This window comes from Coffea arabica, chromosome 2c (assembly GCF_036785885.1).
Source record: "Coffea arabica cultivar ET-39 chromosome 2c, Coffea Arabica ET-39 HiFi, whole genome shotgun sequence".
Taxonomy (NCBI): domain Eukaryota; kingdom Viridiplantae; phylum Streptophyta; class Magnoliopsida; order Gentianales; family Rubiaceae; genus Coffea; species Coffea arabica.
Window position 1 is genome coordinate 19,844,890 of NC_092312.1, and position 69,195 is coordinate 19,914,084.

At 37.3% G+C, this 69,195-nt stretch overlaps 7 protein-coding genes across 16 annotated transcripts; 5 read left to right on the plus strand and 2 right to left on the minus strand.

Annotated features, from left to right (window-relative positions):
- The first annotated feature begins 601 nt into the window (after positions 1 to 601).
- On the plus strand, positions 602 to 3,494 carry LOC113726676 (F-box/kelch-repeat protein At1g22040-like). The gene is made up of 2 exons (XM_027250519.2): positions 602 to 812; positions 1,715 to 3,494. Exon 2 carries the CDS (start codon positions 1,807 to 1,809, stop codon positions 3,244 to 3,246), a length of 1,440 nt encoding a protein of 479 aa, XP_027106320.1. The 5' UTR covers positions 602 to 812; positions 1,715 to 1,806; the 3' UTR covers positions 3,247 to 3,494.
- Positions 3,495 to 4,151: 657 nt separating this feature from the next.
- Positions 4,152 to 9,381, minus strand: LOC113726677 (aminotransferase ALD1, chloroplastic-like). Its single transcript, XM_027250521.2, has 11 exons — positions 9,273 to 9,381; positions 9,115 to 9,152; positions 8,916 to 8,995; positions 8,501 to 8,617; positions 6,318 to 6,380; positions 6,064 to 6,168; positions 5,907 to 5,957; positions 5,454 to 5,774; positions 5,060 to 5,266; positions 4,650 to 4,949; positions 4,152 to 4,475 (listed from the first exon to the last, which is right to left on the minus strand). The coding sequence occupies exons 1-10, from the start codon at positions 9,335 to 9,337 to the stop codon at positions 4,656 to 4,658; spliced, it is 1,341 nt and encodes a 446-aa protein (XP_027106322.2). The 5' UTR covers positions 9,338 to 9,381; the 3' UTR covers positions 4,152 to 4,475; positions 4,650 to 4,655.
- Positions 9,382 to 17,523: 8,142 nt separating this feature from the next.
- LOC113726678 (protein RAE1-like) lies at positions 17,524 to 24,639 on the plus strand. 5 transcript variants are annotated; one of them, XM_072075032.1, is made up of 13 exons: positions 17,559 to 17,680; positions 17,957 to 17,990; positions 18,074 to 18,135; positions 18,240 to 18,326; positions 18,702 to 18,779; positions 18,869 to 19,062; positions 19,665 to 19,806; positions 21,184 to 21,264; positions 21,515 to 21,643; positions 22,521 to 22,598; positions 23,600 to 23,671; positions 24,120 to 24,200; positions 24,309 to 24,639. In XM_072075032.1, exons 3-13 carry the CDS (start codon positions 18,079 to 18,081, stop codon positions 24,354 to 24,356), a joined length of 1,047 nt encoding a protein of 348 aa, XP_071931133.1. In that variant the 5' UTR covers positions 17,559 to 17,680; positions 17,957 to 17,990; positions 18,074 to 18,078; the 3' UTR covers positions 24,357 to 24,639. The 5 variants fall into 5 exon arrangements, 4 of the variants coding, with proteins under 4 accessions (XP_027106323.1, XP_027106324.1, XP_071931134.1 ...); XM_027250522.2 differs by having other exon boundaries at positions 17,529 to 17,990; XM_027250523.2 differs by lacking the exon at positions 17,957 to 17,990 and having other exon boundaries at positions 17,529 to 17,908.
- A 785-nt stretch (positions 24,640 to 25,424) lies between these two features.
- On the minus strand, positions 25,425 to 32,173 carry LOC113726679 (BRASSINOSTEROID INSENSITIVE 1-associated receptor kinase 1). Its single transcript, XM_027250524.2, has 11 exons — positions 31,481 to 32,173; positions 30,850 to 30,982; positions 30,654 to 30,725; positions 30,092 to 30,235; positions 29,449 to 29,520; positions 29,158 to 29,229; positions 29,001 to 29,077; positions 28,566 to 28,697; positions 28,093 to 28,434; positions 26,973 to 27,367; positions 25,425 to 26,083 (listed from the first exon to the last, which is right to left on the minus strand). The coding sequence occupies exons 1-11, from the start codon at positions 31,575 to 31,577 to the stop codon at positions 25,766 to 25,768; spliced, it is 1,854 nt and encodes a 617-aa protein (XP_027106325.2). The 5' UTR covers positions 31,578 to 32,173; the 3' UTR covers positions 25,425 to 25,765.
- Positions 32,174 to 47,749: 15,576 nt separating this feature from the next.
- LOC113726680 (beta-xylosidase/alpha-L-arabinofuranosidase 2) lies at positions 47,750 to 52,677 on the plus strand. The gene is made up of 7 exons (XM_027250526.2): positions 47,750 to 48,270; positions 49,442 to 49,729; positions 49,831 to 50,000; positions 50,141 to 50,238; positions 50,724 to 51,074; positions 51,316 to 51,726; positions 51,898 to 52,677. The coding sequence occupies exons 1-7, from the start codon at positions 47,848 to 47,850 to the stop codon at positions 52,473 to 52,475; spliced, it is 2,319 nt and encodes a 772-aa protein (XP_027106327.1). The 5' UTR covers positions 47,750 to 47,847; the 3' UTR covers positions 52,476 to 52,677.
- Positions 52,678 to 59,408: 6,731 nt separating this feature from the next.
- On the plus strand, positions 59,409 to 63,797 carry LOC113726681 (uncharacterized). Of its 4 annotated transcripts, none has more exons than XM_072075035.1 (2): positions 59,409 to 59,661; positions 61,377 to 63,797. In XM_072075035.1, exon 2 carries the CDS (start codon positions 61,696 to 61,698, stop codon positions 63,634 to 63,636), a length of 1,941 nt encoding a protein of 646 aa, XP_071931136.1. In that variant the 5' UTR covers positions 59,409 to 59,661; positions 61,377 to 61,695; the 3' UTR covers positions 63,637 to 63,797. The 4 variants fall into 4 exon arrangements, with proteins under 4 accessions (XP_071931136.1, XP_027106328.1, XP_027106329.1 ...); XM_027250527.2 differs by having other exon boundaries at positions 59,409 to 59,645; XM_027250528.2 differs by lacking the exon at positions 59,409 to 59,661 and adding an exon at positions 59,681 to 59,868.
- Positions 63,798 to 64,909: 1,112 nt separating this feature from the next.
- On the plus strand, positions 64,910 to 68,487 carry LOC113726683 (uncharacterized). 3 transcript variants are annotated; one of them, XM_072075036.1, is made up of 4 exons: positions 64,910 to 65,110; positions 65,312 to 65,908; positions 67,088 to 67,144; positions 67,258 to 68,163. In XM_072075036.1, the coding sequence occupies exons 2-4, from the start codon at positions 65,321 to 65,323 to the stop codon at positions 67,630 to 67,632; spliced, it is 1,020 nt and encodes a 339-aa protein (XP_071931137.1). In that variant the 5' UTR covers positions 64,910 to 65,110; positions 65,312 to 65,320; the 3' UTR covers positions 67,633 to 68,163. The 3 variants fall into 3 exon arrangements, 2 of the variants coding, with proteins under 2 accessions (XP_071931137.1, XP_027106330.1); XM_027250529.2 differs by having other exon boundaries at positions 64,910 to 65,075; XR_003457597.2 differs by lacking the exon at positions 64,910 to 65,110 and adding an exon at positions 68,225 to 68,487 and having other exon boundaries at positions 65,157 to 65,908; positions 67,258 to 67,736.
- The last annotated feature ends 708 nt before the right edge of the window (positions 68,488 to 69,195 follow it).

The following is a 69,195-nucleotide window of genomic DNA, read 5'->3' on the forward strand; positions in this document are numbered from 1 at the left end:
TGGATGATTTATTTAAGATAATTACTGTAATACTTTTTGTGATGTGATGTGAGATAAAAAGGTGATTAGGAAGATAAAAAGATAATTGTGATGTTTTTTTTTTTGTAAATATTTTTTAATTATTATTTTACTCTATATGCATCAAATTATCATAATAAATTTTTTTATGAAGGAAAAACTTAAAAAATTAGTAGTGGTTTCAAACGAGCGAAGTAATTGCTTTAGTAGTTTACTATGGAGTGCTGAAAGACAAGCGTTAGAAAAGCAGAGTTGCGTTCTAGGTACGTACTACGTAGTAAGTAGTAGACCTTCAGTGTCAATCAAAAAAATAAGTAGACCTTCTTGTCAATTGTCTTAAATTTTCTGAAATTTAAATTATAGAAATGGATTATTGTAGAGAATAATTAATACAAGTATCAGAATCGGTAGTTAAAATTTATAATCAATAAAATACAAAAATAAAACACTACTATATAAAAACTAATTATTTAAAATTAGAATCTAGAATCAATTGATCATTAGAATCTATAATTGATTAAAATAATCAACAGACAATAATCGTGTAGTAGTACTGCAACGAGTTACGAGTCTGTAATGGTAGTACAGCAAGTCACGAAAAAACATTGAAAAGTCGCCAGAAGACGCAGTGCAACGTTTAATACCCCCCAAAAAAAAGGAAAAGAAAATCATTGCCCAAACCAAACGGGTCCCCATCTCCAATCTCTCTCTCCGCTCCATCTTCTCCATTTCTCTTCTTATTTGTTCTTCACACTGCTACCCTCATATTCCATTTCATCATCACTTTGAAGCAGGTACAATTGGTCTTTTGTCTTTTTTTTTCTTATGAATAATAAATTTTGGTTGGTTACAATTATTGTTCATGTCCGGTATGTTGAGTTTAGGGCCTTTTTTTTTTTTTGTATTTTGTTGGAATTTATAGGGTTTTAACTTGATTGGGTATGTGTGAAATACTTGAATTTTCTGATTTACTGTCTGGGGTTTTATTTGTTTCCTCGAAGAGAGAAATAATTTTTGCTCAAGGGGGAAAATTCACCTAAGAAAATGCCATCAGGATGAGCTTCGTGTAATTCACTTGGTCTATTAGCAAAGAACTGATCTATTTCTCTGGTTCGTCATGACTTTTGATTTGTGGGTTTCCATCTTTCAGCTGAATTTGCTTTGGTCCGATTGATTAGAATTTGAATTACTGTTCAATCCGCTCTTTTTTGACCGTCATCTTCTTTCTTTCTGAATTAGGAGAAATATTTCCTTTGTGTTCTGATCGGTCGACCTTTCCCTCCCCGTATTTCTTCCTTATGTCACGACTGGAGATTTGCCTGTAAATTAAAGAACGAATTCTTGTCTAAATTGAACCTTAAAGCGTTTGATCCTTTTTCTGGGGTAAGTTACGTGGGAAACATAAACGATAGACAGGTTTTGATGATAGGTTTCTTGTTGATTTTCTTCCGGAATTTGTACTTAATGATTCCACGGTAACAAGATACCTTTCTTGTATTCTATGTTTCTTGTTGTTTTTATCAATTATTTGACAAATTGATAGGTTTTTTATCACTCTCTGCTTCTATATGACGTGTCTAGACCCTTGAATTAATCTCTCATAGTGTGTCCAGCAATGTGGAATTGGGTGGATTTGTGGTAAAAATTGCCTGTTTTTATTCCGGTCTGACGGTGGTGTATTGACTTTCAATTGTAGTGGAGCAGCTGCTTGTTTGGAACACTTGAATTAGAGGTTGATTACAAGATTGGATGCAGTTTAGTTAGACAGCTTATAGGAAACGTTTCTTGATGGGGGGTATATTGAGTACTAATAATAACAAGGCTAGCTCGAGTCAACTCTGCGATATTTCGCAGATTGAAACATGCAAGAGGCAGAGGACGTCATCGAGCTTTTGGGAGGATAATCCACGATTAATCCCCAGCCTTCCTGATGAAATATCACTTCAGATAATTGCTCGACTGCCCAGAATTTACTACTTGAATGCAAAGTTAGTGTCACGCAGCTGGAAAGCCGCAATTTTGAGTCCAGAACTTTATAGGTTAAGAAAATGCCTTGGGACTACAGAGGAGCACCTCTATATTCTGACTAAGGTTGATGGCGATAAGCTTGTGTGGAATGCTTTGGACCCGATGTCCGGGAAATGGCAAAGGTTACCACCAATGCCTAATGTCGGTATTGAAGATGGATCAAGAAGGGGTTTCTCTGGACTTAAGGTGTGGAACATGGTAGGTTCAAGCACTAGAATTGCAGATGCCATACGAGGTTGGCTTGGGAGAAAGGATGCATTGGATCAAATTCCATATTGTGGAGGTGCTGTTGGAGCAGTTGATGGCTGCCTCTATGTCCTGGGTGGATTTTGCAGAGCTACAGTGATGAAAAGTGTATGGCGATATGATCCAATTCTAAATGCGTGGAGTGAAGTGAGTCCCATGTCTACCTGTAGAGCTTATTGCAAGACAGGTGTTTTAAACAATAAGCTTTATGTTGTTGGAGGTGTAAGTCGAGGTCGTGGTGTATTGAGTCCTCTTCAATCTGCTGAAGTTTTTGACCCTCGTACTGGAATATGGTCTGAAGTCCCTAGCATGCCATTTTCAAAAGCTCAGATGATGCCAACTGCTTTCCTAGCTGATATACTCAAGCCTGTTGCAACCGGGATGACTTCCTATAGAGGGAAATTATACGTTCCTCAGAGTTTGTTTTGCTGGCCCTTTTTTGTTGATGTGGGAGGTGAGGTGTATGATCCAGAAACAAATTCATGGGTTGAAATGCCAATGGGCATGGGAGAAGGTTGGCCTGCAAGGCAGGCTGGAACCAAATTGAGCGTTATCGTTGATGGAGACTTGTATGCACTCAATCCATCTAGTTCTTTAGATAGTGCGAGGATCAAATTTTATGATCACCGAGATGACACTTGGAAAGCAGTCAGAGGAGATGTACCCATTCGTGACTTAACTGATTCTGATTCTGAGTCTCCTTATCTACTTGCTGGCTTTCTTGGGAAGCTGCATGTAATCACTAAAGATGCAAACCAAAATATCTTGGTCTTGCAGGCTGATTGGCAAAATCAATTAGCTTCCCAATCAGCCTCTTCTGTTAGTTTAGATGAATCCTCCAAGGAAGAGCTCTCTGTACCAGTGGCTGGATCAGAAGCCATTCTTTGGAATGTTATTGCAAACAGGAGTGCTGGATCTGCTGAGCTGGTCAGCTGTCAGATCCTTGATTTTTAGTGAAAGTAAGGTTATGGTTATTCTTGCTTTACTATGGCCATCTTCTGTAGGTATATGTTTGATGAATTTGACTTTGACACGCCTGTCAAATCAAGATATCAGGGCCACTGAAGAAGTTGTTATATCTTGTTTATCTATGCAACTTAGATTGGGCAAGTGTTAATGTATATGGTTCGGGAAACATGTATTGCACGGGATGATTTGTTAGTTTAATTTGAAAATGATCAAATGATCCATCATGTGAGTAATTTATTATCAGTGTTGATGGTTATTATGCCTACATAAATCAGACAGTGCAAATCTAGCAAATCTACATTATTATCTCTTTAGTACGTTGATATTCTTTCCGAATTTGCTTTAACTGTTCCATAATTCATGTTATGTAGTTTTTACGCTGCAGCTCACATATTAGCAATAGCTTTGTCAATGCTGCTGCTTGAAAGATCTTCAATGCCCAATGACTGAAATTCCTGATATTCATTCTTTTACTTGCTAATTCCCTGCACATATCATATATGAGTTTTCATGATGTAGAAGAAAATTTGGCTCCCTGGATCAATATCCCTTCATTGTTTAGTTTATTTTATAATTTTTTTTTTAATTTTTTTGGTTAATGAATTCAAGTCCAATTCATAAGAAGGTGGCCTCGAAAAGAATTGGGACTCTTACTAGAAGTAGGTCTACGGGAAGAAAGATGTTTTAGTGGTTAATTGTTTTGCTGTTTGAAATTAATTTTGGGGGACATTGATCAACAAGTTTCATTCCCAGAAAATCCTTGTTGGACAAGGAAAGCAAGATTTTGTTAGTAGTCCATAATCCGACTATTGGAACCATTGGTGCAAGATCATTCATGCATCTCCCTCATCATCTACATGGTTCCAATTCTGAATTTTGGTTTAGACATATTGAAGAAATTTTTACCATGATTAGCATAGTTATTGCTGAAGCAAATAGCAGGAGTTAAGACTAGTAAATAAGATGGGCACAGAAAATAGTCTTAGTCCTGAAATGCTAGATAAAGTTCTAAGGCTTTAGTACGTGCTGGACATCACAACACAAAGATATGGTTGACGACGGACGCTCGAATGTAGAATGGTTTCATGTTCCAGCAAAATTTGACTCTTGTGAATAACTTATGACACAGTTCATGCAGTCCGCATAAATCCTATCATAACAATGATGCCTTTCCATGCATGAGCTATAGTTTCTGTTCCCGCATAACAGGTACTCTACAAAAAAAAAAAAAAAGCAAAAAAGCAAAGCAGAACAAAAACCTTTAGAACTTTTCGCAAAAAAATGAATTAAATATAGGAAAAAGCTTTGAATTAGATTGGGGCTGGAGAACTGCATCACGTTATAAGATATGCAGGAGGATGAAGCTAGTAAATCTGATTAATCCTTACCATTGTTTAGGAAAGGAGGCTTTTCATCCTCCTTGATGCTTCCAAGATGTTATCCCTGCGCCCAAAAGCAGTAACCCTTATGAATTCTTCCCCGCCTGGACCAAAGCCACTCCCTGGAACCGTGGTTACATGTGTTTTCTCGAGTATTTCGCTGAAAACATCCCAAGATTTTGAGCCAGGGAAATGCACCCAGACATAAGGGGCGTTTACCCCGCCGTAAACCCTTAATCCCAGTGAAGTGAAAGAGTCGACCAGTATCCTTGCGTTCTCCTTGTAGTGATCAACAGCAGAATGTACGGCCTGGGAACAACGTGCAAGCCCACAAAAAAAGAATAAAATGAGGAAAGACAAAAAAGAGCATAATGATCAGTATCATCGCTCGTGGGCAATAATAAGTGAAAAAAACTCACGGCGAGTCCCTCTGTGGATAGACAAGCCAGTCCGCCAGCCTGAGCTACGTTTGAAGCTCCATTGAAGCAGGTGCATATGATACGATTGAAGTCGTGCAGAACGGGAAAGCCATCAGAGTACAGCAGTTCATCAGGCACCACAGTCCAACCAAGACGCACTCCTGTGAAACCAGCTATCTTGGAGAAGGATGAAACTTCAATGGCAACCTTCAGAGATTGAGACACATAATAATCTCTTAGATTTAGATGCAGAACTAATAGTTGTTGGATTTTGCAATAAAAAGGCTAAAACGCGAAATAACCTATCTGAAGATCAAACTCTTTAATTTATTAAGTTAAATACGACTAGTGAATCAAGCTCCATTTGAGTAACTAACTCGAGGTCTTTCTATACCTTGCGTGCACCGGGAATTTCGTAGATTGATCGAGGACTTTCATCGGAGACGAAAGCTGCGTAAGCAGAATCATATACAATAATTGATCCATTTTCTTGAGCAAATTCCACGAGCTGCTCCAATTGCTCCCTCGATGCAGCTTGGCCGGTCGGATTGTTTGGAGAACAAAAAAAGATGATATCAGTTCTTGGAGTCTCATGCAGATCCGGGAAGAAATTATTTTCAGGTCCACATTTCATGTACTCAATTTTCTGGTATCTCCCGGATGCATGATCAAATTCGCCAGCCTGCCCCATTATTACACCAGAATCGATGTAGGCCTGCCTCAGGAATGATAAACGTTACCAAAAGATTTCGAACCCAAAAAATAATAATGTCTGATGTACTATCAAGAAGCAAATCTGAATTAGAACTGAAGGCATGTGTCACTAATAGAATAATGCTACTATTACCGGAAATGATGGGTCCTGTACTGCAATTGTTACTTTGGATCCAAGAAGCAGCTGTAATAAATTTCAGAAGAAGAAATGAGGTTTAGCGAAAGCTCATAAAAATGAAACACTGAGCTGGACAGATACCAGTATATCATAGATAAATTATAACGATTACCTGAAGGCGTGAAATTTCACTCTGCGAGCCATCCGATATGAAAACTTCCGTGTCCTTTATCTGTAAATCCTTGTACAAGGTTTCTGCAATTGCTTTCCTTAATTCCTGCGTGATATGAAAAAGATACTAGTTTATATGTGCAACCGATTTATTGTCTCCGAGTTAAAAACACAAAGAGTTCTTATAATTTTTGGTCGGTATCTAGAATAGCATAGATTAGATGATACAACATGCGCATGCACAGATCGAATCACCTTGTTCCCTTGCTCCAATCCGTACCCTTTATAACCTTCAGGTGTTGATAGACAGCGAGCATACTGCAATTTTCAGCAAATTTATGTGTAAACAACAATTAATGGCCTACTCATACAACACTACACCCCAACCCAACAACACACACAAAAAAAAAAAAAAAAAAAAACTGGAGGACACATATAACAAACATTACCAAATCAAGGAACTTAATTATTTTATTTTTAATCAGGGTAAATTGTGTTGTATATTAACTTAACTTTAAGAGTGGGGAACATCTGTGTTTATCCCTTGAAAATATACGTCGGATTTTTGTGCAACTATTTCAATACTAAACCACTTATGTAATTATCTCCGCATCTCAAACCTGCGAAAAGGTCTTAGACTTGTCTGCTAAAGAAAGTGCGTTGTTAGAGAAGAAGATTCTTTTGGAGGACGGATAACTTTGCAAGAAAGCTGACTTCAACTAGGAAATTTAACTGAAATTGTGTTTCATTTAAGACCATATTTTCCATGTTTGGCGTACTTCTCTTTTTTGTCACAGCCCACAAGAAAGACAACAGGAAACTTCAACTGGGGTTCATGAAGGCCTGCACGTGGTGCATTGTTTCTCGCTAAATGAAGATAATTATAACATCTCAAAAAAAAAAAATTTTTGTAAAGAAAAAAAAAATTAAAAGTTTAGGAAAGTGTCCTTCTTAAAGAAAATTCAAATCACAAAATGATGAGGTAGATATATATAGGACATCGACAATATCCGTTTTTGCAACGGAATTGAACTTTTTGTGATCCATCAATTTTGGATAAAGTTTTTCTCTGACTATTGTGTCTTTCTGTAGTAATGTTATTTTCACATATTATGAGGAGCTTGGTGGGCTTTGTTCATAACATAAAACAGAAACTACCATGAGTTTTACGACCATATATATATATATATATATATATATATATATATATATATATATTTCCTTCCATTTTGTCTTTTATATATTCTCCAACCCAGACCGACCGGCTACTTTTTTCTCCTGCCTAGTATTGAAATAATTTAGGATATTCCATTTTTCATCATCTTAACCAGTGAATATCAGAGGGTATGCAAGATTACAAATGAAATTTCCATATTTTTCTAGATCTGGTAGTTGCTGGCCGGACCTTACCTTAAAATTTTAGGGAGTTTATACACCCTCGAGGGCTAGCTTACACTCTTCCCCTCCCCCCCCACACCCCCCTAAACAAAAAAGGGATTAGTCAACTAGGGGGACAGGGAGCTTCGATACTCAGCTTATATGCATATAGTCCTAGGTTGATCAGATTTGAAAAACAAGGCAAAACTAAGTACAAAAGCTGTTTTGGGATGGCTTGTCTCGAGCTCAACCAAATATCTTCTCAAAAACCAAAAAACAAAATTTATAGGTATTGAAGGGATCCACAACCGCATGCAATAATTGCACCAACTTTCGTATATACTTGGGTGCTAAACCGCATCATTTTTATCTTAGGAATGCCTATAAGAAATTTGAAGTGGATGTTGAACGACCAGAATTGTTGAGGTGCTTGCGTTTAGGTACCTATTTCACAGATCATCAAACTACTCAATGGTTTGATTCAGATGTCACTACGTAAACGTTACTTGGTGAAAGCTAAAAGCATAAAATAAGCAACAAATTATTATTATACTCTTTGTTTTAGGGTTCGTGATACTAAGCTTGAATCACTTAGAAATCAAGTTGCCTCCCTCTTCTAAAGTTTGACTAGCAATCAAAATATTGGTCGAACTAATATACAAGGGCAGAATTAGTCCCGCAGAGTCTTGTCACCTGTCAGACCGGTAAAATGTTGCATGAAGACCGTTTTAACATCAAGGATCTGTTGAATAATGTGGAAATTTAACAAACCATTCATTTAGCTCCAGGATTCTAGATTATTCGTTGAATTCTTGTTTTCTCCACGTTCAAAAGCAAATTAAAAACCTTGTGGTACGTTATTACTCTTTTGGAAGAACCTTGACCATCGGAAAGAACTTGCTAATTTCAAAACTTAGCCAACTTAGATCGGCCAACTTCTTGATTGAATTTTTCTAAGCAGATTAAATTTCTAAGAAATGATACTCCTAAACTCAGTTGGATGATTATCATAGTAGCTCTTGAAATGAAGATGGTACTTACTGTCGAACAGATCAACTTACATTAGCCATGCTTAATGCTACGATTTCTGGCAGCGGCTCGGTGGTGTCACCAATCCCAAGGCTTATTACTTTTGCGTGAGGGTACTTCTTCATATGCTCAAGTTCGCGGCTTGAGATCTATAGAACAGCAAGAAGTAAGTAAGCTTTAAGACATAAAACCCTAATATCAACGGGAAGGGAAAGACCGGCCGCTCCATGAAATTTGGTAGGATCGAACAGAATAAAATGGTTATCAAATAGGATGTTGATTAACAAAGTTCTGCAAAAATCATTTGGATAGAGGAAGATGGTGATAGCTTGATCTAGAGGCTAGAGCAGTACGGGGGCCTCATGCACATCTGTGAAAAAGGGGATAAAGAAAATACAAGCTAAGCAGATGGTGCATCACCCAAGAAACTCAAAAATGTGTACTAACCTCCGGAAACAGATAGTTGTTTTGCAACTTTTCCATATTGACATTCCGGGATACCCTTGTCCTTGTGAAATAATCAGGCGCTGCGTTCACCATTTGCATCGTTTATACATGTCATAATATATACCTTAGTCTTGATGTGTGCTCGTATGATGATATAGTAAAACAGACATAGAGAAGAGTGGAGTTGATGATCACATACCAGCTGATACCACTGATGTTTCCATTTGTGCTTTCAACCTGCATAACAATACAACAATCAATGAAACTGACGATTATACAGATATGATGAAATTTATGGGCAAAATGTTCGTGCATGGAGGAACTATAATCACTACGGTTATGTGATTAAAGCATTACCTAGACCTAGACTCCAGCAAAGCTGGGCAGTGCATGATAGAACTGCCGGTTGATATCTTATACATGATTTTATTTCTGATGAATGTGTGGAAATAAGAATTGGTGTGAGGTGACTAGCAAAAGCATGTAATAGTTTATGAGTTGAGGAGATATAGATGTATATATATATATAGTGGACGCTACCATGCATGAACAAGGGTTTGAATTGAATTTGTCACTCTGAAGTTATTTGTGTCCTTACTGTATGTCAAAGGCTCAAAGCAGACAACGATGCACCAATTTCTTTGCTGTAGGCCCTCACTTTGAATCATCCACATGTGAAATCGATTAATAGTAATACATGGTTCACACTTGCTTTTTTTTTTTTTTTTTATCCCTGGTCTTTATTCTTACAATTCTAGATGTGTTGTTGGACTAGGTTACAGATGGTGCTCGTGTAACTTTCGAGCAGGGAAATTTGTTTAGAAATTGTTGTATCCATCTAATTTCTATTAAACACTCCTTTTCGCCGGTACATTGCATAAAAGATACAATTCTTCCACACCACCGCCACCCCACCCGCCCCCTTCTCTTTCTTTTGATAGCATAATGTAGAGTGAGGTGAGAGTGAAACCAGAATGGCATTATCATCAAGGTAAAAACGTTAGCGCCACCTCCACCAGCCCCTTCTCTTTCTTTTGATAGCATAATGTAGAGTGAGGTGAGGATGGAACCAGAATGGTATTATCGTTAAGATAAAAACGTTGCCACCTAATTTATATCTGTTACTTGATATTTTGTTAGAGCACAAGAAATATATTTGAATTTCCTAACAAAAGAAGGGATTGAATATATTTTATTTTATCTTTCAAGAGGATCAATAGTGATTCCTCACTTATTCCTTTTTGATGATTCGAGCTTGTGACCTGTCGATTATAGATGAATCATCTTATTATCAACAAAAGTTATATGATAGCTCATGAAGATAAAAACAAAAAAAGGATGGCTGTGAATGATACTTTATGAGGACAATTTGGAGTTCACCACTTCTCTGATAATGCAATCTCCACATGCCACCAATAAGATGGCTGTGACAATTGTAGTGGTGCAGGTGGGTCAAAGCAAGGTCATTGGTCCTGTTCTTTTTTATAGCATATGCATATACTATAAGCTAACAAGTTAGCCAGCACTAGGGATATATGTCTAGCTTTGACCCTGTATAATTAAGTATGGCATACTAATCATTTCCGGTACTCCGACGGGGATGAAGGTGTGTTCAATGCAGTTTTGATCTGTTTTCCTGCAGTCCAAAATTTATGCATTTGAATGAGTAAGTCTGGTCTTCTTATGAATTAATAAACGTGCAGCATTTTGATCCAAGGCAGCTAGAGACATATCGCAATGTTTCTGTGAAATGTCGGGGAATCTTTCTTGTTCTGTAAAATTTCTTATCTTGAAATCAAAAGATCAGAAACATGATGACGACAGTCTAACCCCAAGAAATCCAATGGAGAATCCCACACAGATTTTCTTTCTTTCTTTCTTTTTGTTTTTTTTTTTTTTTTAAGGAAGAAGTAACATCTAGACATGCTTGATGACTCATGCATGAGAGTAAGGAGACTTTCTTTAATTTGCGGATGATTTCTCAACTTAATCCTCCCATACTTGTTGCACTAATTACATCTACCAAATTTCCACCGAATTTCCTTTGTTCAAGACTGCGAAATAAGAACTGCCATAAAATGCAGATAAAAGTTGAAAGACTCCTTTAAATGTTACAAATTGGTCAAGTACGTAGCTAGCCAACTAGTTAAACAATTAATGTAATCAAAACAAATTAGGTATGGCTATGTACGTACTTGTTAGATGTTGCTTGCTACTACTTTATATGCTATTGCTTTTGTTCACGCAACTGGGAAGATACTAAGCATTTATGCCCGAGAAATAGTACCATACAAATATGTTGACTAAACCAAACTAAATCTGACAGTTTCTCAAATAATGCCAAAGCAGCAAGCATATTCTAGATACATATACAGGAGAGCTTCAAGAAAATATGGAGAAAAAGGCAGAAGAAAATAAAATGTCCACCAACCTGCTGCTAGTAATTTAGCGAGAGATCAACTAAAAGTAGACTTTGACCTTTGGAAATAGACTAATTGGGCGGAGGAAGTGCCGCATCCCACCCATAACCTTGCAAACAATTAATTGTGACACATAAAAAACATTGACTTTTCTTGGCCTTTAGTTTACGTACTGCATAAACTATGCATACGGTAAACACTGGAGAAATAGTCATCATTTTGAAAAAAAATTCCAGGGTCTAGTCTTGAAATCTAATAAATAATGCTAGCTTACAAACCATGTACAGAGTACCACGTTTTGAAAACCAAACTCAAACTGAACAGCTGCTGTAATTAACTGGTGATTAAAGACTCGAATATGTTCATCGGTCAGAGTTCAAATGAGCCCAAGATGCTCCAAATTAAACAAATATTGCAAGGGCATTGTTTTCTTAATTATGTACGCTGCCAATACCCATGGGATGGGATGGGATGGGATGGGATGGGACAGGACAGAAGAATAATTATTGACTTAAATCAGTCAAACTTTTTACCGCGCATTCATATGAAGTTTGGAACCGTGACTAATTGCAGAGACAAACCTGTCGTTTTCGCGTCCGTGGAAGAAGAGTTGATGATGAGGCCAAAAGGCCAAAATGGAGGAATTGGCGAGTCAAGGCTGAAGACATCGAAAGAGGCCAACTGTCAGCAATTTAGCCAAAGCCCTTTTTGAAATTGCGTATTCAAGGCGTGCATAAAGTATCAACAATGCACCCGCTTTGAGATTTGTTGCGTTCGAACAATGCACCTGATCATCCTATCCTATTCCTATGCGGGCAGATATCATATATAGGTTCTTGACTTCTTTCTAATTCTATAGCTAGAATATCGGTGCAAAGACAAAAATGCTTGGGGTTATATAAATCATCTTAGTAATGTTCACTTTGGACTTCCGAGTTCGAAGGTTGGAAAATTCTAATTCCTGCAGTGAACAACAACTAATAACGCATGCCTGCCAAATTTGTTTTTTGAGCTTTATGAAGTTTCAAAACCTGTTTTAGACTTAGACTTGTGGAAAGATGCGAAACATTCTTATTCAGATGCATGCATCAGAAAAAAACCTTTATTCGGTCTGTAGGATCTATATCCTTTTCTTGGATCTTTTCTTTCCTTGTTGTGCACCTAAGCAAGTGCTTGCTTCTTTTATCTCAACATGTACCTAGCTACTTGATTAACCGAATACTGAAATTGTAGCAAGTATGATTTTTCTTCATATGTAGCCTTTCTATCGTCCCCACCCACCTTAACTTTCTTCATCTCCATGCCCATTTCCTTGGCCTACATCTATATATATACATATATATATCACTCCCTGATCGCCAGACTGAATATATTATAAAGTTGTTGGCCATGCGTCTTGGTCAATAGCTTTGTCACAAATCGAAATAAGAAAAAAGAAATGAAAAGGAACCATAGATAGAAGTTGAAGGATTAAGGTGGACGTGCGTAGCTAAGTATTCCAGCCCAGTTGACTGGTAAAATTATCATACTCAAATAGCTAGTAGTATTATCAGGTGAAGTACCGATCAATTTATTTTCCTTGTCTCTTTTTGGTAGGAGTAAATCTTCTTATACGGGGAGACACTAGCCTTGGAACTTCCTCGTTGGTAACCTTCTCGGAAACTTTGTGGTAAAATTATTCAAGGGAACTGACGCGACGCCATGCAACAATTTCTTGAATTTTTACTTCCTCATCAATTGTGGAATTAGATAAGGAGTGTTGCCGGAGACAACAACTATTTTTGTGGCCAGGCATGACTGCAAGCTTAGTCTACAAAAATGTCCTATATATATATAAAAAGGAGTTGGTATTTGACTGTTCGTTGTTTTTCATCCGACTTTTTTAGGGGTAATTTAGGTAACATGTTGGTATAGTACAACTGATCCAGTTTCGAGTGCAAGCATACTATGCTTATTGCTATGTGAGTTGATAAGCGTACCCTTGGTGGCATGATGATTACATTCTCAAATTAAGCTTATGTAGCAGTAGTGACAGCTTTACCCTTTTAACCATCCGTTAAATTTGTTTTTAAGACAAAGAGGTAGTTGGGTGAATTTGGAATTTAAACTTGTGCAAAGAGTAGGATTAATTGAATTCAGTAACTGAAGTATCATTAAGACCATATGAACGCATCAAGATGATGATTAATTGACTACTCTATAGTGGAGGTGTAACTGTAGACGTTTTCCTCTCTTGAACTTCTGCATGTGCAATTGAACTCATACAAAGAGTGGGATGATCAAAATGAGCAATTATGACATCTTAAAGATAGGAGTAATGCATGAGAGATGAGGAATCTCTTGGAAAGCATCTTTAAAGTGTAACTGCAAAACTCTTCCTCTTCAGTAGCATTTGTTGAGCAAATTTTTGAGGTAGTTGGAATAATGAGGGTTGTTAATATAAAACCTCATTGGTTCAACTGGTTATGGTTCATACCACATGTTGTTACTCTTTTTCTTTCCTTTCCTTGTGGTTTCCATTTCAACCCTTCGTGAAGGTATGCTTTTTTTGCTACCCTTCTCCTTCTTATATTCCTTGATTAGATTTGAAAAGTTTGTTTTTTGTTATTTAAGTTCTTTGATTCAAAAATCCGATGTTCTTTTTTCCACGTTAGCATTGTTATATATGTATGATAAGATATCAATGGGTTGTATCTTTTTTTTTTTGGAATCTGCTTTTGTTTAATTGTTTCAGTCCTGGTAGACGCAGGTTTAACTAATCATTGGATATGATGATCCCACTATTAAGGTTTGCTTTTCATATCCTTATATACTTAAGATCCATTAAATAGTTTAAATTTATATACAATTCTGATCTCCTTTTCATGTCTTACTCCAATCAGCTGTGAGATGATCAAGCCAAAAGTTGTCTCCGAATGCTTGAAGGCCATGGTATTTGAGCCATGTGTTTTCATCCTAAATTTCCTATTATAATCATTGGTTCAGCTGATGATATTGTTCCAGGTATGGTGTGCAACTACTTACAGGTAATTTATACATTTGAAAACTCAACTTATTATTATTCATCTTATGAGAGTGCGATGCACCTGTTTCACTTTTGTAGCCTTGATCTCCTCTATTTTTTTTTTCAGTACTAGGTTCCCTCATTTTTAAGAAAACAATATTTTTTATTCTATACAAAATCATGCTTTATTTCACGGTGAATTTATCGATTAAACCACTCACTTGTTATGAATGATGAGTTTTATATATTTAGAAGACTGAATTTAGAGTATTACATATTGACAGTTCTTTTTTACTTTGTCCCATGTTCTTTTCAACTGAATATTACAAATTTGTTAATTGCTACTCTAACTACTTATTCACAACACAGGTATCAACTCCCACGCGTTGCGTGGGACTCTTTGCTAGTTTTATTAACAAATTGTGCGGACAGACATCATTCATTGCCAATACATAGTAACTTTTTGCATAATGCCACCAATTACTATAGGAAATTAATTTGGCTATTAACAATTAATTCTACAACTTGTGAATTGCAATTTACAACGTGTGAGGTGTTTTGCAGTACATTTCTTCAACATTTCGCACTGTTGATTGTTCTTAACCCCCAATGCTTGCTTGTAGAACTTGAAACTGCAGGTAAAAAATCACACAACCGATTTTTTGTCTCACATTCTGTGTTGCATGCTCTCTCACACACTTTTTATTATATTACTATTTCTCCTTCATAAACATTATATTTTAATTTTTTTTATTTTCTTAAGATCCGATAATTATTAACTAGATGACACCGCAGATACTGATTTTTTTTTTTTTTTGAAAAAAAGAAGAAGTTATTGCTCATTTCGAGCCAAAAATAATCCTGCAAAATTAAGCCCAAGCCGTAAACCAAATGAGCTTTCTTAGGGTTAACAGACTTAAGGCTAGGGGTGGGCAAAAAAACCCGCCGATCCGAAAACCCGATGAACCCGATCCGATCCGATCCGAAAAATAGGATACCCGATCCGATTTTTTTTAGCGGGGCAGATGAGGGTCGGGTACTCGAAAAATCGGGTACGGATACGGATCAGAAAAATAAAAATCCGCGGGTACCCGACCCGCAGGGTATATTTTATAAATATTAAAAAATTAGGGATCATTTTATAATTTTGTAATTTTTAATTCTAAGCGCAAGTGAAGTGGCTCGCAGCCTCGTATTCTAATCCTATTTGATCTACTCTTCTCATTTTTTTTTGAAGAAAGCGAATATTCTCGGTGAAACATGAACAAAATGAAAAAAAAATTTGTGAAACTCTGTTATAAAAATTGTTCATCCCTTTCATCTTTTTTATTTTTATTCTACCTCCATCGATCTTTCCTGCAAATCTTGCATCAATTCAATCAAAGATTTTTGTTTGGAGTTTCAATTTTCTGTTAGCTAGATAATTAAAATATTTGTGTCATTCATTTGCAATTATATCTCTTTAATTTGTCTCTTTTATTTAGTGTAAGAAATTTATTTTTCTTTTTCATCACCTTAATACCATAAGGTCTATTCCAAAGATGTAAAGAAGTTGGGGAAGATTTTTAACATTATTTTGGTTATATTTTTTTCAAAAATAATTAGTTCTATTCAATTCTTTTCCGAACTTGATTTCACAATTGACTTATTTGAGACGCGGTCTTGTACCATATTATCCTTGGGGAAGTTACCAAATACTTATTATCCTTGTGTTTGTTGTGTTGTAAAAGTATGAAATGTGTGAAAATGGTGATGTACTCAAAATTATTATGAAACTTCGTTTTGTCTATTAGATATTCTAATATGTACTAAATTTATGAGATCGATTTGATTATTGGATGAAATGTGTGAGAATGGTGATGTATGGACTTTAATTACAATATCTCTACCAATATTAATTGGAAAAACATGTTTTTTTTTATTGAAAAACATGTTGATATTAAGTAGAAAATAAATTTTTTTTATTGAAAAATAGTTTTTTTTAGGGGCGGGTACCCTATGACCCGCCCCTTTTTTTCGGGTACCCGCTATTCGGGTACCCGAAAATATTAGGAGCGGGTTAGGGTCGCAAAATGGCTGATCCGATATATTAGGGTCGGGTCAGCCAAATCATGTTAGGGGCGGGTACCCGACCCGTGCCCACCCCTACTTAAGGCCCAGACCCAGAGCCTCAAGGTACTGGACAAATTGGGATTAGTGCAGCAGCTATGGCCTATGGACATTGTGCGTTAAATGCCTACAATGGCTTCGTCTTAATTATCCTTAGGACCGAAATACTACTAGTGTATTAAAAGGCTAATTAAGATCCAAAGTGCAAAGTGAAAATGTGTTCGAAACTTTACGGATACAAAAGTTGCTTTGCTGCCAAGTCCAAACACTATAATAAGTAGGGTAATACTTTTATGATTTAATGTATTTGAAGTAAAAATGTAATTGAAAATGTGACGCAGGAAATGGGAAATTTTTTTGGTGTAAAAACATTTTTAAATACACGCACAATTTAACTCTATACAACTGTTTCTTAATTATTGTTAATATAATTTTCACGATTGGTTATGAAAAAGCTTAATATAAATTAATCAATTTTAACACATATTTTTTGGGTTGACCTATATATCTAAAATCGGTTTAATTCCTCCCAATTCCAAGTTTTAAGAGATGGGGAGTCTGGGAAAATGAGATTTATGTGGGTTAATAGAATAATAATCGGTAATAGTTTGGCTTTTGATGAGTATAATCTTTTGAAGTTGGCCTAAAAAAAAGAATTTGGCATCTAATAATTCAAAGTCCCTCTCATATTTAACCCAAAAAAGAAGAAGAAGAAAAAAGGGATAACAAACATAAACTCATTTCATTAAAAAAAATATATATATATATTTTAAGGGGGAGGGGCTGGAAAGAAAAAAAGAATGGACTCGTGCCAGCCATATGTCAGGTATATATACCTGTACATCAAAAAGCGCTAATGCTTTCTTGAGCCAATTTTTTCCTATTTCAACAAATTTGTGAAAATTCAAATAACGTATTTACAAATTGCATTTTAATTTAAAAGAATGCATTTTGTTGATGCATTTTTCACCTTTGGAATGAAATTCAAAAATCGCCACATTTAGAAACTCACATTTTACATTTTTTGGGAATTTACTCGAGTCGGGCAAGGGTTGAGCAAAGTTTAGTTGAAAATCAACCCGGGAAACAGATCTCAGTCGCAATTCAAGTAAACCGCTTCGCTTCGGCTCATTAGCTTTCTCTCTACGCTAAGGCGTAGCGTGGCCGGAACGCGGTCTGTAAACACTTCTGCTGCTGCCATTGTGAGCTGCTGCTACTAGTACAATAAGAAGGTACAAGGCGGCGTCTATATATACACTCCCGCCCCTCAGTCGCTGTCTCGTTCGCTTTTCACTTTTCTAGTTTTCAGTTTCCTTTGTCGGGGCCTGGTTGCCTGTACTTCCCTCTCTTCTCCTTTTCAAAATCCTAGTACTGAGAAATTCTCCTTGTAGTAAAATTTCCTACAAATTAGAGGTTTCTTCTAGGGTTCATCATTCCACCGCTGTAGCTCTACTCTTTTGGTACGCCTTTTTTCCTCTACCGAGATTGCTTTCTACTTCCTTCTGCAGGACTAGCTCTCGCGATTGTTTTCGATTATTGATGGTAATACAATTTTATGAAGACCTTTTTTTTGTTTTCTTTTATTTCTTGATTTTTAATTCCTTTCGTATGTTGTAATGCTCCAGTTTTAATGGCGACATTTGGAGCAGCAGCTGCTTCAAGTTACAACCCCAACCGCTCTGCTGAGGTTGATTTTTTCTTTTCCTATTGTTCTGCTCTTTCCTTTATTTCTTTTCGCTATTATTGTTGTACTTATTACCATTGAGATTCTTGGTTGGGTGTTAATTGAAGGTGGTGCAACCGCCCAGTGATTCTGTGTCCAGCCTTTGTTTCAGTCCGAAGGCTAACTTCCTTGTCGCCACTTCTTGGGATAATCAGGTGGGAGCTGTTTCCCTCTTCAATTCAATGCTTTATTCATAGAATTCCTTTTTTTTTAAATTAATGTTGTTGCTTTACTATTTTACGTTTTAATGTTAGTCCTGCTATTAGTTGTTCAAAGGTTTTGGAATAATGTTTTTGATGTCTAAACGGAGGATTTGTGCACCTGAACTTTTTAGTTTGATGGTGAAATAATCGATTTTGATATAAACTTTTGGGGATGCCACCATTGACTTATGTTTTTCTGTTACATAAGCCTCAGTAGCTGTAGATAAACTCTCTCTCTCTCTCTCTTTTGTGTGTGAGCGGTGGAAAATTTTCTTTATTTTGGGGACTGGAGCTTAAAATTGTGAGCAATACTGCTGCATCTTGTAGGTGAGATGTTGGGAGGTAATGCGGTCTGGAACCAATGTTAGTACTGTGCCTAAGGCTGCAATGGCGCATGACCAACCGGTAATGTATTTGATCCCTGTGCTATATGGTTCTCCAATTATGTATGATTTTGGGTTGTTTCTTGACCCTTCAGTTTTAATGTGTGGTAGGTTCTGTGCTCCACGTGGAAGGACGATGGAACTACTGTCTTTTCTGGAGGATGTGATAAGCAAGCCAAGATGTGGCCTCTGTTATCTGGTGGCCAGCCAGTGCAAGTGGCCATGCATGATGCCCCCATCAAGGAGATTGCTTGGGTCCCTGAAATGAACATGTTGGTAACTGGAAGCTGGGACAAGACATTGAGGTGGCCATTGATTTTAACTCTTTTTAAAATTTTAATTGGACTCACCAGTTGTGTATTTTCTCTTGTGTACTATTACTATATAATATTCCAGTGTAATGTTATTTTTCCTTGTATGTTGATGACTAGAATTTGTGAAATCTGAACTTGTTATATCCTGTCTTTGGATTTTGATATATCTATATTCAGTGATTGATCGTTCGTCATGCATACTGGCTTTTGGAATAAGATAACTAGATCATTTTCAAGACACATGTATTGTTGGGCAGACATCATCTATACCCCTAGTGTGCATTGCCGTTGAAGTTTTGTGTTCCTGCTTAATGTTATAATCTCCATGCTTTTCGAAATATGTCAATGGTTCTATGGGTTTACTGAACTTTGTGCCCTTTGAAAATTGCACTTGATTTTCATTTGATCCCATGCTAGTCTCAACAGATGTGAGACTTTTGTGTTAATCGGCTTTCTGTTACTATTCTTTTTTTAATGATCCCTTCTGAAGTTTTGTGTGAACCTGATTAATCATCCTTTTGTTTTTCTTTCATTTGAAAGTGGAGAATCTTCCCTTGGTCACCATCATGGTTCTAATTAGTTTTCTCTTTCAGGTATTGGGATTTGAGACAGCCGAATCCTGCTCATGTTCAACAACTTCCTGAGCGCTGCTATGCCCTTACTGTTAGATATCCTCTGATGGTTGTTGGAACTGCTGATAGAAATCTTATAGTGTATAATTTGCAGAACCCTCAGGTATTTATTTCTATTACAAATGACTGAACTCAAAGAACTGGTTGGGAAGTTATTGGTGTAATATAATATAGAAGTAAGATCATGCTAGTGTGAACGTTGTCTTTGATGAAACGAAGAACTGCTTTCAGTGACTTAGAAATGGTATATAATTTAATATGCACTCCTACACCAATGGATATCTGTTCGGACATATGCTCCAGATTGTTCTCTAAGACCATGTTCGGTCTTCCTTGCTTTTGGTGCCATCAAGGATCAAACTATATATATATATATATATATATATATATATTGAGTCAAAGTTTGAAGTCTATTTGTTGTCTATGTATTGAGGTAGTCCCCTATTAGAATGTTGAGGACTGCCACTCAGTGACAAAGGATGCTTATGATGTATGAACTTCTTGAATCTCCTGACGTTGGGGGGAGGTGGAGTCAAAAATTTTATCAGGAGGAAAAGAAAAGATTTATATGACTGGCCAAAGTGGTTTGAGCTTCAGTTACGATGACTCTGTATCAGAATATTTTATAACAGGCTTCGACCTTGAAGATTTGTATTGTTTCCCCCCAGAATTGACCAACTTTGCAAGCAGAAACCCAGCTTTAAATTGATGTTAGATGTAAAACATTTTGCTCTATCTTTTTTCTATCACCAGTGATCATGTAAGGGAGAAGTTTATCTGGCTGTAAACTACTTTCGAATTGGTATGAGAAATAGTACCAACCTGTCAGTGGTTGAACTGCTTCCAAATCTTTGAATCCAATAATGAAATCTTTGATTTCACTGTTTCCCTTCTCTCCCTTGTCGAGGAAGAAATCCCTACTTTGTCCAGACATATAGTTAATGATTCATGTATTTCTTCTTCTATCAGTGGTGGCTTCTGCAAGTTAGTTATAATTGAATTCACTGCTTTGGCATTTTTTCGAAGCTTTGTGCATGGGTAGTGTTTATATGTATGTATAACAAATTAGGCTTCAGCTTAATTGGTTGGTAGTACTTAATGGTTTTCTTTATTCTTCACAAAGTTTTCTTTTTCTTCGGTTTGGGTGTCACATGGCAGAATTAACTTCGTAAAGCTGTTATAGTCTACATTGTGGCTTGGAACCCTATGCAACTTCTCAACCAAAACTGACAGTTAAGTGTTTTCATAAAAGAAGGTAGAAGTGGGGTTGCAATTTCATATGCTCTCGTGTCTGCTGTTGTCGTGGTAGTTGCTTAGGACTTGTATGATTGCATAATTATATTATAGACAACTTGATTGTAACTTTCTCTATCCTTTTCCACTGAAATGTTGCTTTTCAATGAAAAGTAGACTGCTAACATTTTGAATTTGTTGTTTATGGTGTTGAGAAAAAGTCAATATAGTTTATTTGCAACTGCAGACAGAGTTCAAGAGAATCATTTCGCCGCTAAAGTACCAGACGAGGTGTTTAGCTGCCTTTCCTGATCAGCAAGGTTTTCTGGTAAGTAAATTTTTTGTTCTAGTAGTCTTTTGAACAATCATTGATGAGTTTTCTGCTCATCCAATGGTAATCTTTCTTAGCTTCACTTGACATTTTCTCAGTGATGAAAACAAAATTGTGTCGTACTGAAATTTTTGAGAAAAAGCTTGGGGGTGCTTTTCAATTAGTATTATTTTAATGAACTTATTTCTAGTTCTTATTTCTTGTGAATTTTGTTAATGATGTTATCTGTGGCATTGTTGCTGTCCAGGTTGGCTCCATAGAAGGCAGGGTTGGAGTTCATCATCTTGATGATGCACAACAGCAAAAAAATTTCACCTTCAAGTGCCACAGAGAGGGCAACGAGATTTATTCTGTCAATTCGCTGAACTTTCACCCTGTAAGAACTTTTCATCTGATTTTAATTGTTCCTTTTTTATTTGGTTGTTTAGTAAGCCAACTTCTCTTCAAACTTTCATGGAGATGAAGATGTAGCTACTATACATCGAAATCTTTTGTCAGTTGGATGTTGAATGTAGTCTTCAGAGGTTCAAACGAAGTAATAGTAATTTTGTAGTAGATTTTTTTCTGCATTCATAATGTTTGCATTATGGGGTTCTTTACCTGACACATAATTCTTGATTGATTACAATTATTTGGATTAGTTGAATACATAATGAAAACCTCATCCATATTTGTAGTTCCCTGACATGTTTGGCCATGAATTTCTGATGTTGATAACTTATTTAATCTCCCTGAACTGGTGACTTCTTGGTTCTATACTGCGCTCTTCTTTATCAATAATTTGGTTAAATGGATAAAGTTGTCCAAAAGAATCGAAAGGAAAATCTCTTATTCCTTGGATCAATTGATTGACATGTTGTGTTCATTAGCTTCCCCTTGCCAGTAAATTCTTTGCTCAGAAACAAGAAAAGATCTTGGTGATGAACCTGTAATCTGTAACACTTGATCAAGGTGAGCACAGCCTGATTTGGGCTTGTAGAATTGGCTCAGGTCATGTTTATTTTGTTCATTTCATGTTTGAAAGCAGAAAAGGGTTTCAGAAACTTACCTTTGTTTTTATCTTTACTGGATTTTAAACTCACATGGTCCGTTTGGAATCAGTTGTCTGCATCTTAAAACTTGTTAAACAGTCATTTTATCATCTTATGCGAATTACAGATCCCTAATGCTGTGCACCTATATGCGATTGAGTGCCATACATTTTTCCAGTTTGGCTCTTCTCCCTTGCAAGATCTGACATTCCTTTGTCTCAGGTCCATCATACATTTGCAACTGCTGGTTCTGATGGTGCCTTCAACTTCTGGGACAAGGATAGCAAACAGAGGCTTAAGGTATTTTTCTTTCCGGCAAAAAACTTACCGATCATTAAACTATAACATGCGTCGACTTTTGATCATCGAACAAATTTTCATCATAAATTGGCCACTAAACTAACTAATCAGCACAACCGTGGCCATTTCATGAATTTTTGCTCTTACTCTACAAAACAATCAGAACATCCAAGGGTATTTCTGTCCACCACTAATTCGACCCTATACCCTTGCTCCATTGAATTCCAGCAAAATAACTCCAGTACTAAATGTATCAGATCCTATTTCTTGCAGTTCTTCAAGATTAGCGCAGGTGGTATTTTTACCAACTCCAGAGTTCATCCAATATAATTAACACTTAGTGGTGGACAAAAAACCTCTTAAGCATTCTGATTTTTTGTAGATTAAGAGCCAAAATCCACGAAATGGCCATGGTTGTACTAATTAGTCAATTTAGTGGCCAAATAATGATGAAAAATTGTTTGATGGTCAAAAGTTGACGCAAGCAATAGTTCAATGGCCACTAAGGTTATTTGCCCTTTTTATTCCAATGTATGCTTATAGTCAGTTCCACTGGAGTTATTAAGAGATTTTCTGTATTTGACAGCTAGTGTTTTTCCTAACTATTCCTCAGGCTTATTGATGCAAGGGAGTGGATGAGATTTTTCCTAAAAGATCTTGAGTACAATCTCAGTTGTCATAAATTTATAAGACAAGTCTTTCATGGGTTTAGTTTTTCTAGTTCCTCATATCAAAGCTTGGGGAAAATTGAACACATGCTAGGCCTTACTGGGTTTTTCCATGCTGCTGTCTGAATTTCATTTGAGAATCATATGATAGTATGATTTTTTAAATTAACTTTCCCTCTTTTTAGTCTCCTTTTTCAAATGAAAATTAAAATTGGCTATATTTTCTATTTTTTGTTGTGGAACATTCCCAACCTCTTATTCTTTCCCATTTTCATTGTTCTGCTTATCCTATGTTATGGGATTTTTGTACTTACTATTTTGTTTACTGGTTAGGCTATGTCGAGGTGCAGCCAACCCATTCCTTGCAGCACATTCAACAGTGATGGTTCAATATTTGCATATTCGGTACGACTTACTTTACTTTCGTTAGATTGTGTTCTAGAAAATTGGTGTTATTACCTTGTGATAAAGCTTGTTCTTCCGCCCAACACCCGCTGCCCCAGGTTCTCCCCCCCCCCCCCCCCCCAAAAACCCCCCACCAAAAAAAAAACCCGTGTGAGGGGAAGAAAGAAGTGGAAAGGAAAAAAAAGAAAAAGAAAAAAGGAAATATTATGAGCATTTTATTTTGGGATCATCTGTTTTATGCTAGCAATACTTAATTCTAGAATCTTTAGATTTGAACTTGTATCACGGAGTTCTAGAGAAGGTATTGGAGTAGAGAAATTGTTCTTCAAGTAGTTGGCATTGGATGTTATCCAACAATATATACTTAGTTCTTGTAGCTTCATGGGTTTATGTTATTTGCAGTGTAAAACTATGTCAATGATCAATATTTTTGGTCTTTGTAATGCAGGTATGTTATGACTGGAGCAAGGGCGCTGAAAATCACAATCCAGCAACTGCAAAGACCTACATACTTCTGCACTCAGTACAGGTAAGCTACCCTTTTTGCCCCCACATTTGCAATTTAGTTAGTTCAATAAGATATACGTGAGATCCTGTCTGCTAACTGAAAGCCATTCGTGCTCCTGCTCTTTTGCAGGAAAGTGAGATTAAAGGCAAGCCAAGAATTTCCACTGGAAGAAAGTGAAGCGGGTAGTCATTATCATAGATGAAGAATATACATTTTGTTCTGTACATGATATTCTATCAAAATAGGAGTGTCTTTTTGCTTTGAGCGCCTATGTTTCTTGTTAGTTAAATTTTTGCATTCCCTTGATATGGCGTTTTCAAGTGTCCCCTTTCCAGATTGGCATTTGCCATTTACTCTTGTTGTTTTGAGTTGGGGTGCATCAAATATCGCCCTTATTATATAGTTCTTAGAATGATTCCACTTCTTCCGTCTTTATAGAGGCTTTTCGTGTTTAAGAGCAGCATTAATTCATTAGATCCAGTTTAATTCGTTACTAGGAATTTGAATTTCACTAGCGGTAGCAACCATAGCAACAGCGTCCTGGCTGGTTGCCATGATTTTGGTTTTGACAACACAGGCAAAAGCAGAATTTACAGTTGCCTTGAAACTCCTGCAAATTTGGAACAAAACAAAGATGGGGGCAGAAGTAACGGAACAAGAATGGTCTACATTTTGTCTCTTGTTCCGTCCCTTTTACTTTTAGCATTTGTTTTGGGTTCGACGTCGAGGCCGCTCAAGATGATGTACACAAGTGGTCCTTTACAAGAGCCTGGCTCCTCGACAATTCGACTTGTTTCGTTTAGCAGCTTTATTGGTAGTGCTCAGAAGAAAAGGATTTTTATCTTCTACCCTAAGAAAAAAATTTTTTTTTTTTTTTTAAAAAAAAGCGTCTCTTTTCTCAATGTGTTTGATTTGCGGTAGGCTTCCTACTTCATTAAATGCCAGTTTACATCTTCAAAGGGAAGTTCAGAAAAAGAAAGGAAAAAACCACCTGGACATGCATAAAATCAGAAGGGTTTTAAACTATATTCACCAATTGCTTAAAGAGGCTTCTTGATTTCCAGACTGCAACCTCGTATACAGTGTGTTAGTTTAGTTCTAGATTATACGATTAAAGCCTAATGCTTGAAGCTTCAGCTTGTTAGAATGAGGTTTTTTTTTTTTTCTTCATCTGTAAAAGAGCAAGGACCACTTTTAGGAACATCCTCAAAACGAACGAAACGAGATGTTTACACGAGCAGAAAATTCGAAACTGCGATTTTTGTAAGGTGTTTATTTAATTGACAAGCTCCACTATCCAATGTAAAAAGTAAAGTACAATTGGTGCTCTCATAGAGATACCTGGCATGTGTTCACTTGCACCAAAACACCGTAACGTCAGCTGGCAACCTATAGACAATGTTACTGTCGTCAAAAATTCCTATTACATGATACAAATTTGACACCGGAAAAAGTTAAATATAGAAAACAGCAAAAATTATGGGGGGCAGAAAAAGATATGCACAAAGATAACAGACTATATCTTTTCTCAAATACAAATTAAACTCCTATGCAGTCGTATCACACAAGGCATAAATGTCTTGATTTCATCTAGGCCCAGACAGTTCATCTGGTCGGAGGTTTGATGTGGAATCAGCAATGATCCAATCAGTATTTGGATGGTGTGTATGGTTGAAATCCTGTCGGAACATCTCCTCCTTCTGCCACTCTTCCCATCTCTCAGCCAAACCATCACCTTCAAGCATTCTGACAACTTCTGACATTTTGGGACGCTCTGTAGGGGAACTCTGTGTGCAGAGCAGAGCTACCTGAATTAGTTGTTCCACCTCATCTTCGACATAGTTACCCTGAAGATCTGCATCCACTAGTGTTTCCAATTTTTTCTCCCTCAGAAGTCCTTTAACCTGAAAGAACATTTCAGAAAAATCAAACCCTGGATGTACAAATACACAAGTACTGTAGAGGTAACTACAAATGGTGATTTAGTTAGGACCATCACAATAGCTAAAATGATCGGGAGGAATTGATTATATGGGGCCAGAAATGTCAGAAAAGTGATGTTGATAACAATTAGCATTCAGTCATGAAACCATACTTCCAGGTAAAAGGCAAATTGCTACTTCTCAGTTCTATCACATTGCTCTTATTATTGGTGTGTACTGTGTGTTTGTCAAAAAGAGAGAGAGAGGAGGGAAGGTACAGAGATTTTACAATTTATGATTTGATCCATTCAAGGATTAAAAAAAACACACACACACATTTTCTTCTCTGGATCTTTTCTGAGGAAAACAAGATGTGCACAGTAAAAGAACTAAGCAGTCAGATGCTTGGTAACCAGCCAGAACTCAATAAGACTTGATAATCATGACAAATGAGAAATTCCAAACCCCCATGCAAATGAATCATGTAATAGGAGACCAGCCAAGCTTCTGGAAGAGTGGAAGCTTCAGTAAATTCACCATTCTCTACTATCACAGAGAATACCATTTCAGAAAAAATCTTCAGCATTTTTTTGAAGTCTTGCCCTTAAAACATGTTACCATTTTGGTAAACAAGCCCAACTCGCTTATATCCTACCTCCGTTCAAATTAAAATTAGTCATAATACCCTAGAGACATGATCACAAAAAAATTTTCATTGAGTTACGCTGCAACAAATAAGTGTCATTCTTTCAGGTCTACGTTCAACATTCATGAAACATAAAATGATTCCTAAAATTCTCAAGATTAAGTGAGAAATACAAAGTAAACTAAAGAGTTAAAAGGAAAACATGACAGAGCAATATACACTTACCCAATCAAGCAACATGACATCATCATCATTCGCGAGACGTGCAAGATCAAAAGCTCTCTGCCCAGTGATAAGCTCAAGAAGCATGACACCATACCCAAAAACATCAGTCTTCTCTGAAGACTTGCCAGTGGAAAGGTATTCTGGGGCAATATGACCAATTGTACCACGTACAGCAGTGGTGACATGGGTGTCCTTGTAGTCCATAAGCTTAGCCAACCCAAAGTCTCCAACAACGGCTTCAAACTCCTCATCTAACAATATATTTGCAGCTTTTACATCCCGGTGAATAATCTTGGGATCACAATGATCATGCAAATAAGCAAGTCCCCTGGCAGATCCCAATGAAATACGCTTCCTTATTGGCCAATCAAGAGGGGGTTCACTTTCAGGGCGCTCTACAAGAATTATCAATTGCCTAAGTACAACCGAGAACAATCCCTATAATAGTAGTTAAAGCTCTAAAAATAAGATGCTAAAGATGTTTGAGAGTTGGTATCAACGTAAGTGAAATTTCAACTCCTTAGGTATGCTTCCCCACAACCCCCGCAACCCCCTTCTTTCCAAAAAGGGTAAAACAATTTTAAGTGTTTAAAAGAAATCCATTTAAATCTTTATTAATAAAAGATGTATTCTGCTTTTTGACCAAAAACTATTAACTACAATGGTCTTGCCATGGCAAACATCTGCGGCTGTCTTAGAAAAATGTTGCACCCATCAGGCAATTAAATATCCCGATATGCATCCTATAGCACCTAGGCAGCAACATTCATATGTTGGGCAAAGCAAACATCAGAGGCAGCAACATGCCCATGGTGGGTCAAACACCCATGGCAATAAAGTACCTGTTAGCAGCTATCAATGCAACGACTTGCCCAAAACACCCGAAGGCAGGCACAATGTGCCCTCGCTGGGGCAGACACCCAATGCAGTGAGTCTCCATGTTGAGGCAAACATCTAACTATAATACTTGACCAATGAATGATGACTATCTTCTTAAAGTAAATCATACCAAACAGTATCATGGTATATATAAACATCTATGAACTTAATGAAGAAAGAGAACTTAAAATTTTGACCGTTATTAGTGACTAAACCCCATGAACAATTTAATGGCCTTTACCTCTTAAACAGGATGCAACACTGCCATTCGCCATGTAAGGATAAACAAGCAACCGTTCTGTTGGTGTCATGCAAAAGCCACGTAGACGAAGTAGATTTCGATGGACAGCCATACTGATCATCTCCACTTCTGTTTGAAACTGCAACTCTCCACCTTGAGTGCGCTCCTCTTTCAGTCTTTTAACTGCCACTAGAGATCCATCAGCTAATCGGCCTTTGTAAACCTTACCAAAACCACCTCTACCAAGAATATTTTTGTTGCTGAAACTATCAGTGGCAACTTGCAATTCACGTAGAGAAAATCGTTTCAACTGCCCTAGATGAACTTCTGGGTCCTCCTCAGCTGCACAGAAGTCAATCAAATGAGAACCATTGAACAAATGGGAAACCAAATTACTGAGGATCTCTGTGGTGAGTGAGCACTAAATGGAACACTATGATGATTGGTCTAAGTCAGGCTCTAGATACACTAACCAGGAACATCAAAAAAATGATCTTGTGGTTTCCTTCTGCGCCACCAAGCAAGTAAAATTGCAGGCGCAGCAAAAAGAAGAGCAGCACCTGCAGCAACTCCTCCAGCAATGGCGCCTGTAGCACTATTGGTGCCTGGAAAGCCAAATGACAGGTATTCAATACATAAGCGACTTGAAAACCAATAAAATCACTCATCAAATATACTACTCTCTTCAGGAAAACATGCAAATGACCAAATTTATCTAAACTATAAGATCATGCAACAAAACATGTTAACACTGAGGGTGGAATGTTTGTAGCAGTTTTAATTCCTACTCTTTCAAGACAAACTAATATCAAGTGTGATTATTGGAAAAAAGTAGCAGGGAAAGTAGGAAGGAAATCATGAAGAGCAGTAGAAATCTAATGATGACAAGCAAATAAGCAAGAAAAGACCTCGAGCTGATGGTGGAGTAGGTGAAATTGGAGGTGGTGGAGAGACAGGGAGAGGATCCAAATGATTGTTTTGAAAACTGCAAAACATGAACAGAAGTAGTCAGCAAAATACCTCAATCGGTAACCAAAGTCCAAACATATGAACTCGAGAAAGAACCTGATAGGAGTAAAAAGTGAAAAGGATCCATTGACAGGAATTTGGCCTGTCAACTGGTTATTCGACAGATCTCTGCATTTTACAGTGCAATCAATGTGAGAGGAGAAAAGTAAACCCAGTATTAGTACTATTTATTACAATAAGAAGTAATAATATTAGTCAGGTAATACTACAGTATACCAACTCAAAAGAGAAGTTGAATAAAGAGTAAAAGCAAAACACAGCAAGGATTACAATTCACGCTTAGCAAAAGAAAACTGAAGAAAATAAGGCATCAATTTTCCAACTTACAGGACTTGAAGTGTCTGGACAGTGGTTAGGGTCATAGGAATATGTCCAGTCAAGGTATTATTATTTAGACGCCTGTTCAGCGCACAAGACAAATAAAATCAGCATTAATTCAGTTAAAACAATGGTACAGCAATAACATAAGAAAATCTTTATTGGTTCACAGTTGAACTGTTTTAGACAGTCAAAACTCGTCAGAGTATACTTGCCTAAATACACAATTTATACATCAAATAGCTAATTCACAACTACAGGATGTGATGAAATTTTCCATATCATACAAAAATATAAAAATGGAAAACAATTCTGGTGCATTTTGCATCACACAGGTCTTGACAGTTCCAAAATAGAGAACTCTATTAGGATTTTGGTACGTGTTATTATGGCATTTTTTAGTCTATAGAGCAGACTTTGTCTGCTATGTTTTTTAAGTGTTTCAAATGTGGATTAAATGGACCCCTTTCTCTCCCTCGCCCATTACCTGGTTGCTCAGCATAAGTAACTATTTGTACCACAATACAAACAAAAAACAAAAGAGTCCATCCTGGAACTTCTATGCTCTACATGAATCCAACATCATACCACAGCACGAGACTTAAATATAGTTCGAGAAGAAATTAAAGAAAACGATAAGAGCAACTCATACAGGAAACGTAATTTCTGAAGTTTTCCCAACGTGTCTGGTATGGGACCATTCAAGCTGTTTAAGTAAAGATCCAAGCTCACTAAGTTTGTCAAGTTCCCCAGCTCATTGGGAATTCTTCCGCTAATGTTGTTACTATAGAGTTCCCTGCCCAGAAAGAAACAAACAAAAAAACCCAAAAAGATATTAACAAGCATTGATCATAAGAAACACCGACAAGCAGGATAAGTTATAGCAAGAAAATAAAAAAGAACAAACCTATCACATCTAGAGCATGGCTAAAGCCTATAATCCAATGGAAACTTGCCAGGTATCCATGATTAATCATCAATAAAAATTGCAAGCCATGGCTAAGCACAAATCTTTACAGGAAGAGAAATGCAGAGATATACATAATCTGCCTCTTTGCTCTTCATGGAGCCTAACTTTTCAGTAACTCAAACATATCAAGATGTTTGACAAGTTCAAGCATATCAAAGTTTAATAGTACCATGCAGTGAACTTCCAACAGAAGGTCTTGAAAGTACTCCATGCAAAGAATTCTGATCCAAAAGAGTTAACTTACAAGTACTGCAGATTTGGGAGCAGACCGAGCTGTGGAACAAGTTGGCCAGACAAATTTGCATTTCCCAGATCACTGAGAGGAAGAAGCAATACAAATACACATTCCATCAGTTCTCTAAACTCCAGAGTAAAATGTAAAGCACAATTACACAGTACATTGTACAGCCCCATTTCTATACAAGGCATAAGGAGCTTACACCCTGGTAACACTGTTATCACTGTTACAGGTGACGTGAAACCAAGTGCAGGGATTGACGAGGGTTGGATCCCAACTTTGCAGAACATTATTAGGATCAGCTAAATTGGTCTTCAGCGCATTCAATGCATCACCTGTCTTGCATAAAAGATTCAGATAACAATTACCAATTTTCACACTTCAACTAGCTAATGCTAACTCTTAACATATCTTCATTTCTGGATAACGCAACAATATAACTAGAGAATAGCCCAACTAGTCGATTCCAATTTTTTTTTTGTTTTAAAAAAAGGACGATAAGTGCCACATATACCCAAAAAAATTAAAACTTTCATGTATCGACAACAATATATCATGCCAAATTCATCCCGTGGCACTACTTCATAATCAACAACTATCCACCAGTACACATGCAAATGAATTCTGATGCTACGACAGTCCAAACAAGTTTCTTAACTCAATTCACAAAAAAATCCACTAAAAAAATTAATTATCCTAGCCAAAACCAAATTACAATTTAAGTCAACTAGCACTCGCCGTCACCAGCTCCATCATTCATGGATGCTAGTAAGTAAACCCAGAAAAGATAATTAAACAACAAAAACTAATACTAAAAAAGACAGACAACAGACCTTCGGCGTTACCGGAGACGCGCAAGAATCGGAGAAAGAGCAAAAGAAAGGAGATAAAAGCCGAAGCTGAGATCGCGGAGACCACCGAGCGATCCATCAAGTTCACGGCAACACTTGCTAAAAGCGTAGATTCAAAATTCTCATCGCAAAACCACCAATATTATCAAAATGCCCCGTTAATCAAACGAAGCACCTACCAAGAAGACTTGACAACCAAAGTCAAAACCCTAGCTGCTTTTGCTTCTAATTGATTTTTATTAGCACTACTTTTTTGCTGAGCTGAGAAGAAGAAAATTCTGGCCCCTTTCTCCTCATCCAACACCAAGGAAATTAACAGAGGGAAGTAAATGTTTTTAAAAAATTGAAAAAAAAAAAAAAAGCAAAAAAAAAGTCAGCAGCAACTTTGAGCAATAGGAAACCAGTAACTGAATACAAAATGAAGTTGTTAGGTTAATAATGATGTTTAAATTTAGTTTTAAACTGGGTTGAGCAGAAGCTTTGAAGGGAAAGAATGGGACCAAAAAAAAAATTGGAATTAAATATTAGAGAAAACGAAAGGGGAGGAGTGGAATGCACAGGGGGCGGAGGAGTGGAATGGACTATGGAGTTGAGTTGGTCAAAAGTTCTGTTTTCAGACTTCCTTGCTGTGTAGTTTCTATTCTACATTTTCTTGAGTGTGCCCCAGTTGTATTTAATGATTTGAATATGTGTGTGCTTAAATTATTACTACTTCACTCAACATCATTCTGTTATCTCTCTTCGTATCCAATTTTTTGTATTTTCTTTCTGAATATGCGTTCTTTTCTTTGGTTTTGAGCAGAGGCACAGTAGAATCGACCCGATTTCGAATAATGCACTGTTCAATTTCGACTTGAGCTAAAAAACTTGGATTAAACCTTGAACTTGAGTTCAAAGTCATCGAGCACTTGAAAGTCGAGTTCGATATCGAAGTGCATCTTATTTTGCATTACTCGAACTCAAATTCTTGCTCATCGAAACCAGTCAAATTTGTTTCAAGCCTAATCGAGTTTAAGAAATATAAATATATTTTTTCATATAATTTTACACAGGGAACAAAGTTGAAATTTCATACTAATAAAAAAAAAATTATATGTGTGTGTGTGTGTGAAACTCGATCGAACCTGAATAAACTGGACGAGCTTTCATACCTCGTATATTAATTTCGAACTCAACTCGTTAAGTAGTTCAAGTTGCTAGAACTCGAGCTTTAACTTAATAAGCTCGCGAATTATTCGATTAAGTTTAAGTCATTTCCATCCCCTAGTTTTGGTAGCAGAGAATAATTAAAAAATTTCTAAAGATTTTTATCACCTCCAATTGCACGGATTTTCGCCAAAATATTTTACTTTTTTAATCTAAATATTTATATCGACTAGCTTTCATTACTTTTTACGGTAACTCATTGCACTGTTACACACCCTTTATAATGCCAAATAAAATCCCTCTCTTTAAGGGTATGTAATTGAAGACAATCCCTCTTTGCCTCTACACATGCGTCGCTTATTTTTTATCGGCAAGTTTTCATTTGTAGCTAAAGTGCAAGTGCTCGTAAACTAAATAGTTACATGGATGCAATTATCAAGAGAAGAACAAAACAATTTGGACGTGTTTGTCATCATGATTTACAAAAGAGTTTACGAATTAAGAGAGAGGATAAAAAATACTAATAATTAAACCCCCCGTTCCACTCCCGATTCTTAAATCCCACTTTTCCTTTATCTCAGAAATCTCGCCCTTTCCTCTTAGAAAAAATTTAAAAAAAAAAAAGTGTACAAATTAAAACCCTTAATTTAAATAAAAGTTCACCTACATTAAAGGATGTTAAAAACTATATGATACGTTGATAGATATACTAATAAATAAGAAGAATCTTAAATATTCGAATTAGAATATGGGCCATCTTTTAGTATGTGTACGTGTATAGTATTAGATGTATATCGTTTAGAGCAAGGTATTTCTTTAAATAATTATACGAAATGAGAGCAAAAGAGCGCTATAAAGAGGCTAATACTTGAGGTTTTTTTGGGGTCAAAGTAATACTTTAGGTTTTTGTTTGAGGCAAGAAAGTACGACAAGGATGGACAAAATTGAGAGGGAGAGGAGCGAGGACGGGGACAGGTAAGAGCGGCCGAAATACGGAAGGAAGAGTAGTTACTTAAAAGTGGGGGTCAAAGTTGCACGCACGAGAGGACGAGTGGACCCCCGCCGTCTATGACTATGAGGAAAGGAAGGAACAGAAGAATGAGAAAAAAAAAGACAATTGATGCAGACATGAAGCCCCGGGGTTAGTTTTACTTTTTCTTTGTTTTCCTTTTATTCTGCTTTTGGCTTTGTTATTTGAAGGGATGTGTTGAGTTTTCTCTTTGACTGCATCTGGCCATTTTTGCAAGTGTCATTTTGGAGGCTTTGGGGTTGTTGGATTGTCTGTTTACAACTTTGCTTTGAATTATTAACATACCTGTATTCCATTAGCAAAATCAGCAACCTCCTTGGATCCTCAAATTTGAGTTTTTTTTTTTTATATGCAAATCAAGCTTCATCTTATGGCTAGTTTGGGAGATGAGATTTGAGCAAAAAAGAAAAAAAAGAAGGGAATAGAAAGTTAGGTGTCTCTGATATTTGAAAGTTTTAGTGAAATAAAAAATAAAAGAATTGGACTTATTTGAGAGGAGTTACAAATTTTTTTTTTAAAAAAAAAATCGTCCCGAATCGGGCAAAAAGCAAACGGGACGCTGCAAAAAATTTAGAAAAAAAATTTAAAATTATCCATTCTACTCTTGAAAAGCTATTAAATGAAAAATTTATTGACTAATGTATACAAAATCATCTCATTTCTTTCATAAACTCCCAAACAGTATTAAAATATCTTCTCTTTTTTTCTCTCGTAACTTTTAACCTTTCTCTTCTTTTCTTTTCTGTCCTCGATTCCCAAACTAGCTATTAGTGCTACGAGCGATGGACAAGCATAATTATGCCAGACGAGTTCTACCACACAGTAGTTGTTTGCTGCAAGAGGTCGAATTCGACAAGTGTATCGAAAATTCATTTGTCCCTTCTAAACTTGTGAGAAGGTAAATCATTCAACAAAATTTCTGTCAATGAAATCGCTATAGAACGAATAATTATGATTTTATTTTGGTAAGTAATATTTTTTAATGTATTCGTATACAACCAAAAAGTTAAAGTCGTAAAATGAGGATAAATAAGTGATCGTTGCACTTAAGTTAACAAAAAAAAATTTTAATAAAAAAGAAGAAGCGATCGTTGACTGTGACTGGTCAACCATGGAAATGACTAGTTTTTTTTTTTTTTTTGTTGAAGAAAAGCCAAATGACTAGTTCAGGAGCAGGTCTGACATTAGAAAAAGGTTCTAGGATTTAGCTATAAGATTAAAGGTTCACATTTACGTGCAACGCTAAGCAATGTTCTATTGGCGACACCACTACAATGTTGACTTTGGTTCCTAAAAGGGAAAAATACAAAGAAAACCTTGACCAGCAGCAGCGGGTGAAACAGCTAAAATTTCCACACATTCAAATATTTGCCGTGACGTATGCGCAATTGTTTGAGATAATCTAGTTCTAGTATTTAAAGCCGAAAACAAAATTTAATCAAAACTAATAACACTAAGTATCCTAAAACACTTACTTGGATTGCTATTTTTTGAAATTTTTATAGAAAATTATATTTAAACGATTTGATGTATGTAAGGTAAAATGGTGATTGAAAAATATATTTATGAAAAAATAAAAAAAAATTAGAGAAAAATAGCTTTCCGGGAGCAATCTAAACACTATAATACACGTGTATTTCATTCTAGATTTTGAATTGGGGCAGAGGCAGATGACGTACATTTGCTTAAAACCAAAAAAAAATGTAAACATAAAAACTTATTGCTATTATTAAATTTTTCTACAAAGGATGTGGACTTGTTTGGCAAAATTTATTTGACTATGGCAACCGATGGCGTGGCTTAATACTAATCTATTTAGAGGTAAACATGATCAAAAGAATGTTCAATGAGAAGTTGGAGTGATAATTGAACAAAATCATTAGTGTAATCAATTTATTATTGAATTGATTGCTACGCGTTGATGTCGACCTGTCCACCAATTGCAATAAGAAGAATAATTTGTGCTAGCACCGCGCTGCACGTGTGGGACTTGTCGAGCCAGTCAGCCCACCAGTCGTCGGACTTTGGCACATGACAGCGATACACCAGCCCGCCCTGGAGTGCACGGACTTGGACTTGGGAAGTGGGTCTAAAACGGATAGTCCAGTTGGCGATGCTATTATTATTGTTATTTACGCCCTACAATTCCATTGCCATGGCCATGCGCCTGCAGCCCATCATCACAATCAGGGCAGGGCTGTTGCCCACAGTTGTGAAAGTGCGTGAATATCCGAATTCATGCCTGTGCATCTGGGCTCCGTGCTGTCCAATTGCGGAAAGACTAGAAATAAGTACTAGTAACTTCACAAATACTAGTACTAGTGATTTGCCAAAAATAGACACAGAAAAGGCTGGACTTTGGGAAAGGACCGCCAAGGCTCTGGGGGAAGAAACCACACCCTGTCGGGCTTTGGAGACCTGAAATGAATAAGCTACGTGAAGTCCCTGATCGTGATCGTATTTTACTGGGAGCAGCAGGAGAAGAAGAAAGGCTTGCGAACCTATCCACCATCGATTTTCTTTTTTCGACTCAAGCGCCTTGCTGGGATTTTTTTTTTTCACCAGCAATGCATGATTGATATATACCAATGTTTCCTGGGAATTTTTTAGCTTAGAAGTTCTTGTTTCTCTACGGTTGCAGTCACTGAGTTAGCTTAGAAGTTCCTGGTGCATGGTTGGTTGATGTTCATTAGTCCCACAAAATTCCTTCGTAATAATCAGCTGATTTGCTAGAACTTTGACACCTTATTATTCGAATGCATGCCTTCGTTAAGCACGTGTTGATTGCTTCTTTTACATCCTTCCACAATCATATATGGCGGTTCAAATCTTGAATCTCATTGGTCTCGGACTGGTTTTCGTATAAATTATTTCAATCACCTTGACACGCTTTTACCCCTCTTCTTTCACGGGTCAAAACATGAGTCACTGAAAAGCGTCCCTTGCATATGTGAAATCTTCTCGGAATTATTTGTGCCACATTCTAAGACACCTACTACTCCGTATTGTGTCCCAACTGCGATAACCAGCTTCCGCCGATGCTCAGGAGCAGTACTAAGCAAATATAGTTGGGCTGATATGAGCCCCCAATTCCTCCGTGTTCCTCACGGTCAATTCCCAAACAACCTCCATCTTCTGATGCTCCTTCACCGGAAAGTCCTGTCCCATTGCAGTGGAAATTGGAGGCATTTTGTTTGTTCTTGCTGGCCCCCCTACTCGGATCACGTGCCTGATCCATGCTTTGAGCGGTATGATCCTCAGTACCAGGCAGCGGTCTCCTCTACTGGCCCCTCCTATCCTCGGTTGCATGCAGTTGCACAGTCATAAACAGCAGAGGCCTTTGTTCTTAAATAGATTTCGTCTTACCTTTGTTCATCAAGTGACATTTTCTGTTGATTTCTCGTGTGTTGTGTGAATGTCATCTGAGATGAAGGAAGCTGGTGCTGAAATTTCCAACAAGTTATATGACAACATGGGGCCATTTTTGCACTGACGTACGTGCATGGTACTCGTCCTTTTATGTTATTTGCAAAAATCTTTTCCAAGTGTTGCATCCTAGGAGGAGTCAAAACATTTGAGCGTCGGAGTTTTTTCCTGTTACGGCGGTGCATCACTAAATCATAAGCCAGAAAACAACATTTGCGACTTCTTTGTCCAGAAACCACATTGGTGGAAGTTATTTGTTTAGTCATTGATTTATTCGGACTGGGTAGGAGATGAATAGAGGATCCCTCCTCAATTACCATTCGTCTCCAAAAAAAAATTAAAAAAAAAAAAAAGAATTTGTGTTTGCAAATTATCCATCACATATAATTTTTTTTGTCTCTTTATTCATTTTTGACAGTTGAAATTTCGTTGGTAGAGATAATTAGATTTTTTTTTTTACTTTTTTTTGGCACAATCTAACAAATAGTACAAATGACAAGGACTTCTTTGTCATAAGAGCATCTTGTACGTGTTGGGATCAATAGCAATATTTTTGACAATTTGAAAATTATGTTGGACTGTGACTAATAAAGAAGTTTAGATTAAAATAGAAATTAGAGATTATGTAGAGGGACAAATTTAGAGTGGAGTGGAGTGTTGTATTGCTTTCGTTGTCATCATAATTCATATTCAATTAAGATTATAGCTTTTTTCATAACTCCTACAATTATTGAGTATTATTGGAATGCAATAAATTTAATTACAAGAGAGGAGGGTATTATAGGCAAAAGAGAAAACTAAGATAGGAACTCTGCTTAATTAGACTCTAATTTACTTAGACTAAACCTACTGTTATAAGGAATATGGATAAACTTCAGAATTTTTATGATTGAGGTAGAAGATCTCTGATTGATGCGATTATGGGTTTCGAGTTCCAAATTGATTACGATTTAATTCATTTATGGCCAAACAAACTTTGAAAGAATTGATCTCCAATATTAATCATTGTGCAGAAAAAAAAAAAACTCCAATTAATAGTGTTGAAAAGACTAGCAGCCAAAATTACCATCACTCAATTCAAAGTTTCGTACACACCATCAATGTTTGCTCAACCTAGCTTGTTAGTTAATTAGTCATTAGAGTAATGCTCTCCTAACTTTCGGAATAAAGACTGATAATTTGGATGGCAGCTTCTCATTGCATTTGAAAATGGGACCAACCTATTGTGCCCACAAAAAAAGCTAAAAATTAATGTATGATCCAAAAATTATTGGTCACGAGCAAGCAGCAACAGCTGGTGGTGGGGGGGGGGGTGTGGAGTGGGACTGGCAGAAACTTTATCTTCCATTCCAAGTTAAAATCATACTAGTCCACGAAAGGCAGCAAACCATTCCCCATTTCACACTTGGGGTTCTGCAAAAATTGCTTCAAAGCAATGAAATTTAGGGCTTCCATCCAAAGGCAACTCTAGCTGAACGGGAAGATCAGCCTGCATGGAGCTGTCAGTTATGAACGTGCATTCAGCTGTACGTAGGGCTCGATGCTGTTAGCTTTTGGGGTTGGATGTTCCAGGGGTCCTTCATCGTTAGTTCAGTGCTTCAGTTGAGGGCAAGGCATCTGGAGTTTTAAGGATGAAATGAATATGCTGATAGAAATATGAGATGGACTGGCCAACCACCGCTACGTACGCCCAAATACATGCATCCATCCACATATATATATATATATATATGTATGTATGTATAGGTTGCAAATTTCCTAGAGGACTGACAAGTGCGGGTAACATAAGCGAGAAACTCAGAGAAATAGCGTCTAATCCACTGACTTGTTTGGTTTACATGCCTTTATCTAATGGCAGGAAATCATCACTATTCCTAGCTACCTTTCTTTGATTTGATACAACATTCTAAAAGACATTATTATCATGAACTTCTAGAAAGCTTTTCCTTTTTTCTTTTTAATTGTAGCCGGGGACCTTTTTTGATTCCTAGCATTCAGATATACAGTATTATCCTTTCAAGAAGATAATTACGGAATGGTCCCCGTCGTTGTAGGATCTGCTTAATTGTATATATGCTTTTGGATTTTTACTTGTCCAGGGACCTCACGGTCGAGCAAGAGAACAACTACAACTTGCAATTAGACCATTGAGCAAATTCAAGAACTGGCAAGGAATCGACAGCATGGTTTTTTTTTTTTTTGGGGGGGGGGGGGGGGTGGAGAGTAGCATGATTGATACATACAGATATGTCTGCATATACTGGAATTTTGGGATGCCTCCAGTTAATTACCATTGTTTGTGTGCGACAAGAATGTCTCGCATATAGCAAAGTCAGATTTAGATTTATCTATGTGCCGCATACGACGGTTGCTGGCCTCACTCAACTTTAGCAAAATCATTTTCTCTGCTAGAATCTGCCTGCTTTAATTTTTATAGCAATAAAGGAACATAATTAACGCATAATTGCTTGAGAATCATAGGACAATTTCAGCTAGTTAGGCACTTGTTTGAAAGCTGTTTCTCAAGCATTGTTGCCATTTTCTGGCTACTTCCCTTGCCAGATTCTTTCATTACTGGCCGTTTGATGTCTTGGCTTCACCCTACTCAGAAACGATTGAGTTGCATGCAGTACAAGAGTAGTAATTATCTGTCTGTACCATTCTCTGTAATGAACCCCATTTGATGTACAGCCATCCCTATGATGATATCTCTACCCCACATTCTAAAATTCCATAGATTTTCAAAATGATGTTATACCAAAGGAAGATTGTTAAAAAGTTTAAATCAGTGGCTGGTGCCTCGCAGGCCTAGAAACCCAACGACCACCAGCCAAGCCAATCATGCCTAACAGTCAGTCCATGACGATGACTCCTGGAATCTCTTTTAATCAGTTCCCACAAAACGGCATGTCGCATTGTTTAGACTGCATGCATATATAATGCATTATCCAGTCCTCATCACGCTATTAAGAAATCCTAAGGCAAATAATTGCTGTATGATGAACTCCTTCAGACATCAATCACAACAAAAAAACAAAGTAGTATGTATGATCTCATTCGTTCCTCTGGGACCCCATATGCAAAATCTGATCTGTACATATATATATATATATATGTCTAGCTAGTGTAACCTGTAGGAGATGCAGTATATACAGTACTCCATAGGCCTGGTGGGAAGCGCTTACTGGCTCTTCATCTGCTCTAATCAGATTGTCAACAAGTGGTGATTTTTCGGTTGAGCTGTTCGATACGTGTTCCGTTTAGAATATGAATGCCAGCCAAAGGTCTACCAAATTTTTGATGAACATTCGCGGCATCCATCCCATCCCATCCAATCCATGTTAACTATGGTCCGCCAAATTATACGACATAGTCTGGCTTCTCTTGAAACTACCAGCTTTGGGGTTGGTGGCCACTACCAAAGCATTAAAACTTAATGGGGTGGGATTATTGTCTCCCACCAATTGTCACATTAAAAAATAATTTTATTTTAAAAATTCAGACGAATGCATAGTACATCTATTTAGTCCGGTGGTGATTTAGTTCCCTCCGAATTACTCCTGAATCTCCTTAAGTCTTCTACCTCTTCCCCCTACACTAGGATAGATTATGTTATACAATAGTTATCGTCTTTAGAATTAAAAAAAAAAAAAGTCTGGTTTCTCTTGAGAAAAAAGAAACAATTATGGCACCACAATCAGACGTGGCATGCATGATATACATAATATATATATATATATATATATATATATATATATATATATATATATATTCAAGTAATAAAAAATAAAAAGAAAAAGCAATCAAGATAAGTTATTAAATGAACTTATAAGAATAGGAAAGAGGATTTATTTTGCATATTTATTTCTGTCCCGTTGGAACTTGGCTTCCACTTAGATCTGAGTTCTGACGAGGCGATATTCACTAAAAATGAGGAATTATTTTACGTATTTAGCTAGGTTTGTAGATATATATATCTAGTTATATTATGCATTGCATGGGGTCCTGGCAGTTGGAGAAACGGGGCCGAAGTCGATGGTAGCTAAATTAGTTAGAGAAAAGATGTTCAAATGTCATTTTGTCCTATTGCTAATATTAATCGAAGAAGAACTAAGCCAGCAGAGAATGGAATAATAATAATAATAAGAAGCAGCGAAAATGAATTCTCGAGTTCAATCTGTAAGTGGGTTTAACGTTTTTATCAGGATTAATACTTATCAGCGAAAATCAAATTCCAAGAAGGATACGGATGCTTTTGGTTTTTTTCTTGACCGCAAATGGTGATCCATCTATTTGAATTATCTACAGACGAAATTGCGTGACGAAACTCTCGTGGAGTTATAAACACGCTTTTGATAGGTTTGTCGAGTCATCAATTGGCATACTGCAGATGACTAGTCGTGTGCAAAATAATTAAAAAGAAGATGCTATTTGCGTTTTCCCTTTTTTTTTTTTTTTTTTGGTCGATACAGGGGTGTCCGGGTCAATCCTTACGGGGCCCGACTAATCTCCTGTGACCCGGACACGGCACCCCAACCCGACCCAAACACGTTAAGTGCGTGAAGGAATTCAGCAGAGCAGAGACTCGAACTTGAGACCTGACGATCACCGGTGAGAGGTGCTACCACTGAACCATTCACGTGAGGGCTCTATTTGCGTTTTCCAGTTGAGGCAAATCAACAAGGGGATGGCATTTTCCAATTGTATAGGTAATTAAAAATATTTTTAATTATTTTTTATTTCGTATACATCAAATCGTTATTATATATATTTTTTTTACAAAAAAATTCTAAATAGTAGCAATTCAAGCGGGATTTTTTTATTCGGATATCATGCAATTATTAGCATTGCCCCACTTACCCTTAATTTTTATTTCTGGGCTATCGTCTGATGCATAAATTTGAGTACGAGGACTAAAATTTTCTTTCGTTTTGGGGCTGTGGGGTGGAGTCGCACAGGTTCATTCCTGTACTCCTGTGTCTGGCTGTCGGCACGAGGCGAAGAGAATGTAATGGGCATTTGTCCATCAGTGTCACGTGTGGGGCTCCTCAAATTCTCAGCCACACTTGAATATTGAGCCGCCAAATCCCACGCGCCATAGCAGCTCAAATTATACTTCCCCTACGCTTCATTAGCGTATAATAAGGGAGCAGATTTTACTATAAATTAAATAATCTTTTGTAAACCACTATTATGCAGTCAATTTTGAAATGTAAAATCATCACTGTGATCCTTTTAGAAATTCCACCAGATATAACGTGTTTATTTGATGACACGCACTTGTGGGAAGATTTTTTTATTAATCTATATGTTAGAGATTAGTCAAGATGCTTCTTTTTTAAAATTTTTTTTTTTAATAGTAGGAAAATTGTGGGATTTGAAAAGTAGAAAAAGCGAAGGGAGATTTAAATCCAAAATTTATAACTTTTGGGATCAAAAGGGGGGAAAATTTTTAATTTATACAGTCAATAAAATAAAAACGTGTTTAAAATGTAATAAAAATGAATTAATTTTTTTTATACAGTAAGTGATGGTCGGATATACATATGTCATATCATTTGAATATTACATTTTATATTGGTAGCGTTCATCTTAACTCGCTGGTATATAAACTATCAGTATATAACAAACTTATCCTTAAAAAAAAAATTAAATAAAGAGCTAATCAAGCAAACTCATTCTTATTATAGTGGATTTTATAGTATAGATAACGAATGAAATCAAACTCACCATAATGGCTTTCAGTATAGATGAGATGACGACTCAATTACGTTGTCTGTAATCGATCTTATCCTTGCCTTGGTGGCTGTACATCATCATATTGTACGATCAAAGATGCATAGCTGCTTATTTTCTCAACATACATGTATCGATCGGTCCTCATGATGAACCGAAATTAGGGAGAGAGAGGCATCCCTTAATTAGCGACAGAGTAACTCCTCCAACCTCACACTAGCTGTTTAGCATTGCTTATCTTTGCAGCCATTGATTGCCCAGACCCGTGAGTGAGTGGAGTTAGGTACCGTACTAAAACCCCCTTGTTTTTTTTTTCGCAGTACAATTGTTCCCATCTAGAATTACTTTTACCTTGGCAACTAGTTTTTAGAAGAAACCTGGTTCCAACGGCTGGGATTTCTTGCAACGTGGAGTTGCTTCCACTTTACATCAAATTCGTTTTCATCAACTTTAGACCTCTACTGTACTTTGTGACCTGTTTCTATAATGTCATTACGCAAGTCACATTTTGTCAAAGAAAGACAGCGCATCATGTTAACAAATTTTTTTTCTTTTCTTTTAAAAAAACAGAAAATTGGGGAGGAAGATGACAGCTGATAAGCATTGTAAGGGCACAGAATCCAAACATACAAGAACAACTAGGGATCAGAATAAGTAATTTTTTTTTGTTGTCGTAACGACACATATAGTTTAATTTAATCTATTGTTAATCTTAGACTACTCCAGGGGTTGTCTAACTGAGTTCAGAGAATTTGATCGATATTGAATCCTAAGGTCAACATGCATGTCCATATTTATCTCCAACAATCATTTCGACATTTGCACGCCCAAATCCTGTCTAGGCCCAAGTAGAAATGGATATGATCAAGTTTCAGCCTAAATCATTTTCAGTTTTGGCTGCCACTTGATTCAATTCTCAAATTCCGACCAACAAAAAAAAAAGAAGAGAGGATTCAATTCTCAAATTCTTCCTTCCTTGCAATTTTTTTTTTTTTTTTTTCAAGAACAAACAAATCTGTTCTGGCAACTTGGTTAAGATGAATTTTCGTGGCTTGCAAATGAAGCATTGAAGTGTGGTATACCATCCGATTAGACAACAAAAAAGTGTTGTACTTGTACAGGCGGTAATCTAGGCGCGTGGGTAGCAGGGGGCAGTAAGTAATAGAGGAGGAAGGGAGGAGTTTGGTTGATGGAAGGCCGAAAGTCACCGGTGCATGTCGCCGACCAATCACGGGGCTTCCTAAAGGATCGGTCACCGAGTCAGAGCAAGTGGGTGCTGGCTGGGAGTATGGTATCTGGTGGGGTGGAGTGCACCGTACAGACTGCAACGTCCAAAAACATCAATTGCTGACTGCATTTCCGAAAGGGATATTACTAGCTTTTCTTTTTAAACGACTGTCTTGACTTTTTTTACGTACCACTTACTATTCATCATCAGGCATCCGGCGGTGATTAGTTGGAAGCTTGAAGGGGGAAAACTTTTCTTTTTAAGTTAAGCTCGGCTCAGGTCCGCCGAATAAGTCGACGACGGGTCCTTCATTTCACCGGTTATTTTATTTCAACTGACTTTGGATACTCATTTTGTCCGTACGATGTTGTTTTCTATTGCTTTTATATTTTGATTATAAATTTTTTAATGATTCAAAAAGTTAAAATCTGTAATCACTCAAAGAGTAAATTTTACTGAGTCGATCTGATTATTTTCTACAATTAGTTTTTATAATCAGATTTTGTAAAATCTATAAAAAAAAAACTGATAACAAGGCCTTGGTGGATGAACAATAATGGGTATTGCAGTTATTAACAGTCATAACTATTTATTTGGTAAATCATTTAATTCTCACCTTATAATTTGAGTCTTGACATAAATAATCTGTTGGGTGCAAGAAACTCATCCCGATTCCGGACCAAATATGCAAGGAGGCATGATCAAAAGCCCTTAGCCATTATAATTCCATCTGGTGTATACAAACCACATACCTTCTTAGAATTGTTTCTATTATTTCTTTACCATTTTGAGACTTCATTTTCCTTGCATTTGATTTCCACCCCGCTCCCATTGCTGTGATATTTGCAAGGGAGTTCGTTAAGTTTACCAATAGATTTGAAATTCTTCATCTCTTCCAAACACTGTGGAGGATTTTTTTTTTTTTTTAATGTGTAATCTGCAGAATCCAGCCTTAGGGTGAAACTCAACCAAATTACTTGCAAGAAGGCAATACGGTAAAAGCACATTTCCTTGCTAGATATAGTCTTTCCCTTCCATCCAAAACCTCATTCTCAACATGTCTTCTCATTTTATCAAAAACAGGGGCTATTGGGAGCACAAATTTTGCTCTAATTAACAAATATAAGTGCCAATAATGAAATAATGATTAGTAAAATGAAGTGTGTCAAAATTCAGAAAACCATAAAGTGAATTGAAACAATTCCTCTATCATGTAAATCATTATAAATTAAATTTTTTTCAACATGTTAAACATACCGTTCTTAAAATTTTTAGTCTATATATATATTATGCTGTACCACAATATATAAATATATACAATATTATTTTGATTTGAAATATAATCCCGTACATAGCACGGGATCAAAATACTAGTAGTTTTTGAATTACAAGTAGTGCTCTCAATAGGCCCGAACGGGCCAAGCTATGAAAGAAAATGAGTCGATCATACTGTAATTCTAGGTCGGGCAGAGATTGGATCTAGATTTGAGGTTCAATTAACAAATGAGTGAGTTTAGGCCTCTATAGGTTCAGCCGAATTAAAGCTCAACTCGTTATTATATATATTATTTATATTTTTATACGTATGTTTATATATGTACACACACATACACACTTACCTAATGTTAGAGCTGTTAAACGAACCGAGCTGTTCGTTAGCTCGGTTCGTTTCGGCTCGTTCGTGTTCGTTAAAGGCTCGTTCGAAAGCCTTAAACGAACGAACACGAACGAATTTTTGTGTTCGTTTAATAATCGAGCGAATACGAACATGTTCGCGAATTTTAAAGAGCGTTCGCGAACAAGGACATAATTGTCATTTGACAAATTTTAGGGTTACTCGTAAGAAATTCTAAAACTTTCCCCTTCCCTTTCCAACCTTACTTTTGTTTTCCTTCCCTATTGGCTGCTGCCGAAAATTTGTACTTGTCTTATGGTTGAATTTTTATATTTGAAGGACAAATTACTTTGTTTTATTTGTTGTTTTTATGTTAATGTTGGTTATGCAGTTATTGAATAATGGAATTTAGTCATTTAGTATTTTAATTATTTTTTAGGATGATTAATGATTTGTGTGGCATATTTAAGGCCTAGAATAATCTGGATTCGAACTTTTCGAGCGTGTTCGCGAACGGCTTGTTTATGTTAAACGAGTCGAACACGAACACGAATACGAACACGAACTTTACTTAACGAGCCGAACACGAACACAAATTTAGAGTTCGAAAGTTAACGAACGAACACGAACAGAGTTCGAATCGCTTAACGAACAGAGCTCAAACATGAGATACTCGGTTCGTTTCGATTCGTTTACAGCTCTACCTAATGTATATAATTATAAATGTATTTTTTTAAATGTGTAATGTATACTTAGATTACTAGTAATTAGTAGTATTAGTTTTGAAGAGACTTAGATTCATTAAATAAATATATTTAAAGAGAAAAGCCTATTGGTAGTCTATTGACTAATGATTATTACTATTAATATGTTTTTCCATGTATTTTAAAAGAATTAGACGAAATTATTTTTGGAAAACTTTTGGTTTATGTACTTTTAATCAAACTTTTACTAATGTACGTGCAATTTTAATATTGTGGATTCCAAAATAACTTTACTACTTACTGGTTATATTAATTATATTAAAAAATTAGAGATTAATAAATGAGTTTGAACTAATCCGCATTAAACTCAATGCCCGTATATATTATGAGTCAAGTATGAACTTCATATATATATTAGCTCGAAACTCGAATGTTTTACTAACTAGGTGAGCCAAATGCTTGTATTGTACACGTAATTTCAGATGCCCCGACGGACACCTTAAGTATAAGGCAACCCATAAATGCTTGTATTGTACACGTAATTTCTCTCCCTCGTAACTAATCACCCTAGAAATTAAGCAAGCGTGTGAAATTCAAGCCAAGAATGGATCCTTAATAAACGAGTCTTCCTCCTTCCGTCCTTCATACGAATGCAACGACCCTCATCCGTAAATCTGTTTCTGGATTCACATTCTAATCTCCATACTCCACAATCATGATCCTTATCCTTTTGACCGTGACAAACAAAAGGAAATCACATATATATATACATATAGATGCCTACCCTTTTCGCTCCATGGCTTGGCTAATATCAACCATGGAGCCGATATAGCAGCCGCATTATCTTTCACGGGAGTTAGGAGATCAGCAGTATAAACGGAAAAAAAAAATGAGCATGAACTCCACTTGTCTGTATAGTTCAAACAAAACTTACCTCAATTTTCTCTCCATATGTAGAGCGAATGTTGTGTACAGATAGGTATAACAAACACCCGATACCATCATTCGGTGATACACTAAAACCACACTTTATCCTCGTCCTCACAGTACACATTGAAAAAGACGCTTCCGAACAAGAAATTCACGTAGAAATCGTACGCAACTCATAAATGGTAAAGGAAAAATCTTTCACGGATTTAAAAGACAGAGGAGGGATCTACTTCTACATCTGCTGTTGAAAGCAAGTAGCAAGAGGCGTACAGAATCTACATTCGAGGGACCCAACCCAAAGAAAGCCCGTCTTACTCTTCTTATCCGTCACGGGTTGCTAGAAAACAACATGTGTGTTTTAAACCCTCGATAAAAAAAGGGAAAAGCAAAAAGAAAAAGACCTCTGTTTTGGCTATAAAAGAAACCAACCCCAGATTGTGTAATTTGTAACGCAAACGCGGATTCCCAATCTCTCTTGTTTAAGAAAGAGAGGGGGGGGGGGTCGGTCAAGTCAGGTCAGGTCACACAAAAACAATGGCCTCTCAGTATGCAAAACACTCTGTTTTGCTGTGCTTCCGCATTGTTTTCAGCTGCCTTTTTTTGTCCCAAATTTTCTTGTTCAATGCAAGATTGGCTTCTGCTCAGACTCCAGCTTACGCCTGTGCATCGGGGAATTATACGTTCTGCGATACGTCGCTGGACGTGAAAACCAGGGTGGATGATCTAGTCAAGATGCTGACATTGCAGGAGAAGGTTGCAAACTTGGTGGATGGTGCTGCAGGGGTGAGCAGGCTCGGAATACCGAAATATGAATGGTGGTCCGAGATTTTACACGGAGTTTCTAACACTGGTCCGGGAGTTCATTTTACCAGTTTGGTGCCCGGTGCCACCAGCTTCCCTCAAGTTATACTAACTGCAGCTTCTTTCAATAAATCCCTTTTCGAAATCATTGGGAAGGTAATACTAATAATATTTCATTCACATCACATCCCTCCTTGGCCTAACGTCATTGGTTCATATTGAAATGCCGGTAACCATCTTCACATGACTCGAAAACGTTCATTCTTTTCTGTGCTTTCTTCAATCAAGATTGTTACTTATTTTTTGTGCCTATGTAGTATTTGTGAGCGGTTGCATTCATGGTTCTAGTTTGCAGTTTGATAATTATGGAGTCTTTGTGATAGTGAATGATATTACTCCATAAGGTATGGTATGGTAAGCATATAAATTGTTTCTACAAGCATTAATGGCTCGGCTCGGTCAGGAGAAAATCAAATATCCTCCAGCGCCTTCAGTCGCTGATTATACTACCATTCTCTGGAAAAAGGGCATTCACCTGAAAACGTGTGCCACTCACAAAGGACTCAGAGAATGAAGGGCGTACATACATGATATGATAGCCGGAGGGATGTGTTTGAAAAAGACGCACTTTTGTTTCAAAATCATGATAGAACAGCAGCAGGAGTCAATTGTGAAATTTCACGCACGTCACCATCATTTTATTTATTCTAATAAATTTTTTTTTTATTTAAAGCACCGGTAATGCTGTTTTACAGACGCCAGCCATGATGCCCACTTTTTCTGAGGGATAAAACGCGGAGTAAGATGTCGTCTTAGGGACGCAAGACACTACAACTAGGAATTGATGTGAAAGGAAAAGGGTTATTTATTAACAGCACCATTGACGGGTTTCAGTTCTTTCTTTGATTTCAATGGACAGGTAGTCAGGTAGACTTGTTCTAGGAAAAAATAGACTGCTGTCTGTGTTGTTCGATTTGAATACGTCTAGTAAAACTTAGTGTTAGGTAAATACGGCCTTGTCAATTTGCTCGCCACGGCACGAGGGCTGAAGTCTTTCAGCTTGCAAAATCTTTTCATCAAGTCTTTCTGATTATATGTCATTGCCCTTCTAGTTGGTGTGTGTTTATCTACCAACTGTGATGACTTGAACGCTCATCATAGCCTTTTTGAATGAAGAAAATGATTCATGATGCTGACATTACCAGAAGCAACTTGTCGCAGGCTTGTCTGGTGTAACTTGATGCCAAAAATTTAACGTCGGATAGATAACTTTTTTTGGAAAAAAAGAAAAGTAAAATGTAACTGAATATTTGTTGTACGTGAACAGGTGGTCTCCACGGAAGGCAGAGCAATGTACAATGTAGGATTAGCAGGGTTGACGTATTGGTCGCCGAATGTGAATATATTTCGCGACCCCAGATGGGGAAGAGGGCAGGAAACACCTGGGGAAGATCCCACGCTCACTAGCAATTACGCAGCAGCTTTTGTTAGAGGTCTACAGCAGAGAGATGACGGTGATAAAGACAGGCTCAAGGTTGCTTCTTGCTGCAAACACTATACTGCCTATGATTTGGATAATTGGAAAGGAATTCAAAGATACACCTTTAATGCCTTGGTAATCTTGGATCTATGTACTGTTAATGAATTAATTTCAGTGCTGGACGAACGATTTTTTTTTTTTTTTTTTTTTAACTTCTGTTTTCGGGGTGGATTTAGGTTACACAACAAGATTTGGACGATACATTTCAACCTCCATTCAAGAGCTGTGTTCTTGATGGAAATGTTGCTAGTGTCATGTGTTCGTATAACCAAGTAAATGGCAAGCCAACCTGCGGTGATCCAGACCTCCTCTCAGGCATAGTTCGTGGAAAGTGGAACTTGAATGGGTATGGTTTATTCTGCAATAATTTGCCAAAATCTCTTATTACTCCAAACAAACAAACAAACAAAAAAAAAGAAAAGGGATTATCAAATAATAATAATGTTTGCAGAAATATGCATGATTGCTTTTAATTTGTTGCTGCAGGTACATAGTTACTGACTGTGACTCTTTAGATGTGATTTTCAACAACCAACACTACACCAAAACGCCAGAAGAGACCGTAGCTCTGACTTTAAATGCAGGTAATCATGTGAATGATTAGGTAAATCTTAATCGTATGGTGGCTAGTTAGGATGGTCGAACTAAAACCGAAGCATTTTACGTACTTTTCACCCCTAAAAAAGAAACAATGGACCACATGGTGTCTTTATACTTGTTTTTCTAATCATTATTAAACCCCAACTAACGATTATTAAAGGTTTATCCTACTGTCTTGCTTCTTTTTTGTCAAAAAGGATCCCAATATGGTAAATGCTTTTCCTTTTTCTTTTTGTTTCAAACTAGATTGCTTTTGTAGTAGTATTTGATATTTCTTCCTTTTTTGCTTTCAAAAAAAAAAAAAAAAGAAGAAGAAGAAAAGCTAAAGTAAGAATAGTTTTAAGAAGTTGTCTGACTCTTACTACTGTGTTTCTGGAGATTACAAGCTTCTTGCTCGTATTATCACTCGAGAAAATCAAATTTAGATGGCTGATTTAATTAATTGTACAATTTTCGTCCAAATAATCAGGGGTGGATCTTAACTGTGGATCATTCCTGGCCAAAAACGGTGTATCTGCTGTAAACAAGGGACTGGTGAATGAATCAGTAATTGACAGAGCTCTCACAAACAATTTTGCCACCTTAATGAGACTTGGGTTCTTTGATGGTGACCCCAAAAAACAACTCTATGGAAATCTAGGACCAAAAGATGTGTGCACCCCGGAAAACCAGGAGCTTGCCCGTGAGGCTGCTAGGCAAGGAATTGTGTTGCTCAAGAACACTGCAGGATCACTGCCTCTATCCCCTGCTGTCATTAAATCCTTAGCTGTTATTGGACCAAATGCTCAAGCAACTCACACCATGCTTGGCAATTATGAAGGTACTTCAAATCTATCAAAGATAATACTACTACAATGTTTTTTGGCATTTATGCTGCTAATGTGCCACAGATTTGCTTGATCGGTTCATCCTCTGTAATTTGAGTCTCTGAACGGTGAAATACATGTCCAATGCCTTGCTGCTTTATTGATGGCTCTAAGCTAGTATTTGAGGTTATGCATATTATGATCAAACGTCGTAATTCTTCAAGTATCTTCCTGAACCATCTAAGAAATTTGCAGGAGTTCCGTGTAAATATGTGACGCCATTACAGGGTCTATCAGCCTCAGTCTCAACGGTGTTCCAGGCAGGATGTTCCGATGTGTCCTGTGCCACTGCTCAAGTGGACGAAGCCAAGAAAATTGCAGCAGCAGCTGATGCGGTGGTTCTGGTAATGGGCTCTGATCAATCAATCGAGACGGAGGGCCGAGACAGAGTAAACATCACTCTTCCAGGACAACAGTCGTTGCTAATTTCAGAGGTTGCAAGTGTCTCCAAGGGACCTGTGATCCTGGTTATAATGTCTGGTGGAGGCTGGGATGTACAGTTTGCAAAAGATAGCCCCAAAATTACCAGCATTCTCTGGGTTGGTTTCCCCGGGGAAGCAGGTGGAGCTGCAATAGCCGATGTCATATTTGGCCTACATAATCCTAGTAAGTTTTCCAGCAATTTGACCGAATTTTCACTAGTTCATCCACCTTATTAAAAAAGTCTACAGCTGAAATGAGAATTTCTGGTTTAGTATTTGATCAATGAAAGCCAACAGCCTAATGTGCAACTCCTCCTTTAGCAAGTGAATCGTGCTAACATAGTCCTGCTGCTAGGTGGAAGGCTACCAATGACATGGTATCCCCAATCATATGTTGACAAGGTCAGCATGACAGATATGCACATGAGACCAGACCCTGCCACAGGCTACCCTGGAAGAACATATCGATTTTACAAGGGACAAACTGTTTATTCATTTGGAGATGGATTGGGCTACTCCACATTTACGCACAGCCTAGTTCAGGCACCCAAGGTCGTCTCAGTTCCCCTGGAAGAGGGACATGTTTGTCGTTCGTCGTCGTCGACATGCAAGTCCATTGATGCAGTTGAGCAGAGCTGCAAGAACCTAGGCTTCAATATCCACCTGAGAGTGAGAAATGTGGGGACGATGAGTGGAAGCCATACGGTGTTATTGTTTTCCTCTCCCCCCTCAGTGCACAATGCAGCTCAAAAGCATTTGTTGGGCTTCCAAAAGCTCCATTTGGCTCCACAAACTGAAGGCCTGGTGAAATTCAATGTGGACGTTTGCAAGCATTTGAGCATGGTTGATGAGCTTGGGAACAGGAAGGTGGCTGTAGGAGAGCATGTGCTGCATGCAGGAGATTTGAAGCATACATTGACTGTGAGGATATAAACGAAATTCCACACGGTGATTATTTTCTTTTTCCTTTTATCTTTAAAGAAAGAAAGAGGAAATTGCTACAATATTGAAATCAAAGCCTTGAATAATTTGAGACAAGTGTAAGAAATGTATTTTTTTCCTTTCACTTTCGAAAGATGGAAATTCTTGGTTGCATTTGAATTGAAAAACTTGGTTGGATTTGGATATTATTAAATCCTTGACTCATGCTCCCTCAAATTGGTTGGACAACTAAGAAAGAGTTTTCCTCCAGAACATCAGCCCAATCTATTTAACGCATTTTCTTGGCATCAGTATTGCAGTCCATTTGATCTCATGTTTTCCCAATTGATTATTGATTGAGCAGCATAGGCCCAATTGCTTCCTGGCTGGAAAAGATCTTCTTTCTTTTGTTCATCTGCGTTTCACTTTATAAGATCCGCGTTTCCTCTGATGGATCCAATCACGCAAAGCCCACCAAGCAAAAATTTTCATCAGCTTATAGTTTTCATCCACCAGATGAGATGAGATCCCAATAGATTTCTCTTCATCCTGGCACGCTAATTGAAAAAAGTTAAAAAAAAAAAAAAAAAATTTTTTTGGGTACTCAGTAAAACCAATAGCAACACAGGAAAACAATTTTGACTTTCCTTTTTATGGTTGCATCAATTTGAAAACTAACATTACTAGGCCTCAAATTCCTATGGAGTAAGCTGATGACATCAGAGGTCACTTTCTTTCAAGGTATCCCAATGCATAATTAACTTCTAATTTGCTGTTAATCATATCCGTCCTATGGTTGTACCTGATTTCCATCACTATTAATTGTTATTTAACTGCCTATTCTATCCGGGTTATGTATACAAGTATTAAGGGTTCACATATATTCATCCTCGTAACTTTGTCACTAGCACAATCTAAGTTACCATATATGGATAAAAATATAATTTAAATTTATTTTAAAAAATTTTTAAAAGAGAGAGATCATGAACAAATAAGATTAAAGGAGAGTTAGTTACCAAAATAGGCAAAATCCAAGTATCCATTAATTCATTTCAATTAGTCGTGAACCTAAAAAAGAGAAAATAGTTGATTAAATTAATTGCTTTCAAACATATATATACATGCATGCATGCATACATATGCATAATTATTTATGTATATAGAATCTTATAAGGTTCGCTACAATCTTGGAATGCAACTCTTTGTTAGTGCATTTTGTGCATAGCGCTGTTCACGAATCGATATCGCGAATACGAGCTTGGTCAATATCGAATTCGAGCTCGAGTTCAAGCAACCCTATGCACGGAGTTCGAACTCGAGTTCAAAAACATTAAACTCTTGCTCGCGAGCCAAATTATATATATATATTTTTTTTTATTTTAATAGTAAAATTACATATATATTCCTAATATTTTATTATTTATTAAAAAATTATTATTTTATTTATTTTAAAAAATAAACAATAATTATTTTTTTATTTTTTAAGCTCGAGTTTGATATTTTGAACTCGTTGCGTTCGAGTTTCATGAAATTAACTGGAAACTCGACTCGATAAGGTCAAAACTCGACTCGATTCGACTTATTTGCACCCCTATGCATGTATAACCTCTTGAAATGAAAAAACAAATAGTCATATTTTATTAAATTCATAGTGCGAAATCTGATATGCTAGTAGATCAATCGTTGCAGATAAAGCTTTTGACGACGTGGTCAAGGTTGAGAACCTATAATTTAGTGCTCCCGGTTCAAGTTTTATTAAGTATAATTTTCTCTCAACTGGTAAGTGAGTATTCATTTGACCACTAGCTAATAGGTTAGTCCATATACTACTGAGCCGTGCATATGCTTTTGCTATTGCAGATTTCTTGTAAATATTAGTTTAAAAATGGGGAAAAAAAAAGGTAAAAGAGATCAACCATTAATTTTCGTTTCTCCAGCCTCACGCTCCCTATTTTGTCTTTTTCATCATGCGGCCTGTTATTATTGTCTTCATCTTCGAAGCGATGACGAAGAAAGCACTGAAAGCAGTGAAATCGCCTCAAAATAAATCTTTGTCGTATCCGATGTGAAGGATAAGATTTATTAAGTAATTAGCCTAAAACGACTCTGGTCATGTGTGGTTGTAGTTAAATTCACCGGAATTGTCAATCAGGGGTTTGGTTGGATGAGTCTTGCATGCGTTTCTGGTATCACAATCTGCGAAGTTATTGCATTGGGTCACATCACACAGTCGACGAGTCCGAGCCCCCCTTGCGATGGCTACATTTAGATTTAGTAAAAAAGATAACTCTCTTGTGTCCAGATTAAAGTGATTTGTTAAAAAAAAAAAAAAAAAAATTCAGACGGATGTGTTTTGCATCCGTTTGATTCGGTGGTGGTTCAGTCTCCTCCGAATTATTCTTGAACCTCCTTAGATCCGTCCCCTCCCTCTTAATATAGAATAGATTAGATTATACAACTGTTATCGTCTCCCTCTATTATTGCAATAACAACACAACACCCGGCTCGTATTAAAACAAGGGGATGTTTTTTTCTTTTTCTTTATTAGGGGCATCCAGTAGACAGTGACTGGTAATAAGAATTCTTCAATAAGAGCACATGATTACATTTGTTGCCCCACCTGATCCTAGATTGATTATTGATTTAATTTTGTTTTTCAGGGGGAAAAAAAAACTTACACCTTCACCTCTCTCTTGACCGTCGTGTCGTAGTCATATCATATCTCGTAAGTCATGTACATTTTTAGACAGTTCTAGAGTTTTGTTGAATTTAAAGGTTTAAACTATAAGCTTAGCCCTTATTTGGAATGCAATTTTTCTTTAAAAAAATTTTTTTATTTATACTTTTTGTAAACACGCTTCTCAATAAATTTTTTTTTTACTTCACGTACGTTAAATTATTGTAATATATAATTTTCTTATAAAAATTTCAGAAAATAGCAATCCATTCCCCCTCAAACCCATTGACAAAGGAGATAGGCAGCCATAACTGCTTGCCAGGAGATAAAAAGCTAGTCAACTAGAGAGTGTTGCATTGTCCACCCACCGGTGGTTTAAAAAGATGGGCTGTTTGTAATCTTGGGTCTGGGGTAGTTCGAATCCTACCATATCTGGAGGCTAGACAACGTGCCAAATAGGTAAAATAAGGCTATGCTTCGCTTTGCTTTCGCTTTCGCTGATGGGATTCTACAGTTTTGCACTTCGTCACTTTCTTTTTCTCTGATTCGCACATAGGATTAAATAAATTAAATGCAAAATGCCACTCTTTAACTGTCATCATTATTATGTGATTTCATCCTCAAACTACTAATTACTACTACTACTCTCATATTAATGCCACATTGTTTAGAATATTACGCTAATTCCCTTTCATAACTCACAGTTTTTTGTATGAGTGTTTCGATAAATGGACTCTGCGAAGACACTTCAAAAGCCGGCAACTTTTGAAGTGCTCCGCAGCACTTAACTACTAAACCCCCCAAACCCCCCCAAGCGATGTGGGAACTTAACCCCACAGGGTGCCCCGCTGCTAAGAGATAAAGACCCCCCAGACTCCCCGAGACAGGTTTTTCCCTTTCATAACTCACAGTTTTTTGTATGAGTGTTTCGATAAATGGACTCTGCGAAGACACTTCAAAAGCCGGCAACTTTTGAAGTGCTCCGCAGCACTTAACTACTAAACCCCCCAAACCCCCCCAAGCGATTACGCTAATTCGTCTCCAACTTTTCCAATTGAAAAAGACCGCATTAGCAAGTCATAGCAGTAATAAATGTTTGCCCGGGGCCACCACCAAAGCGTTTCTTTCTTTGCTCCCCCAAGTCTCTTCAGTAGTTGTCATTGCCGCCCGCCATTGCAATGACGTATCGACAAAATAATAATCAAATTTCTCATTAAACTGGAAACTAAGTACATCGCAAGAGTTTATTGATGCAATGATGATGTTACGGTACGTAAAAGAAGAGACTGGAAAATTTCAAGGGTTTTAGTTATAAGTAAATTTTATATGTACTGATAGTGTATATATTGTCTTGATTAGATGAATGTCACACAGGTAATTGTCATATCTTTTTTCCTTCCTGTTGGGTAAATTGCTGCAATTCATAGTTTGGGGAGGGGGGGCATATCCCAAATAGGATGATAATTGAAGGGTGCATCTGCAATTGACACATGAATTTATGTGCTTAGAAGAAAAAAACAAACAACCCTTGCTTTACTGTACTATTGCATGCCAGTGTTTGCTTTTCTCTTTCACACAGCACAGCACACCCGGTGAACGCACTCCCAAAAGACAGCACAAATTAGACGGGCGTAGAATAAATTATTATCGACTGAAAAAGAAAAAAAGATTTTCGACGCGGAGAAGTTTGGCGCTAGTGAAAATTGAAGCCACCTCTCCATCATCTCCGAGTTACTCCCATTGATTATTTGGACTGTCCATTTTTCTCAAACAAAAAATTTCTATATTTTTTTATAAATATAATTTTTATTTATCTCTTTATCTTACCACATCAAATATTCTTTTTAATAAAAACTTTAAAGAATTACGTGTCTTTTCATCTCATCTCAAGAAGTACATAAAATCATTACAATTCAAACAGGCTGAATTGGGGGCGGAGGGGGTGGGGGTACATTGTCGATTCCTAGAGTCTCAATTAGTCCTGGAATCTTCCGATTAGAGGATGACATATGCACAATGTGCGGCCTAGATTCCAACGTAATTTTAATAATAATTGTTTTCAGATGCAGCGAATAGGGAGTGGGGCAGCCTCGTGTGCGGAGGAGGACAATTAATATTCAGGACACCGAGGCGGACACGACCCACCTTCTTTTCCATGCCTTGTTGGCTACTTGCTTCTTGATTGGAGAGCCGAGCCTGAAGCCCCGTAAGAATTTGTCATAACTAGTACTTTGACCCGTGCCATGCACGGGATTATATTTCAAATCAAAATAATATTTTATATATTTATATATTATGGTACAAAATAATAAATATATATATAAATTAAAAATTTTAAAGAAGTGTATGCTTAATATCTTGAAAAAAAATTAATCTATAATGATTTACATGATTAAAGAATTGTTAACGCATTTAAGAAGAGGATTAGGTTGGATGATAAAGTGAGAAGAGTTTTTAAAAAAAAATCCATTTATTAATATCCGATAAAACATATTATGTTATATTTATATATCAAAACTTATAATATAAAAAATAAATTATAACCAATTTATTTTCTTCCATTTTTAGAAAAAAATCTTTCTCCTATTTTGTGCCCCTAAAATTGTTGACTGTATTTAGATTAGCATTTTTCATAAAACTTTAACGTAATTTAAAAAAAAAATTCTCCGTAATATGTGTTTTTAGAATTCTTAAAATTATTAAAAATCGCCATCATTTCTCTCTTCTCTTATATGCCAGTTAGTCATCAGATGCCTCCTACGACTTTCATATCTTCTATCATGGTACCACCTTCTCTATTTTTTTTTTTTGTCATTTCTGTCATATTTCTACAATTTATTTCCTTCTTCTCTCCCTTCTCCGCCCATCCTTTTAATCCACATTTCTTCTTCAATCTTGCCCGTTACTTGATTGGAGAGCCGAGCCTGAAGTCCCGTAAGAATTTGTCATAATATGTTACGGTCTCACATCGAATCCCCTCCCCCCCCTCTCTCTCCTTAAATTAAGTTAGATTAGATTATAAAAATTCTATCATTGCGACAAAAAAAACCTAAAGCCTCTTTATCAATTAAGCTTCGGCTGCACTTCTTGTTTGTTTGTTTTCTATTCACAACTCGAAAAAAAAGTCAATGGTTTCCCTGGTTTCCATGAATGCATATAATATTACTAGTTATTGAAAATCAATTCATTCAGGAAGATTTTTTTTTTCTTTTTTTGCAACTTGTGAGTCCGATAGCAAATGGCGAAAGGTCACAACCCTTCGATTAGCCTTTTAGCTAGGTTTCATTTTAGAGAAGGAAAGATGAGAAGAACGGAGCAGGATCATTAAGTATCGAATGTACGCGTGATAGACATTTAAAAAAAAAATTTAAATTGTATATTCACAAAAACGTCACTTGACACCCCTTAAAAGGTTCCCATCATTTGTCATGACATCATGAATACATGATGAAATAATCTAGAAAGTCATATACATTCTTTACTTTTAAATGTATAAATCTAACGTAAGTCCTAAGTGCATTTGATTTCACGACATTTTATACTATCTAAAACAGTGGCTGGAGACTAATTAGCGAAGCCTAGCTTTCCCTATGTCACAAATTTTGCTACCCTAAAAGAAAATGCGGGTAAGAAATTGTCGATCGACCCCAAGATCAGAACAGAAGCACATATTGCATACGAGCGGCTGTGGAATCAAAGCAAAAGCCAATTCCCACTGGGAGCCAAGCCAACTAGCCAAGAAGCCCGCAGTAGCAGTACCAACTACCAACTACCGAGTGTTTCGTTCAGTAGGCTAGGCCAGCTCAGCATATGTGATGCTACCAGATTTTTTTAAGCCGCCAGACTGCCTCTTCCCTTCTCTTCATCTCCTTTCCTTCCTTTTCTTTTCTTTTCTTTTCTTTTCTTCGGTTAGGTGATTAGGGCGCGCCACGACAACTCCACCTCGGCCACTACTTTTCCTGCCCCAGGTAATGTCACCCGAAAGCGACATTAACCATTCAAAAGACAATATTGCCCTAACGCTCCCTCTCTCCTCAAAAGAAAAATAAACAAATAACCTGGGCTAATACAGTCAACTCACATGGCACATCCCTTTCACTAAAAAGTATGCCCGTGCAAAAATAACAGTTGTTGGACAGCTGACGCAAAGGGCAATTCTGTAAATCCATATAAACAGACCAAAATAGCTGCCCCATTAATCGATTTTAGGAGTGGCAATAAACAAATTTAAGCTCTATTAATCAAACCAAAATTGCTAACTAGCACTATTAACTTTTCTCTCATCTCTCTCTCTCTCTCTCTCTTTCTATCCTCTGCTTTTTGCGTAGTTCAACTTGCTGCCCCGCCCCCCCCTCGCTCTGTCTCTCTCTATTCATTTCTGCTGTTCTCTCTCTCTATTTTTTGTCTTCCTCTTTCTTTTCCCTCCGTCAAGATTGGTGGGCTGGGTCGGGTTCTCTTCAATGGCGTCACGGATTTGGCAACTTTATGCTCTTTTTTGTTAAAGGGTATTCGCTATTAACGGTTTCTTTCTTGTTTAATTCTTGTCTGAAATAGAAGTGTCTGATTTATTACTCTGGACACTTGAGACTGGCTGCTGTTTCCGGAATCCTGAGTCATATGCAGTGCATTTATATATGCTTCCCGTTTTCTGTTTTCATTTATTTGGCTATTTGATGCTATTTTCTTTCTTTTCTCAATTGTAGCCTGATACTAGACGTTAGCTAAAAGGTCAGTGTTTGTATTGAATTTTTTACTACTAAATTTCCTAATTTGAAGCTGAACGGCTGTCTGGGCTTTCAGTAGTTGAGTGTTTAAGATAATTTATCCAGTGTTTTGATTTTGATTTTTATTTCATTTAAGTGATTATATTTTGGGTTTTAGCATCTCAGGTTTTAGCAAAGAGCAGATACCGAATAAGTATTGCTTGTCTCCTACAGTCCTAGACGAGTGGTTATAATCTTGGCATAGTATTGAAAAACTGCACTTTTTTTTTTTTTTTTTTTTTTTGACAATTAGTTCGATAGTTTGATTGCTGAAAGATCCTTCATGACCTTCTTGATGTCCCGACTATCCTTTTTACGGTATCATGTACTGATTTGGATTTGATAGTCGTGGTATAGTATCCTCTTTACTTATGAATTTGTGTGTTTGCTGTTTTTTATGATGTGTGTGTGGCTTTGACAAACTAGGGAATTTGACTCTGTATATTTAGTTTTTATATTTACTACTTCATTTGTTGAGTACATACAAGTTAGTTGAACAATAACAAACTGATTTTACCTTCAAATGAAGATTGACATGTGGCTTGAAGCGGCAAGAATATGTAGGGCTTCATAAATTTGTAATGCAGTGCTCCCCAATAATACGACATAATTGATTTGAAAAAAGTTTGCAAAATTTTGAATCAAGTATGGGAGTAGCTATGTTTCTAGCTATAGAAATTGTAGATTTTGTTCTTAGTTTTGGAAGTTGATTAACTGCAGATTTATAACCAATTGGTTAATTCAATGAAAAGAGAAGAAAGAAGGGACTCTATAGACAGTTGTTTTCACATGGACGAGAAAGGGTTTGTAAAATTCAATCCTGATAAGAAAACTGACATTGTTATCTTCGATCGGGCTTTTTGGTAATGAGAATAGCATCAGGGAGGGGACCCTAGTCACTTCAGATCCAAATATTGGCTGTATGGAGCAGCCCCTTATCAAGTAGGATGACCTCTTTGTCTCATTAATTGTTATTATGCTATCTTGTTGGGGAATTTCCCATCTCGCCTGACTTGAAAGCTATAATTGAAGTATGTCCCGACTTAAACGAAGGATTACAACTTATGGTTTATCTATTAGAGGGTTTGTTAAGTAGACCTCACTCTGGCTGTTGGTGTGTTGTTATCTCACTTAGTTTTTAATTGTTATGAATTTGCAAATACACATTCAAAATGTCTCCTGAGTCTTTAAACATCAAGCCTCCAGCCAAGTGCTTCTTTGGCTTTCATTTTTTGGATAATTTACTTGTATGGATGTCCTCAATAACTACTGCTTTGGTATGGTTTGGTGTTGCTTTCCTCGTCTCTACCTCCTCCATATGTCCTTTACTTTTATTGTTGTGGACCATTGGCTTAAGTGATCCGAGCTGTACACTATATTCTGTTTAGTCATGAACATTTGTTAGTGAAGTGGTACTCCCATTGTATGTTTAAGTAGCGAAGAATTGTTACATTGTCTTTCCACTCTTTTCAGGTGATCAAAGCTTGAGGACTTCCTAGCAAGCAGTCCAAATGACATCCCTTTCCGTATCACTCCTGTCATCATGGTGTCAAGGATACAAAAGCCATAACAAGTTAAGGAGGTTAAAGAAGTATATCTGGTAGTTGGAGTTGAGACTTTCTGTATAATGGATAGGTCCGATACGTCAGGTTTTGTGAGTGGTGGATGTAGCTTATTAGGGTTTCTTTTATTTGCTTTTGACTTGTTGATATACAGAGATTCCTGTTAGTATTTTTTAATATCCTCGTGCTAGTTGGTCATCTTGATTGTTGATAGCATAAAAGCAGCAGTAATGGATTCCCAAAAGCCTGCATTGTTGTTCTCTTCACCTGTTGAGCTCAAGCAAAGTAATTTCAACGACACTGCCTTGCGATTGGATTGTTTTGGTTATGGAGGAAGTAAAAACACTGGATTTGGGAGAAGTCACAACAATGCTGGTAGCTGGGTTAATCATACAAATGCACCAGATGATGGATGCAGGTTGGTGCTTGGACTGGGGCCAACACCCAGTGCATACTCGGATAACTATGAGGTTGGGGGTAACAAAAAGAAAGGAATTACAGCTATGGTGAGACAAGGGCTATCATCTGATGGGGACTCAATTCTCAAACTAGGCCTATCAGGGGGCATTGATGAACCTTCCAATTTGCTTGACCACTCAGTTTCAACACAGAGTACTTTGAACACACCTCATCATTCTGTTGGGAATAGAATCTTAATTCCTGTTGTTGATGAAGGTTCGACATCAGCTAAGAGATCAGGTGGCTATCTGACTACGTTTTTCATTGAACCAAGAATTGAGAACAACAAAACTTTGGCGGAAGAACTATTAGAAGCTGATGCAAAATCACATGGTCATAATTCTCAGCTAAGCTCCGAACCTTCTGTTATCTCTGATTATTCAAGGAGCACCGTCTCTGGGTCTATAACATCTGTAGATCATAAGACCAGCAATCCCAGAAGATGCAAATTTGATGGGTGTATGAAAGGAGCTCGAGGAGCAACTGGTCTTTGTATTGGCCATGGAGGTGGGCAGAGGTGCCAAAAGCCAGGATGTAACAAAGGTGCTGAAAGCCGGACAGCCTACTGTAAGGCCCATGGCGGAGGGAGGAGGTGCCAGCAACTGGGATGCACTAAAAGTGCTGAGGGAAAGACCGACTTCTGCATAGCCCATGGAGGTGGGAGACGCTGTGGCTATCCAGGAGGGTGTGCCAAAGCAGCACGAGGAAAGTCAGGACTTTGCATCAGGCATGGTGGAGGAAAAAGATGCAAGGTTGAAGGTTGCAAGCGTAGCGCTGAAGGGCAGATTGGTTTGTGTATCTCTCATGGTGGTGGGCGCCGCTGCCAATTCCAAGGTTGCAATAAAGGAGCCCAAGGTAGCACTTCACTCTGCAAAGCGCATGGGGGTGGAAAGCGATGCATATTTGCTGGGTGTACCAGAGGAGCTGAGGGCAGCACACCTCTGTGCAAAGGACATGGTGGTGGTAAACGCTGCCTCTTTGATGGGGGAGGGATATGCCCAAAAAGTGTTCATGGAGGCACAAACTTTTGTGTCGCACATGGTGGTGGAAAGAGGTGTTCTGTTCCGGGCTGTACCAAGAGTGCACGTGGCCGCACTGATTGCTGTGTTCGCCACGGAGGAGGGAAGCGTTGCAAGTTCGAAAACTGTGGAAAGAGTGCTCAAGGTAGCACTGACTTCTGCAAGGCCCACGGTGGTGGAAAGAGGTGCAACTGGGGAGGGGGAAAATGTGAGAAGTTTGCTAGGGGAAAGAGTGGGCTATGTGCGGCACACAGTAGTTTGGTTCAGGGACAGGAGGCAAGCAAAGGTAGTATGATTGGACCAGGTCTGTTCCATGGACTTGTCTCTGCTACATCTGGAATGAGAAGTACCGTTGACAGGACATACTCTTCATGCGGAGGGAGCATGATATCAGAATCTGCCGACTCTCTGGAGATGCCAGCAAAAAGGCAACATCTCATACCTCCAGAGGTGTTGGTTCCTTTGTCGATGAAGGCCTCATCATCTTACTCGACACCATTGAGTACCGAAAAGGATGAAGAAAGGAATAATGGAGTTGGAATTGGCGGCGGCGGCGGCGGCGGGAGCAGCAGCAGCAGCAAGAACCACCTTGGAAACGGGTTTGGTTTCGTTGTTCCAGAGGGGAGGGTCCATGGTGGTGGTCTGATGTCGTTACTTGGGGGTAACTTGAGGAATGGAATCAACGAGCGTTGACGTTCTTCTGGCAGACTTTTTCAGTTGCTAGTAGTATTATTCTTGTGTTGATAATCAGATCATCTTCTAATGGTGGGAACTGTGTATGTAAAGAGCCCGATATCGTGGGTTGTATTCAAGTAAAAATATTATGACTGTTCAATAAGACCATCATTTGTTTACGTGCCCGAAGGAATCCTGTTGTTCCGCGTTTTTGTCCTCAAAGCTTTTGCCAACCAGGACACGGACGGCAGCATAATCTTTAAATAATTATCCATATTTATTTTTTACCGTAACTATCCGAACACATCTTAACAAAATAACTGCCTTTAAACATTATAACTATCAAAATAACCATCACTTGATGGAGCAAAAAAGATTAAAATACCACAATTTGCTTTAATAATAAATAAAAATCTTATGCAAAAAAATTATTTTTGAATTGCACACACATTGCTTGTGCCTCTAGCACTAGGTGCTTCTAGTGTCCTTTGTTCTTCCCTTTGTTCTTTTAGGCTATTTCTGGTGTACCTTTTTTTAAAAAAAAAAAAATTTTTAAAAAGTTGGGTGATTTGTCACCGCGATCTTTTTTCTCCTTTTTTAAGTTCATACAACAGGTAACTCCAATCTCGGGAGAGTTAAGAGGCTACGGTACAATTTGCTGCTATTTGTTTGGATTGAGCATTATTTTCCCAATTTTATTTGCTTATATCATCATTATAATTTCCAATACACTTTTTTATCTTCTCAATTACCTTTTTATCTCACATACATCACGTCACAAAAAGTGCTACAGTAAAAATATCCCAAATAACTTACAATCCAAACAAATCCTATATATGAATATAACTACAGCATTGCAGACCTAGAAATTTTTGGGCCAATTATGAATATGTTAGGGTGGTTTTCTTGATTAAATAAATTAATGTATAGGTAAATGTTACGTCAAAGAATTTATCCCTTTATTATGTATCTCAAGTTTGAGGATAAAATAGTATGCGTAGTCTAATCTTTACTTGGTTAAACTTCCTCAAGGATAATAATATGAGAAATTTCGTGTAATTTAATTAGACACAAATTGAAATTGGGGGATGTAATTCTAACTCCACTACGTAATTCCATCTTTATCATATATTAAAAAGAAGAGATAATTGCGGATTTTTATTTTTTGGGTTAATTTTTTGTAGTACTTGTACCCAAGTTATTTTTTACTTGTTTCAAATTCTTACTACCCCGCGCTCCCGCCCTATATATGCAGATGCGTCCGTGAAAAGTGAAAACCCAAGCTCCCTTATTCGGGGAGGGGAAAACAAAACACTGAATTATCGAGCATATGATCGTCTCTTCTTTATCAACGAGGTTTTTGGTTCAAATTTGCGCATTGCGAATTCCTGTTAGATCTTCCTGAATTTGAGCACGATTTTTGAACCTCTCGCTTTTTGTCTTTCACAGATAGCCAGGTTTGAAATATTAGCGGGACGGGAGCGAGCGCAATGTAAAATTTAATTAGAAAGTAGTATATATTGAAAAAAAAAAAAAAAAAAGCATCGAATGTCATCAAAAATTTGCTACTGTCCATCAAGTTACTGCTGAGTTTATGCATTTCTTACTGAAATTTTGTCAAAGGCGTTCGAATTTAGTTCCGAATTCACACATTTTATGAATTCGATTTTTTTTTTTCTGATGATTTTGGCAGATACTCTTCATGGAGAATCTTTACGGCGGCGCCGGCAATAGCAGCAGTACCAGAACTCCGAAACTCAATTCCATAAGCGGCAACGTTTCTCCACTAAATCTCAATACGCCGAACTTCATCGGCCGCGGTAGTTATCAGCATCACCATCTCCGTCGTTCGAAGAGTCCAGTCTTCGATCCGTACGCATCTTCGGATAGTGGCTCAGCTTCTCCCAATCTGGAATCTCCGCTGATTCGCTACCTTCGCTCGAGCTCCAGCAGTAGCGGCGGAAAATTACTATCACCGCTGGCTGCGATTGAGAACTTCGATACTCCGGCGTCGAGATCATCGCCAGTATTCAAGACGCCGTTGAATATCGAGGAGGACGTGCTTGTAATGGACGGCATTCTCGTCGACTCTAGCAACATAAAGACTCCGAAAGGCGGTGGCGTCGCCAGGATGAGGTCACCGCTTGCACCATTGGATTCCGATGGGAGGCAACCGTCGTCATTGTCCTCATCGCTATCGTCGGGAGGGAGCGAGAACAGCTTTTACAAGACTGACAAGTGTCGATCGTCCGAGGACTCCAACGCTGGCCGCTTTGGCACTAAATGCCAGGTACAAGTTTCTTTCCCGTAGCATGATCGTTATGGTCGGATCGGACGATTGTTCTTGATCTTGCAAAAATATTTCTACAGTTGAGATTAGTTTAGCATATTGACCCTATCGAAGTCAAATACACTGGATTCTCATGTTGTACTCTGATTTTTTTTTCTTCTTTGTGTTAGAAAGGACTTTTTAGTTAAAATATCCCCTTCGCAACTCAGAAGTAGAAAAATATCTTGAAAGGCATAAAAGTTTGAATTAAGCAAGTTTAAAACGTGAAACTTGATATGCAAGTTCTGATTTTCTCAGTTGTTTATGGACTAAAACAGTAGAAATGGGAAAAAAAAAAAGAACAGTAGAAATAAAAGTAATGTTAGGCAGGTGAGTTTTTATTAGAGCTTCGGAAAAAAAAAAAGAAATGGTAAATTTTGTGCATGTATTTTTCCTTTCTGATTTAGCCTGTCAGCAGCACATTGGTGTAGTGGCATCTCCATTCAACTTATGGCTAAATAGGGTTGATGGGCAATTAAGAACGGTTGATGCTGACATTTCAACATTGAAGTTCCTCTTGTGAACAAATCGTATTTTTAATTAGCTCCTCTTAAAGTTTGTCTACCTAGTAGCTTAGTCCTCACGCTGGAGTCCATGATTCATGGCAAAATATCAGTGGAACAAGTCTTATGTCACTCGTGCCATTTTCTTGTGGTTTTATTGTACAATATACTAAATTAGTATGGATATTTTTATATATAAGATTATCATGGAAGATGCATTAAAACAACATAGATTGCTTGCCTTTGCTATTGATCGATTCTTACTCTTTTGTCCTCTATAATTTTACCAAAGATGAAATGAACTGGAAGTTTCCTAAAGGCAAATGTGTCTCGGTCTTAGTAGGATAACCCAGACAAGCCCCAATAGTTTTAAGAGTCGTACAATTGGCTAGACTTGCCTATCCTTTACGTGTTGCAGTACATGGGCCATTTGATGGGCCACCATGTTAAGTATCTCTTTCATCTTTGAAAATTGAAACCATCGAAACGACTTGACATCTTGTTCCAAAAGTTGGCATAAGACCTTTACTTTTAATGGATCAGTACACCTTCTAGCTTTCGTCAGCTGTAAAAGTTGATGACCCAATTATATGTTCCTTTACTAAATCGCGTAGCTTCTGCCAATCCATAATTACAGTTTGCACACGGAAAAGAAGAGCTGCGTTCAAGTCGTATCAGCAAGAACAAATTGGAGGTATACATTGGTTGTTAAGGATCTACTACTTATCTTCTTTGTTAGACCCGCCGTGGACTATTAAAATTGGAATAAGCGTTCATCTGTTATTTTTCCTGTCTGATTCTGCACAGGCACAATTCTGCAAGACTTACAGTTCAGGGTCATGCGCATATGGCACAAAGTGCCGTTTTGTACATGATCAGATCAAGGCAGCTGTACCATCAATGGAACCATCTCCTACATCAAAAGTTTTGCCTACACCAAGAAGAGCAATTTCACCAATTACACTCCAAAACAAGGCCGACTTTGGCGAGAAGAATGCCTTCACTGCCTTCTCAACCGACGATTGGTCTCCCCTGGATGACGGCATTGGGGTTACCTTACCTTCTGGTTCGAGTGAGAAAACTCCCTCGAAGGAAGATGTCAACGCCCACATACAGGCAGCCCTCTATGGCCCCACCCCAAGGAAGAGATTACCAGTGTTCACTGAGTTTTGCCCCGACTAGATGTGCCTTTTTTTGAAGCTTTCTCCCGGTGACAAGACTCCAGATTTGCCCTTGACTACAAAAACGCATATTATCCTGTTGCTGACTCGTAACTGTACAGAAAGGCAAGTTGCATTTACTGTCATTGATGTTGAAGAATCTTATACCTATTAGATAGAAACGGAATTGAATTGACAGAGTGAATAAAAAATATCAATAGCGAAGTAACCGTTCGCATCCTGGCTTGTAATCGGTATTCTGGAATAAGCCTGAAATCTCTTGTACTCCTGTCTTGTGTGCTTATTTCTGAATGTGCTCTGCCAGTAGTTTGACTTCGGGGTAATTCCCCTGTGCAATTAGAGGATAGATAATGAGTCAATTTTTTGGTCAGATTGATCTCAAGGGCATGTATGTAAAGAGAATTTTGAGTTTCCAGCAGCTATATGTTGAATTAGTTTGTAATTTTACATGGCAATGGCAATTGCTCAAATGAATATTTGAAGGTTGCTGGGCTATAATTAGTTATAGGACTTGCTAAAGATTCTTGATGTATTTCCCAAGTTACAGAGAGTATCATCATTCCCTAAATCTTTTATTCCCCATCTATGCACAGGCCAGGCCAGCGTACCGTTGAAAAGAAGAATGGAAAAATGCAAATCTGGATATGCCTTTGTTTCCATCTGTCAGATTTGCAGATTTTGTTTGTATTCTGATCGTTCCAGGCAATTTAGGCATGGTTCCGAGACTCTCTACTAGCAGTTTATACTAGTTATTAAATAGTTCCAGGTCCCTGATTGGCGGAGATTTTCTCTTTGTTTCACCAAAACAGTAGTATTACTCCCCTTCCCACCAGCATTATCATAATTAACTTTGACATTGACATTAAATCACTCTCGTTGATCTGTCATTAGATGGAAGTTCACGTGCATTTGGCATTGAGAAAAAAAGAAAAAGAAAAAGTGAAAGCAAAATGCCCATTCACTTTGGCTTCATGATCATATACGTGTAGCGCAAACGTGCATGAAAGAGGACTACTCCATGGCCATTTTCATTCAGATTATGAAGCTTCTAAACTAAGATTGTGCTACACAAAGGTTGAGATGATGGGAAGCACCATTCTTATGAGCCAGGCTGTAAGGATAATGATTGATTTATATCCACCATAAGTAGGCAGTCATCCCCCAAGAAAGTAGAGTCCAGACCCTCCAAGTCCCAAGAGCAGACCTGTTCAAGCACTTTATCATCAATCTCTTAAATCTAACGAACTCTCAACTGGGATATTTTGCTTATACTCAGGTGGACGCATGTTTTATGCTATTTGAGAAATTAAGAAAAAAAAAATCAGGGATGAGATTATTTAATTTATCGTTAATTATGCAGAACAACATTGGCCGATGATATGACCAATAAATGTAACATGTTTTTCAAAATAAGCAGACATAATCATGAGTGATATATAGTAAGACCGTGTATTCCGAAGTTATTCACTCTTCTGCAAGAAAATTGGTAAATAAATTATGCAAATTAAAAAAAAAAAAATTTTGGGTCGCATGCCTAGGCTATATAATTGGCCAATGAATACGA

What these genes read in the sequence shown, in the direction of transcription:
- LOC113726678 (XM_027250522.2), top strand. Translation starts at nt 18,079, where the DNA reads ATGGCGACATTTGGAGCAGCAGCTGCTTCAAGTTACAACCCCAACCGC. An exon ending in ATTCGCTGAACTTTCACCCT is followed by an intron (nt 21,644 to 22,520) that starts GTAAGAACTTTT and finishes CCTTTGTCTCAG; the next exon opens with GTCCATCATACATTTGCAAC. An exon ending in GTTCAATATTTGCATATTCG is followed by an intron (nt 23,672 to 24,119) that starts GTACGACTTACT and finishes TTTGTAATGCAG; the next exon opens with GTATGTTATGACTGGAGCAA.
- LOC113726683 (XM_072075036.1), top strand. Translation starts at nt 65,321, where the DNA reads ATGGAGAATCTTTACGGCGGCGCCGGCAATAGCAGCAGTACCAGAACT. An exon ending in GCTTTGGCACTAAATGCCAG is followed by an intron (nt 65,909 to 67,087) that starts GTACAAGTTTCT and finishes CCATAATTACAG; the next exon opens with TTTGCACACGGAAAAGAAGA. An exon ending in TCAGCAAGAACAAATTGGAG is followed by an intron (nt 67,145 to 67,257) that starts GTATACATTGGT and finishes GATTCTGCACAG; the next exon opens with GCACAATTCTGCAAGACTTA.
- LOC113726680 (XM_027250526.2), top strand. Translation starts at nt 47,848, where the DNA reads ATGGCCTCTCAGTATGCAAAACACTCTGTTTTGCTGTGCTTCCGCATT. An exon ending in GATACACCTTTAATGCCTTG is followed by an intron (nt 49,730 to 49,830) that starts GTAATCTTGGAT and finishes GGGTGGATTTAG; the next exon opens with GTTACACAACAAGATTTGGA. An exon ending in AGCTCTGACTTTAAATGCAG is followed by an intron (nt 50,239 to 50,723) that starts GTAATCATGTGA and finishes CCAAATAATCAG; the next exon opens with GGGTGGATCTTAACTGTGGA.
- LOC113726679 (XM_027250524.2), bottom strand. Translation starts at nt 31,577, where the DNA reads ATGGATCGCTCGGTGGTCTCCGCGATCTCAGCTTCGGCTTTTATCTCC. An exon ending in GATAACAGTGTTACCAGGGT is followed by an intron (nt 30,726 to 30,849) that starts GTAAGCTCCTTA and finishes TCTTCCTCTCAG; the next exon opens with TGATCTGGGAAATGCAAATT. An exon ending in CTCCCAAATCTGCAGTACTT is followed by an intron (nt 30,236 to 30,653) that starts GTAAGTTAACTC and finishes CTTTCTGGGCAG; the next exon opens with GGAACTCTATAGTAACAACA.
- LOC113726677 (XM_027250521.2), bottom strand. Translation starts at nt 9,337, where the DNA reads ATGTATAAGATATCAACCGGCAGTTCTATCATGCACTGCCCAGCTTTG. An exon ending in TTGCTGGAGTCTAGGTCTAG is followed by an intron (nt 9,153 to 9,272) that starts GTAATGCTTTAA and finishes ATTGTTATGCAG; the next exon opens with GTTGAAAGCACAAATGGAAA. An exon ending in GTGAAATTTCACGCCTTCAG is followed by an intron (nt 5,958 to 6,063) that starts GTAATCGTTATA and finishes AATTTATTACAG; the next exon opens with CTGCTTCTTGGATCCAAAGT.
- LOC113726676 (XM_027250519.2), top strand. Translation starts at nt 1,807, where the DNA reads ATGGGGGGTATATTGAGTACTAATAATAACAAGGCTAGCTCGAGTCAA.
- LOC113726681 (XM_072075035.1), top strand. Translation starts at nt 61,696, where the DNA reads ATGGATTCCCAAAAGCCTGCATTGTTGTTCTCTTCACCTGTTGAGCTC.